At 45.2% G+C, this 72,089-nt stretch overlaps 2 protein-coding genes across 9 annotated transcripts; one reads left to right on the top strand and one right to left on the bottom strand.

Moving 5' to 3' along the window:
* The first annotated feature begins 23,816 nt into the window (after positions 1–23,816).
* LOC125544067 (mitogen-activated protein kinase 10) lies at positions 23,817–32,613 on the top strand. The gene is made up of 10 exons (XM_048707604.1): positions 23,817–24,239; positions 25,305–25,713; positions 26,328–26,455; positions 26,555–26,614; positions 29,484–29,633; positions 29,719–29,874; positions 29,987–30,198; positions 30,316–30,414; positions 31,512–31,678; positions 31,761–32,613. The coding sequence occupies exons 1-10, from the start codon at positions 24,216–24,218 to the stop codon at positions 32,195–32,197; spliced, it is 1,842 nt and encodes a 613-aa protein (XP_048563561.1). The 5' UTR covers positions 23,817–24,215; the 3' UTR covers positions 32,198–32,613.
* Positions 32,614–33,201: 588 nt separating this feature from the next.
* On the bottom strand, positions 33,202–38,704 carry LOC125544068 (probable phosphatase PSR2). Of its 8 annotated transcripts, none has more exons than XM_048707605.1 (8): positions 38,475–38,704; positions 37,542–37,757; positions 36,526–36,656; positions 36,266–36,355; positions 35,561–35,663; positions 34,807–35,340; positions 34,055–34,392; positions 33,202–33,630 (listed from the first exon to the last, which is right to left on the bottom strand). In XM_048707605.1, exons 2-8 carry the CDS (start codon positions 37,687–37,689, stop codon positions 33,463–33,465), a joined length of 1,512 nt encoding a protein of 503 aa, XP_048563562.1. In that variant the 5' UTR covers positions 37,690–37,757; positions 38,475–38,704; the 3' UTR covers positions 33,202–33,462. The 8 variants fall into 8 exon arrangements, with proteins under 8 accessions (XP_048563562.1, XP_048563564.1, XP_048563565.1 ...); XM_048707607.1 differs by having other exon boundaries at positions 37,542–37,658; positions 38,475–38,631; XM_048707608.1 differs by having other exon boundaries at positions 37,542–37,650; positions 38,475–38,631.
* Between the last annotated feature and the right edge of the window lie 33,385 nt (positions 38,705–72,089).

Here is a 72,089-nt window from a genome sequence, read left to right as displayed (position 1 = left end):
GGTGAAGCTGCTTACATATTGAGCATCAAGATCTATAGAGATGGATCAAGACGCTTGATAAGTTTTTCAATGTGTACATACCTTGACAAGATTTTGAAGTAGTTCAAAATGGAACAGTCAAAGAAGGAGTTCTTGCCTGTGTTACAAGGTGTGAAGTTGAGTAAGACTCAAAACCCGACCACGTCAGAAGATAGAGAGAGAATGAAAGTCATTCCCTATGCCTCAGCCATAGGTTCTATAAAGTATGCCATGCTGTGTACCAGACCTATTGTATACCCTGCCCTGAGTTTGGCAAAGGAGTACAATAGTGATCTAGGAGTAGATCACTGGACATTGGTCAAAATTATCCTTAGTGGAATAAGGATATGTTTCTTGATTATGGAAGTGACAAAAGGTTCGTCATGAAGGGTTACATCGATGCAAATTTTGACACTGATCCAGATGACTCTAAGTCTCAATCTGGATACCTATTGAAAGTGGGAGCAATTAGCTAGAGTAGCTCCGTGCAGAGCATTGTTGACATAGAAATTTGCAAAATACGTACGGATCTGAATATGGCAGACCCGTTGACTAAACTTCTCTCACAAGCAAAACATGATCACACCTTAGTACTCTTTGGGTGTTAATCACATAGCGATGTGAACTAGATTATTGACTCTAATAACCCTTTGGGTGTTGGTCACATGTCGATGTGAACTATGGGTGTTAATCACATGGTGATGTGAACTATTGGTATTAAATCACATGGCAATGTGAACTAGATTATTGACTCTAGTGCAAGTGGGAGACTAAAGGAAATATGCCCTAGAGGCAATAATAAAGTTATTATTTATTTCCTTATAACATGATAAATGTTTATTATTCATGCTAGAATTGTATTAACCGGAAACATAATACATGTGTGAATACATAGACAAACATAGTGTCACTAGTATGCCTCTACTTGACTAGCTCGTTGATCAAAGATGGTTATGTTTCCTAACCATAGACATGAGTTGTCATTTGATTAACGGGATCACATCATTAGGAGAATGATGTGATTGACTTGACCCATTCCGTTAGCATAGCACTTGATCGTTTAGTTTGTTGTTATTGCTTTCTTCATGACTTATACATGTTCCTATGACTATGAGATTATGCAACTCCCGTTTACCAGAGGAACTCTTTGTGTGCTACCAAACGTCACAATGTAACTGGGTGATTATAAAGGTACTCTACAAGTGTCTCCGAAGGTACTTGTTGGGTTGGCGTATTTCGAGATTAGGATTTGTCACTCCGATTGTCGGAGAGGTATCTCTGGGCCCACTCGGTAATGCACATCACTATAAGCCTTGCAAGCATTGCAACTAATGAGTTAGTTGCGGGATTATGTATTACGGAACAAGTAAAGAGACTTGCCGGTAACGAGATTGAACTAGGTATTGAGATACCGACGATCGAATCTCGGGCAAGTAACATATCGATGACAAAGGGAACAACGTATGTTGTTATGCGGTCTGACCGATAAAGATCTTCATAGAATATGTAGGAGCCAATATGGGCATCCAGGTCCCGCTATTGGTTATTGACCAGAGATGTGTCTCGGTCATGTCTACATAGTTCTCGAACCCTTAGGGTCCGCACGCTTAACGTTCGTTGACGATATAGTTGTAACGCCCTCGATGAGGCTATAGCTCCCACGTGTCGAGGCACGACTTAGAGACATAACCGCATTGAAAGCAATGTCGCAAGTTAGGAAATCATCACAACATCCCATGTAATATCTATATAATAAAAGGGGAGATACATAGTTGGCTTACACTCGCCACGTCACATCAGAGTACATAAATAACATCCATCATGCAAACACTCATGGCCCGACTACGGCGCCAAAATAGAAGAAAACCCAACATGCGACAAGGCCCTGAATCAAACCCCAACTAGGCACCACTACTGATCATCGGGAAAGGAAACATAATAACGCTGAGAGTCCTCGTCGAACTCCCACTTGAGCTCGTACTCGTCACCTGGAGCGGAATCACCTGGACCTGCATCTGGAGTTATAGTATCTGTGAGCCACAGGGACTCAGCAATCTCGCACCCTCGCGATCAAGACTATTTAAGCTTATAGGAAGGGGTAAGACAAATATATGTGGAGCTGCAGCAAGCGACTAGCATATATGGTGGCTAACTTATTCGCAAAAGAGGGCGAGAAGAGGAGGCAAAGCACGAGCGAGAATCTAGAGGAACAACCTGTGCAAGCATAACTCTAACACCGTGTCCACTTCCCGGACCCCGCCGAGAAGAGGCCATCACGGCAACACACTCGGTTGATTCATTTTAATTAATTAAGGTTTAAGTTATCTACAACCGGACATTAACAAATTCCCATCTGCCCATAACCGCGGGCATGGCTTTCGAAAGTTCAATCCCTGCAGGGGAGTCCCAACTTAGCCCATGACAAGCTCTCACGGTCAACGAAGGAATAGACCTCCTCCCAAGACGTTCCGATCAGGCTCGGTATCTCGGTAACTCAAGACACTTCGACAGGTTAAAACAAGACCAGCAACACCACCCGAATGTGCCGACAAATCCCGATAGGAGCTGCACATATCTCTTTCTCAGGGCACACTCAGATTGTCCAAACTCCCGGTAGGCCAGCCCAGAGTTGCCCCTGGTAGCCACCGGCGGCTGACGGTTTGGACCAACACTCAGAGGAGCACTGGCCCGGGGGGGTTGAAATAAGATGACCCTTGAGTCTGCAGAACCCAAGGGAAAGAAAAGGCTAGGTGGCAAATGGTAAAACCAAGGTTGGGCATTGCTGGACAAGCTTTAATCAAGGCGAAATATAAAGGGGTTCCCATTATAACCCAACCGCGTAAGGAACGCAAAATCCGGGAACATAACACCGACATGACGGAAACTAGGGCGGCAAGAGTGGAACAAAACACTAGGCGAGAGGCCGAGCCTTCCACCCTTTACCAAGTATATAGATGCATTAAGATAACATAGCAATATAATGATATCCCAACAAGTAAATAAAAGATGTTCCAACAAGGAACGGCTCCAATCTTCACCTGCAACTAGCAACGCTATAAGAGGGGCTGAGCAAAGCGGTAACATAGCCAATCAACGGTTTGCTAGGACAAGGTGGGTTAGAGGTTTGACATGGCAATTGGGAGGCTGACAAGCAAAAGGTAGGCATCGTAGCATTGGCATAGCAAGAGCGAGCAAACTAGCATAGCAAAGATAGTAGTGATTTCGAGGGTATGATCATCTTGCCTGCACAGTTGTCAGAGTTGACTGGATCCTCACAAGCAAATTCAACGGGCTCCTCGGTAGCGAACTCGTCTCCCAGCTCTACCCAACAAGACAAACAAGCAACAAGGATACAATCAACCACGTGCAAGACCAAGCAATAGCATGAAATGATGACATGCTATGCGGGATGCGATGCGGGATGCAAAATGCAAGATATGACAGGAAATGCATGAACCTGGCCTCAACTTGGAATTCTAAGGGTGCCACTGGAAAGATGAGATGAAATCGCTTGAAAACGATATAAAGAACGCCGGAATCGGAGTTACGGTTTGGAAATGGCAAGCGTTTTAAGAATGACACCAGTCTGCGATTTACAGCAAGTAGGCATCTAAATGCAATGCAACGAACATGCTACAGCCACCAAACATGACAACAAAATACATGGCAGGTATGAACACAAGATTCTTAACAAAATACTAGCACTGAGCCACGGCCAATTCATCCATTATGGGGTTCAAACAAGCATGGCAAAAATGCAAAAGCAAAACAGATTCCAGACTTAGTGAAATTAACACTTGTCTGAAATTTCAGATCACGAAGCCCTCTTCGGAGCAGAAAAACAACATGATACAAGACCTGATTAAGACAAGTAAGAACATGGCATGGAGCTACTCAACAAGCTTAACAAAAGTCCCAAAGTGACCTGGGGCCAAAAGGGTTCACAAAATATACTAACGGGCACACGAACATAGCAAAAACATAATCAGTTTTCAGACTTAGTGAAAACCGAGACATGCTGAAATATAACTCACGAAGGCATGTAAACGAGCTCGATGCACTCACTACGGTGCAAGTCATGGCAAGGCAAGCATACATCCATTAAGAAGGCACAAAATGCTAGCTATACATGGCAAGAACAATGGCATAGCATACACGGATCAACTACAATAACATCGGCAAAATCGCAAACGAGTTGACGATCTGCCCAGATTCACCACAAAGCAAAAGTAGAGCTCGATTGACTCAAGCTAGGGTCCTCCATAATTGCAAACAAAGACATGGATGGATAGATCATAACATGATTAACAAAACTCCTTTACTAATCATCCTCAAAAGAGGCACGGATCACTAGGAAACAAGCTGAACATATGGCATCATGAACTAAATAATCCCAGACTTAGTGAAAACTACCAAGTCTCTGAAAACAGATTTACCGGGTGCCTCACTTTGCAAGCTTGCACAAGTCACCACACACATCCTAAAAATGCATGGATTGCACCTATGGAAAGGATACAAAATGCTTAACAAAACATATGAAGGACTCACAGGCATAGCATGCACACAATAATCATGGCAAAAATGGCAAAAGTCTAAGATGAACTAGCAGATCTGACAATTAACTCACGAAGCCTCCTTCTAACAGCATTTTTGGCATCAATATGAACTCAAATGAAAATGATGAAATGGAATGAAATGATGCACTCGTCGAGACGAACATTTTGATATACTATATGTCCAAAACGGAGCTACGGATGCGGAGATAACACTGGTCAAAGTATGCATAAAAGTTTAGGGGGGAGGGGAAAAGTCAACCGTCAGGGTTTTTTGGATCTGGATCTGGCGTGGCACTGTAGCAGGTACTGTTCACCGAAGCTCGCCGGAATCGCCTAGGTCGCCGAAGATGGAGGGGAGAGGCCGGGGCCAGTGAGGGGGCGGCCGGATCCGGCCCGGTCGCCGGAGATGGGGCGGCGTGGAGGCGGCGGGCGGCTCGGCGGCGTTGTGGCGGCGGTGACCCAAGGCAGGGCCGGGCGAGGCGGCGGCCGCGTGAGGTGGCGGCGCACGGTGGAGGTAGGCGTCGGGCGGCGAACGGCGGCGAGGAGGCGGGTGGCGGCCGGCGACGAGGGAGACCGGGCGGCACGGTGACGAGGGAGACCGGGCGGCGAGTGGCCCGGTCGGGCGCGGGAGCGGGCCGGCGATGGGCTCTCGGGCCCGCGGCGGCGGTGGAATCCGGACGTTGTCCGGCTCGTCCGAACACGTCCGGCGGCGGCGGAGAGGGATTTTTAGGGTTTCGAGAGGGGGAGAGAGATCCGAAAATGGGGGGGCTATTTATAGGCATAAGTGGAGCTAGGAGAGTCCAAATGAGGTGCGGTTTTCGGCCACGCGATCGTGATCGAACGCTCTAGGACATGGAGCAGAGTTTGGTGGGTTTTGGGCCAAATTATAGGGGTGTTGGGCTGCAACACAAACGAGGCCTTTTCGGTCCCTCGGTTAACCGTTGGAGTATCAAACGAAGTCCAAATGGTACGAAACTTGACAGGCGGTCTACTGGTAGTAAACCAAGGCCGCATGGCAAGTCTCGGTCCAATCCGGAAATGTTTAATCCCCACACATGAAAGAAAGCTAGAAATGACCACCGGAGGAGAACAAAGCGCCGGAATGCAAAACGGACAACGGGGAAAAAGCTCGAATGCATGAGATGGACACGTATGCAAATGCAATGCACATGATGACATGATATGAGATGCATGACAATGAAAACAACACACGGAGACAAAGACCCAAACCCAAGAAATAAATATAACTTAACGCCGGAAACGGCAAGAGTTGGAGTACAAATAGGGAAAGTTACATCCGGGGTGTTACAATAGTACTATGTGAGTTATGTATGTTGATGACCGAATGTTGTTCGGAGTCCACGATGAGATCACGGACATGACGAGGAACTCCGGAATGGTCCGGAGATAAAGTTTGATATATGGGATAGTAGTGTTTGATCTCCGGAAGGGGTTCCGGATGTTTCCCGAAATGTTTGGGCACGAGAACACTTTATCTGGGCCAAAGGGGAAAGCCCACGAGGCTTTTGGAAAGTGCAAAAGGAAGTTTTGCGGAGACCAGAGGCTAGACGTGAGGAACCCTGGCGTCTAGGGGGGTAGATGCCGGGAACCCTGGCGTCTAGCCCTGGAGTCTGAGAAGGACTCTTGCCTTTCGGGTGAAACCAACTTTTAGGAGGCTTTTACTCCAAGTTTCGACCCCAGGGCTCAACATATAAATAGAGGGGTAGGGCTAGCACCAAAGAGACATCAAGAAACACCAAGACGTGTGCCTGCTACCCCGTCTCCTCTAGTTTATCCTTTGTCATAGTTTTCGTAGTGCTTAGGTGAAGCCCTGCGGAGATTGTTCTTCACCAACACCGTCACCACGCCATCGTGCTGCCGGAATTCATCTACTACTTCGCCCCTCTTGCTGGATCGACAAGGCGAGGACGTCACCGAGCCGAACGTGTGCAGAACTCGGAGGTGCCGTGCTTTCGGTACTTGGATCGGTCGAATCATGAAGACGTACGACTACATCAACTGCGTTGATATAACGCTTCCGCGAATGGTCTACGAGGGTACGTAGACAACACTCTCCCCTCTCGTTGCTATGCATCACCATGATCTTGCGTGTGCATAGGAAATTTTTGAAATTACTACGTTACCCAACAATCACACACACATGGTGTCATACAGGGAAGGCCCTCGGGATGCCACGCCGAACCCGCGGTGACTCACCAGCAAGGGGCACCGAAACCGGATAGGCTTAAAAGGAAGGCGGTCAGGACTGAGACGCCGTCACAGAGGTATGAAAAAAAACCTGCTCCATGGTTTGTCGTCTTTAAAATATAGTAACGTCCATGGTTTCTGGCAGGAAAAACACTCACCAGACCGTGCCCGGAGAGCCTGCCGGCCATGCCTCCACCAGCCGAACTCCAGAGCCGGACATAGGGGCAGATGCTAACGTGGGGACAACACCGGACGTTCCTCCTACAGAGGACGCGGATAGGCTGTCTGCTATGAATTTCGAAGTGGAGAGTGCCATGAATCACAGGCGCCGCCGGGCAGTACTCCGCGACCCTGGTTTCTCCGAAGAGGCGTTCGATGCCTTCAACTCAGGAGACGCGTACATCCGAGCTGCGCAAAATGGTCTTGCCAGAGCCACAGACCAGTATGTAAAGGATATACGGGTAAGAAAATCTGATAATTATATATACCAGTAGCCCCTGAGACTTGAAACAGTTGATATAACTGATTTAAGGATCATTATTTGTGTAGGCTCTTACGGAGAAGAATACCCAGTTGTCTCAAGAGCTGGAGGAGTGCACAGCCCAGCTGCGGGCCGTAGTTGCCTCAATGAAGGAGTCCACGAAGGCCCCATCTGGTAACACTTGCTTCTATCGAAAAGAAGGATATGTACATGTTAGTATTCGACATGTATGCAAATCTAACAATAGATTCTGCAGATGACACCGGAGTGAATCCGGAGGTCGTGCGAGGGGATGAGCAACATGCTCAACGACAGCTAGAGGCTGGCGAGCGTGTGCTGACGCGGGTTAGGAAGGAGAAAAATGATGTCCAAGATGCCAATACCCAACTGGGCGTTGAACTGAAAGACGTTTGGGCCCAGCTAGCTGACTCCGTAAAGGAGAATAAGAGGCTTCGACGCGGCATTTTTAGTAAGTGCTTGAACGAACTTTTTATAGAGTTCGACAAAGAAATCGACTAACAGATTTATGTCTGTAGGTATGCCGACGGGTCGTCCTGAAGAGGAGATGCCCGGATCCGCGGGCGATCTTCTGCCAGAGCTCTCACAGCTGCACGAACAAGTTCGGCAGGTGATGCAGGGCATTGCCCAAGCCTTGTGGCCATCCGCCTCCCTGCCAGGAGGCATGGGGGAGCTTGTAGAGATGCTCAAGGAAGCGCGGCGGTGCTTCCGATTATGGAAGATATCAGCCTGCCGACAAGGTGCAAGGGAAGCCTGGGCCATGGTGAAGACGCGGTATACCAAGGCTGGCCCGAACCACATGGCCGAGGTCGGACCTATGGGGTCTGATGGGAAAGAGATCCCCGTCAGTTTAGTGTATGACCAGGTGAAACTAGCCGCAAAGTATTCCCAACAGGATTGTAGGCTAGACAGCCTGTTGGATGGTATAGAAGAAGAATTTAGTCAGTCTAAGTGACTGTGTACTTCAAGTGACATATGTTGTCCCTAGCCGGATTGTAAATCATTTGTCATGGTGGACCTTTTCGCTTCAACCTCCGGACCCGACAGTCCGGAGTGTATCCGAATACCCGCTCAATTATGTAAAAACCGGGGTACGCGTGGAAACCAGGCGTAGGAGTCATTAGTGCTTGAACAGACAAGTACCCAACTAGCTATGTTATATTACATGGATAGTAAGAAACATCTTCCAGGGAGAATAGTTCCGTTAAGGGTTCCTTTCCCTGGATGTGCATGCATTAATGTGCATGTCCGAACTGCGAGAAGAGACGCAGGATATAAACATCTGGGGGCATGTATTGCAATAATTTAAAGTCATCTTTTGTTCACCGACCGAATATTCCCTTAAAAACGCTAGCTTTCGGCTTCACCCAGTCTGAGGTACACATCCGGCTGACCCGGCAGTAACAATCGCAGAGGTTCTCCCCTTATGCCCTAGCCAAATTAACGGGAACGTAGGGCATAAACACAAGAGCCAGGCAACCCAGCTTGGCCAAAACTTAAGTCATATCGATGCATATAATGGCGAAGAAAAGGTACATGTGGAAAAGTAACACATGTGCGGGGGGCATAGAGCCCGGAACATAGTTATATTAAGCTTCTGTATAAGAAGCCCCCAGGTATAATGAGCACGCCTAGCGTGTCAAGATTGTGTAGTCAAGACACAGTTTAACCTTTTAAGGCCATGGAGAAAAAGGGAAGAAAGAAAGAAAAGAAAAGACAGATAACGGATATATAAAAAATTGACGGATGTAAGGAGACGAACATAGAGTCCGGCACTAGGCGTAGAACCTTCGGAGTCTGGCTGCGTTCCATGGGTTTGGCTTGAGTCGATTGTCCGATGCATCCCGCAGACGGTACGCTCCATCGGTCAGAACTTTGTCAATAACAAAGGGACCTTCCCATTTGGGCTTGAGCTTGTCCTTTTTCTTCTCCGGTAGGCGTAGAACGAGTTCGCCAATGTTATAAGTTTTGGCCCGTACTTCTCTGCTTTGATACCGCCGAGCCTGTTGCTGATAGAATGCGGAGTGGGCTTTTTCCACGTCACGCTCCTCCTCCAGGGCGTCCAAACTATCCTGCTGATCAAGCTCTGCTTCTTTCTCTTCGTACATGCACACTCGAGGTGAGTCATGAATGATGTCGCAGGGCAGTACCGCCTCTGTGCCGTACACCATAAAGAACGGTGTGTATCCGGTAGTGCGATTCGGCGTGGTCCGCAGCCCCCATAGTACAGAGTCAAGCTCCTCCACCCAGTGCGTGTCTGATTCCTTCAAGGATCGCACTAATCTGGGTTTAATGCCGCTCATGATAAGACCATTTGCTCGCTCGACTTGACCGTTAGTTTGCGGGTGATAGACAGAGGCATAATCGAGCTTAATGCCCATTTTGCTACACCAAGTTTTTACATCGTCGGCTGTAAAGTTCAAGCCGTTATCGGTGATGATGCTGTGGGGGACGCCGTAATGGTGTACAACCCCGGATATGAAGTCTATCACTGGTCCGAACTCGGCCGTTTTAACTGGTTTGGCTTCTATCCATTTGGTGAATTTATCCACCATGACCAATAGGTATTTTTTCTTGTGGCTTCCCCCTTTAAGGGGTCCAACCATGTCAAGCCCCCAGACCGCGAAGGGCCAAGTAATGGGGATTTTTTGGAGAGTGGTGGGTGGCATATGGCTTTGGTTTGCGAAAAGCTGGCAACCGATGCAACGTTGAACAAGGTCATGTGCGTCTGCTCGGGTCGTTGGCCAGTAAAAACCTGTACGGAAGGCCTTGCTTACAAGGGCCCGAGCTGCAGCGTCGTGGCCGCCAAGTCCAGCATGAATTTCTACCAAAAGTTGTCGTCCTTCCTCTTCGGAGATGCACCTTTGAAGTACACCGGTAGCGCTTTTCTTATAAAGCTCTCCCTCGTGGACCTTGTAGGCTTTAGACCGCCGCACAATGCAACGTGCCTCGTTTGGGTCACCGGGGAGTTCTTGCCTAATTAGGTAAGCTAAGAAGGGTTCTGTCCACGGGGCGATGGCAGCCATAATCACGTGGGCCGAAGGCGTTATTTTAGTGGCAGAGCCTCCGATTACGTCAGAGTGTTCGGTATCTGGCGTTGTGGTCGGGTACGGACTGTTTTTGCCGATCTCTCATTCCCATACCACGGATGGCTTAAACAGCCTTTCCAAGAAGATGTTAGGTGGGATAGGGTCGCGCTTAGCACCGATGCGGGCGAGGATATCCGCCGCTTGATTGTTTTCCCGGACCACATGGTGGAATTCAAGCCCCTCGAACCGAGCTGACATTTTGAGGACGGCGTTGCGGTAAGCCACCATTTTTGGGTCCTTGGCGTCAAAGTCTCCATTTATTTGAGATATTGCGAGGTTCGAATCCCCACACACCTCTAGGCGTTGAATGCCCATGGAGACTGACATCCGGAGACCATGCAACAGGGCCTCATATTCTGCTGCATTATTGGAGTCTGTGTATAATATTTGGAGTATGTATTGGACTGTATCTCCGGTGGGGGATGTTAGGACGACGCCTGCCCCCAGACCAGCCAGCATCTTAGAGCCGTCGAAGTGCATGATACAATTGGAGTACGCGCCGTACTCTTTAGGGAGTTCGGCTTCCATCCATTCGGCGATGAAATCAGCCAGTACTTGTGACTTAATGGCTCGTCGTGGTTTGTATGTTATGTCGAACGGGAGGAGCTCAATAGCCCATGTAGCAATCCGGCCCGTGGCATCACAGTTATTTATTATGTCGTTGAGTGTACTTCAGAGGCCACCGTCATTGAACACTCTTGAAAGTAGTGTCGTAGTTTCCGGGATGCCATGAAGACCGCGTATGCTATATTTTGACAATGTGGGTACCATGATTTGCATGGAGTGAGGACAGTGGATATGTAGTATACCGGCTTTTGAAGCGGGAACTTATGTCCGTCCGTCTCTCGTTCGACGACGAGCACTGCGCTTACAACTTGGTGTGTTGCCGCTATATATAACAGCATTGGTTCGCCGATATTTGGCGTGGCCAAGATTGGGTTGGTTGCCAATACGGCTTTTATTTCTTCCAACCCGGCCGTGGCCGCATCCGTCCACTCAAAGTGTTCAATGCATCGAAGAAGGCGATAAAGAGGTAGTGCCTTTTCTCCTAATCGGGAGATAAAGCGGCTTAAGGCAGCCATGCATCCAGTTAACTTCTGGATTTGCTTGAGGTCTGTTGGGATAGCCAACTGTGACAAAGCTCAGATTTCAGCCGGATTTGCTTCAATTCCTCTATTGGAAATGATGAAGCCCAAGAGCTTTCCAGCGGGCACGCCGAAAACGCATTTTTCTGGATTGAGCTTGATGTCATATGTTCGGAGGTTGTCGAACGTGAGCCTCAAGTCGTCTATTAAGGATTCGATGTGTCTTGTTTTAATGACCACGTCGTCTACGTATGCCTCCACTGTTTTGCCGATTTGTGTTTCCAGGCATGTCTGAATCATGCGTTGATAGGTTGCACCGGCGTTTTTGAGCCCAAAAGGCATGGTGTTAAAACAGAAGGGGCTGTATGGAGTGATGAATGCCGTTGCGGCTTGATCGGGCTCCGCCATCTTAATTTGATGGTATCCGGAGTATGCGTCGAGGAAGCACAATGAGTCGTGTCCTGCGGTAGCGTCGATAATTTGATCGATGCGGGGGAGAGGGAAGGGATCCTTGGGGCAAGCCTTGTTAAGGTCCTTGAAATCGACACATAGGCGCCAGGATTTTGTTGGGTTTCGTAGTAATTTCAAAAATTTCCTACGCACACGCAAGATCATGTGATGCATAGCAACGAGAGGGGAGAGTGTTGTCTACGTACCCACGCAGACCGACTGCGGAAGCGTTGACGCAACATAGAGGAAGTAGTCGTACGTCTTCCCGATCCGACCGATCAAGCACCGAAACTACGGCACCTCCGAGTTCGAGCACACGTTCAGCTCGATGACGATCCCCGGACTCCGATCCAGCAAAGTGTGGGGGAAGAGTTCCGTCAGCACGATGGCGTGGTGACGATCTTGATGCACTACAGCAGCAGGGCTTCGCCTAAACTCCGCTACAGTATTATCGAGGACTATGGTGGCTGGGGGCACCGCACACGGCTAAGGAATAGATCACGTGGATCAACTTGTGTGTTTTTGGGTGCCTCTACCTCAGTATATAAAGGACTAGAGGGGGGAGGCTGGACGGCCAAGGTGTGGCGCGCCAGGAGAGTCCTACTCCCTCTGGGAGTAGGATTCCCCCCCCCCCAATCCTAGTTGGAATAGGATTCGCGGAGGGGGAAAAGAGAGAGAGGGGGTCGGTCACCTCTCCTAGTCCTAATAGGACTAGGGGAAGGGGGAGACGCGCAGCCCATGTAGGGCTGCCTCTTCTCTTTTCCACTAAGGCCCAGCATGGCCCATTTAGCTCCCGGGGGGTTCCGGTAACCTTCCCGGTACTCCGATAAAATCCCGATTTCACCCGGAACACTTCCGATATCCAAACATAGGCTTCCAATATATCAATCTTTACGTCTCGACCATTTCGAGACTCCTCGTCATGTCCGTGATCACATCTGGGACTCCGAACAACCTTCGGTACATCAAAATGCATAAACTCATAATATAACTGTCATCGTAACCTTAAGCGTGCGGACCCTACGGGTTCGAGAACAATGTAGACATGACTGAGACATGTCTCCGGTCAATAACCAATAGCGGGACCTGGATGCCCATATTGGCTCCTACATATTCTACGAAGATCTTTATCGGTCAGGCCGCATAACAACATACGTTGTTCCCTTTGTCATCGGTATGTTACTTGCCCGAGATTCGATCGTCGGTATCTCATACCTAGTTCAATCTCGTTGCCGGCAAGTCTCTTTACTCATTCCGTAATACATCATCTGGCAACTAACTCATTAGTTGCAATGCTTGCAAGGCTTATGTGATGTGCATTACCGAGAGGGCCCAGAGATACCTCTCCGACAATCGGAGTGACAAAACCTAATCTCGAAATACGCCAACCCAACATGTACCTTTGGAGACACCTATAGTACTCCTTTATAATCACCCAGTTACGTTGTGACGTTTGGTAGTACCCAAAGTGTTCCTCCGGTAAACGGGAGTTGCATAATCTCATAGTTACAGGAACATGTATAAGTCATGAAGAAAGCAATAGCAACATACTAAATGATCGGGTGCTAAGCTAATGGAATGGGTCATGTCAATCAGATCATTCACTTAATGATGTGATCCCGTTAATCAAATAACAACTCATTGTTCATGGTTAGGAAACATAACCATCTTTGATTAACGAGCTAGTCAAGTAGAGGCATACTAGTGACACTTTGTTTGTCTATGTATTCACACATGTATTATGTTTCCGGTTAATACAATTCTAGCATGAATAATAAACATTTATCATGATATAAGGAAATAAATAATAACTTTATTATTGCCTCTAGGGCATATTTCCTTCAGATTTGTCCTTCTTTGGTACCATCACCAGGTTTGCTAGCCAGTCCAGATGTTTTATTTCTCTAATGAATCCGGCCTCGAGTAACTTGGCTAGCTCTTCTCCCATGGCTTGCCACTTGGGCTCAAAGAAACTCCGAAGAGTCTTCTTGACCGGCTTGAATCCTTTTAGAATGTTAAGGCTATGCTCGGCCAGCCTGCGTGGGATTCTTGGCATGTATGAAGGATGCCAGGCAAAGATGTCCCAATTCTCGCGCAGGAACTCCCGCAGTGCGGCGTCTATTGTGGGGTTCAGCTGTGCCCCAATGGATGTTGTTTTTGTAGGGTCCGTTGGGTGGACCTAGAATTTGACTATTTCGTCCGCTGGTTTAAAAGAGGTGGACTTGGGTCTTTTGTCGAGTATCACGTCGTCCCTGTCCACTGTGGAGCGCAGCGCAGTTAGTTCTTCGGCCGCCAGGGCTTCGGATAACGCCTCGAGGGCTAGTGCGGCGGTTTTATTTTCGGTGCGGAGTGCTATGTCCGGATCACTAGCCAGAGTGATTATTCCATTGGGCCCGGTCATTTTGAGCTTCATGTACCCATAATGGGGTATAGCTTGGAAGATCGCGAATGCCTCCCGCCCTAAAAGGGCGTGGTATCCGCTACTAAATGGGGCCACTTGGAATGTGATTTCTTCGGACCTATAGTTCTCCGACGTGCCGAATACCACATCTAGTGTGATTTTTCCCGCACATCGTGCCTCCGGACTAGGGATGATTCCTCTGAAGGTCGTGCTGCTTTGCTCAATGCGGCTCTTGTCTATTTCCATCTTGCTAAGAGTTTCCTCGTATATGAGGTTTAATCCGCTGCCACCGTCCATGAGCACTTTAGTAAGCCGGAAGCCGTCCACAATTGGACTAAGGACCAAAGCAGCTGGTGCTCGAGCTGTTCTGAATTGAGGTTCGTCACTGGCATTGAAGGTTATGGCCGTGTCGTTCCATGGATTTATTGTTGCAACGTGGCAGACTTCGGCAAAGCTGCGAAGTGTTCGCTTGCGCCTATTATTTGAGGCGAAGGTCTTGAAGACTGTCAATATTGTATTGTTATTTTCCACGGGATGGTGCTATGTTGTATTGTTGGTGAGGATATCCTCGCCGCTCTTGGCCACCTGCCGGAGTATCCAACATGCTCTAAGGTTGTGTGTTGGCATGGTATCCACTGTACTGTGAATTTTGCATGGCCCATTGAGCCATCCCTCCAATACAGTTCCACGCCCTGTAGTGGGCTTTGGTTTCTTTGTAATTGGATCACGTGACTTACGAGAGTACACCTTTTTAGTTCGGGCGGGGGGTTTAGTGAGAGCCGGAGGGTCCTAGAATTTTGTTTGGGTTTTCCAGGCGCTTTCCATAGCACAGTACTTCGGTACTATGGCCACCAAGTCAGCAAAGTGTGATGTCACAGCGACTTATGGCGTTGAGAATTCCCTTGTCCGTGCAATTTTTGCAAAAGAATGAAATTGCGTCTTCCTCGCGACAGTCCTTGACCTTGCTCATTACAAGGAGGAATCTGGCCCAATAGTGATGTATTGTCTCTTGGGGCTCTTGTCTAATGTGGGAAAGATCACTTGAGTCTGGTGGGTGGGTAGATTTAGGTCCGAACCCTGACCCGATCTGAGGCCCAGGGGCGGAGGAGTCTCCGAGCTTAACAGTTCGGGCTCCGGGATGCTGCCCAATAGTCCTGGCTCGCTGTCTAATTCTAGGTTCGAAGCTTGGGCCATGTCCTCCCGTGGACGGGTATCCGACTCGGAGAGCTCGGAAATCCGGACATAGTTTGTCCTCAAAATAGAGGAAGAATCGCTACATTGCTCCTCCACCACCGCTATCTAATGGGTGACCGACGGAGGGTTGATCTCCCTTTGGTCGGGTTTAAGCCCGATCCGATCGTAGTCCGTAGCAACTCCCAGGGCGGCGATGCGATCCAAGAGCTCGTTCAAGGAAGAGAGCTCTATTGGATCCATCTGCTTGGGGAATACCGAGCCGACGTGGATGCTATTTTTGATGACCCGAGAAGTCATCGTCGGCGCGACGGCCGAACGGGCGGTCATGACGAAGCAGCCTAATCGGAGGGTTTGGCCTACAGCCAGGGCTCCGCCTAAGGTGATGTTGTCCTTGACAACATGACGAGCCATCCGGCCTTATCGTGACGGCACAGTGGAACTCTCAATAAAAGCACCAATGTCGGTGTCAAAACCGGCGGATCTCGGGTAGGGCGTCCCGAACTGTGCGTCTAAGGCGGATGGTAACAGGAGGCAGGGGACACAATGTTTACCCAGGTTCGGGCCCTCTCGATGGAGGTAATACCCTACGTCCTGCTTGATTGATCTTGATGATATGAGTTACAAGAGTTGATCTACCACGAGATCGTAGAGGCTAAACCCTAGAAGCTAGCCTATGATTATGATTGTTGTTGTCCTACGGACTAAACCCTCCGGTTTATATAGACACCGGAGGGGGCTAGGGTTACATAGAGTCGATTACAAGGGAGGAGATCTACATATCCGAATTGCCAAGCTTGCCTTCCACGCAAAGGAGAGTCCCACCAGGACACGGGACGAAGTCTTCAATCTTGTATCTTCATAGTCCAATAGTTCGACCAAAGTATATAGTCTGGCTGTCCGAGGACCCCCTAATCCAGGACTCCCTCAGCCGTAGGTCAAGGCGGAGATATGCAAATGTTACTGGGAGACGAGCACGCCGCTGCCGTGGCGCGACGTGCACCACCCCAATAAATGGAATCTCTCCGCAGATCGGGTGCCCATTCCACCGATCCAGGTGAGCGGCCGCGCCCGACGCGAGGAGATCGCCTGCCGCTGCGCCCGCCTGTTGTCAGACCTCATCAATGACTGGTATGCCCGTGGACTCCCACTGTGGGACACGTGGCTCCGCGGCGAGCACGATCTACGCTGACAATCTTTCTCTGTCGGTCGTGCTCCAAGGCAGCCCCGCCGTGCGTGTGCCGCAAGCCCGCCCCATCCACATGACTGTAGGCTGGTCCGCGGCCTGACGCAACGCCATCCCCGCCACCACCCGCTCAGATGACAGCCGAGGGGGCGGAGCTGGTGAGGCGGGTCATGGAGGACTCTGTCAACACCCACAATGAGGCCCAGTGGCAGGGGCTCGAACATATGATGGCCCTCTCCGTAGCCGGTGACGTCGCCACCCCGGAGTTCGACGCCATGGTGAAGGGGGAGGCCATGGAGGAGGTGCAACAGGAGGAGCCCACGGCATGGAACCTGGCACTGCTCTGCCAGAAGTGGTCCTGGACGAAGACAGTGTCGTGCACGCCGGAGCACGTGCACGACGAGGCATGGTCACTGTCCCCGCCGTGGGAATAGGTCGTGCAGGCGCCTCTACAGTCGCCTCCGTCCGCGCCTCCGGCCTGGCAGGGAGCGCCAGCCCACCTTTGGACGTCGCCGCCCTACATTGACCTCACGGGCGACGAGGACAACGACGGCGGCAGCTAGAGATGACGACGGCCACGGCGGCGACGGACTTCTAGTTTTTTATGTCATTTTAATTTGAGAAAAGTATGCCTTTTGTCCCTCAACTCTTGGTGAAGTCTAAATTTGGTCCCTCAACTTTAAAACTGGACATCTTACACCCCCAACTACCGAAACCGGATAAGGTTCGTCCCCGCACTTGGTTTTGATCGGTTTTGGTGTTGAGTCACCCCGGTTTTGACCCGTGCTCACTCATATTCCTGTAATTTTTTCATATCCGTGAACTTTTTGAAATCCACATACACTTTTCAACTCCACATAGTTTTTTCAAGGCCGCGTATTTTTTTTCAAAAATAAACACACTTTTTTTCAAATCAGCGAACTATTCTGAAATTCGCGTACTTTTTTCAAATCCGTGATTTTTTAACATTTACGTACCTTTTCCAAATCCCCGTATTTTTCCCAAGTTTGTGTAATTTTATCAAATCCAAGTATTTTTCAAAGCCATGAACTGTTTTTGAAATTCGCATACTTGTTTCAAGATGAAATAATTTTTGAAATCCACATATTTTTGCGTAAAAGAAGTCCATATCCGCGTACTTGTTTTCGCATAAAATTTTCAAATTCATGAACTCTTTCAATAAAATGTACTCCAATATGATAGGGTACATCAATTTTGAAAAATTAAATGAACTTAAAAAAACTAAATGAACTTTAAAAAATACGCATATTTGAAAAAGTACATGAACTTGAAAAAAGTATGCAGATTTAAAAAGTACACAAATTTTAAAAAGGTTCACGTATTTGAAAAAAATAGCCGAATTTGAAAACATCACGTGGACTTCGAAAAGGTAGGCAAATTTGAGTCGGAATAGTCAAAACCGGGATGGACAGCACCAAAACCGGTCAAAACCGTAACCAGGGATGAATCTTGTCCGGTTTCAGAAGTTAAGGGTGCAAGTTGTCTGATTTTGGAGTTGAGAGAACAAATCTAGACTCCGCCAAAAAATGAAGGACGAAAAGTATATTTTTCTTTTTTAATTTTAGGTTTATCTAAGAATGTGGTGCACTGGACTTTATGGGCCATTTATGTTTATACTTAAGGTTTTTAAATTATTTTGCAATGTCTATTTGGGTGAAATTTGCTAGTCCATTTGATGGATAATTTGGGATGCAGCGATCGGTTGAACGCACTGAAGACCGAATGACCGCATCCCAGCACGCGTATTCACTTTGCCGACACAAATGAACAAAATCCGGACTGATGGGACTGGCGGTGTGAGCGGTGACACCGAGACGGGAGAAGGAAACGTTTGATCGGCGCCAGTGATCTGATCCGCCCGTCATGTAAAACGCAACACCTTCACGGTCTTCCAGAAAGGACGCGTGAGTACGAACCTTCCAGTTCCAGGTCCGAACGATTTTATCTGAAGGAACGGTCAACTCGCGCGTAGCCCATAGGGCTGGCGACACGTCCCGCGGTGCACGTGCTGACCTACGTCCGTCTTACGGTTCGTGCGCGCCAACAACTATGCAGCACCGACACCCACGGGCCACGAGGCCAGCCAACGGCCGATCAGGTGTACCAAGCGACCCATCACGGTCAGCGCTTAAAATACTACCACTACTACCTTTTTTGTTTAGGCCAACTCCAACGCTAGACTCCAAGATGTCCGATTCATCTTCTTTTGCATGCAATCATCTCTACAAACGCACACACACATATTTTATCGCTATGAATATCTTCGACAGACTAAGCCGACATATCATCTTAAGATTTACAAAGTTATCGAAGGTGTCTCGTCATTGATGGAACATATCCTCACACTAAAAGCGCATTGTCGAAAATCCTAAAATAAATTCAGAAATAATGCGAGCACCAGGATTTAAATCATGGTGGGCTGGGATACCACGGTCCCTTTAACCATCCAACCTCAGATTAATTCGCGATGTTCAATTTATTTTCATTTTGTCTGTTTGAAGCAGAAAAACAGACACGAACGTTCGGTTTTAGACGTTCGTCAACAAGTGCACCCAACCGGCGTCCGCATCTCAAACGGTCCACCCATGCAGCAACAGCTCGCCCACGCGCCTGTGCAGTAGCTCATCCTGCATGCTCGCGCAGCACTAGCTCGCCGGTGCAGCAGTGCCCACGAAGCCGCCGCGCTCGCCCCCGCCTGCCGCCACGCACGCTCGCCCCCGCCCCCGCCCCCGCCGGTTAAGTCTCAATCAACTGATAGAACATATAGAAAGAAAGAAAGAAAAATTTAAAAGATAACTTTACACAGATCTCCATGTAGGATCTAACGAATATGACATCGATTTGGACTTTGTTAAGTCTCAATCGACTGAGATTTAGCAATCTTGTCCAGGCTCGCCTCCCTACGCCCACGCTCGCCGGAGCCTCGTCGCCCACCATGCTTGCTCGCGCCCCCGTCATGCCACCGAAGCTCGCCTCGCCGCAACCACCACCCCCCACCGCGTCCGCATCTCGCCGTACATCCGTCGCACAGCAACAACTGGCCTCGCCCTCGCGCCCCCGCCTACCACCGTGTCCGCCCACGCGCCCGCGTCGGCCGCGCGCGTTCGTCCCCGCGTGCTCGCCTCCTCGCGCCCACACTCGTCGGAGCCTCGTCGCGCACCATGCTCGTCTGTGCCTCTGTCGCGCAGCAGCAGCTCGCCTCGCCACGCCGCATCTCGCCTTGCCGCGCACCGCGCCCGCATCTCGCCGCACCTTCGTCTGTTGCGCTCTCCGTCAGCCGAGCGTGAGGCGCCACCCCGTCCCGCAACTGCGGCCGCAGCCCCGCCCTGCAGCCCCAAGAGTACCGGAGCCGACGAGTGCTGGTGGTAGTACTGGCGTGCTCGAGCCCGGAGCCGACACGATGGGGAAGATAGAGAAAGGAGAAGAGGGATGGGAGGGTGGGCAGGCGGGCCCCTCTAGTTTCAATGACGGGCGGGCCAGGGATCACATGCAGAGGACACGACTTGGACGAGGATGATGTAGACCAGGTTTGAGCCCAGGATGGAGCAAGCCGGACTAGAAACATACGCTTTTTTAAAAAATGCATTGGTGCCAAGTTTAGAATTAAACCATAATGAGTTGGTAACCTAACCACCTGAGCTAAGCTCAATTCGCGTACTACCTCTGTTTATAAATATAAGATGTTTTGACAGTTTTTAAGCATCTTATATTTAGAAACAAAGGGTGTAGTAATTTTTTTTCCTGCTCCACTAGAAGCGTGCATACAAGAGAAAAAAGAATGCAGTTTTGCCCCAACGTGACAAAGATGGCTGCTCCGCAGCATCATTATAGGCCTTCCTAATTATCAATCGGAATTTGGTTTCAGTCTAAGTAGAATTTTTGGCCAATTATGCATTGACAAGTGTGGGCGCTCGTTTTGAGTCCGGTTTGACAAAAAATTCAACTGATCATGTACTAGGTGTTTGAATTTCTTTGTTGGCCCGCTCACCCCCCACCCATCCACTGCTGGATTTGTGCCCTCATCACCGTGCTAAATGTTTTTTCACTAGATTAGTGCCCTAGTCCCCGAGCTAACAGGCTTGTTTTTTTTTTACTAAAAAAAGATTTTCCAACCCGATATATTGTTGCTCTGGTTTTTTGGGCAAGCTCATGAAGCTTTTACTAATCCGGCACAAAATTTACAGGGTCAAAAAAGATAATGTTGGGTTGGCCTGACCAAGCATGGCAGCCAACCCCTAAATAAAGAGCTTCCTTCTCGTCTCTAGGGATCCTTCTCGTCTTAAATATCCTGAAACTATTTTTTCTAGATTTTTGGGGACATATTTTAGGGTATTTTCCTACAAATACAGAACACTAGAAAATAGAAACTCACACTGGGCACTAGATTAATATGTTAGTCCAAATCCGATAAAAAAATATGCCCAAAGTGTTTATAATTGATACCAATATAACATGAATCATAGAAAAAATATCAATATATTTGAGACCTATCACAATGTTGGTTCTTTTCCTTGGCCGTGTAGATGATGAGGAAATCAATAGTGTCTGGTCGTGAGGAAGTTGCTGCCGCTAGCGGTGGCTGGACCCTAATACAGATGTGTAGGCCTAGATCCTGTCATGGTGCCCCTCGAGGCGGGATCAGTGGCTAGGATCATTTCACGAGGTGTGTGGGAGAACCAAGCGAATGTTCCTTGCTCCATGGATGATGCATGCGGGTGTCGCGTCCCTCCCGGGCACTGCTAAGGCAAACCTCCCTCCCCATGTCCATGCTCCCAATGAAAACTCATGCATGTGGTGACGAACGTCATGATGGTGGCGAGTGTCGTCGTTACGCTCAGGGGAAGGGGGGGGGGGGGGGGGGGGGGGGGGGGGGCTCACTGGGGGAGTATATAATCTCCGAATGGCAGTGCGGTACAGTCGTCCGGCTAGCATGGACTGTGACACCATGCATCTCAGGCTCCATCTTTTTGGCAGCCTTGTTTGTTCCTCTCATATACATGTGGCCCTATGGTCTGGGCTCTTGGTACCCTCTGCTCGCTGGCAAGATCGGTGATCCTTGATACGAACTGAGAGGGCGGAAGGCCCTTTCCACGGCAGTTCATTGGGAAGGTGGTGATGGAGTGTGGCGGTTTCTTCTAGGAGCCACAGTTTATTGCGTTCGGTTCCCTCGGCTGCACCTTATTTTGCATTCATGCTGCTCATGTGCTCTTGCTTGGTGGCAAGCTAGCGGCGCCCTCTGATGCATTTTTTGTGTATTGGTGTCGTTGCTTTTCGTGTTTTGTCTAACTATTATTTGACCAGTTAAGAGAGTTTCCTCAAAAACTTGTAATGTTTGATCATGCAATTTTATCTATAAAATGGTGTGTGGGCCTACTTCGAAAGATAAAGCGGGCCAAAACCGGAGTTTAACTTATTCACACAACCAAACACATATGTAATATATTCCCTAGCATTTAACGCCCCCTTTGCTTCTAGAGCTAGTCTAACATCTAGCGGTCCTCTCTTCCTTTTGATTGTAGTCTGGTAGCTGATGCTGAATATGAAAGCTCCCGGTGGTGCTTACAAATAAGCCACATCAGAATTAACTTAATCAATCTCAAGGAAACGCTCATATTTTGAAATGGCAGTAGCAAACTATTCTTTCCCTGAACTAAGTCGTACAGTGGAACATTTTATTTATTTATAGAAAAGCATCACCATTGAGGATGCAACTTAAAGGGCACACTAATTAGTTGAAACTTCAATTCCAAAACAAATGCCCGCCACCTAATCCTCAGGCACCAGCAAATTATTAAGCTCCACTAACCTGTGGCTTAAGTGCTAATGTCACGGTCAGATACGTGCATTGCTAGGTTTAGTCTAGCCATAGCCAAGATACGCATATCACAGGAACAAGGGCAACACGTTGGTTGGCGTTCCTGAAAAGGGGAAGAAAAAAAAGGAGGGCAACACATTGGTTGTCCACCACGTTGTTTAGCCGGATGGAGGCCAACGGGGCCTCGAAAGTGAGGCGCAAGCTAAGAACCAAAATCAAAAGGGAGAAAGAAAGGCGTGGTACTAGAAGAAAGGAAGCAACCGTAGATTTTGTAAGGTTTATAATTATATCACACCATTTTATGATCATTTGCTAAACTATGCGTACAAATATTATTTGCAAAGTTGCTCACCGGCGACTATGGAAGTGATGTATGTATCGTACTCCCTCCGTTCGTTTTTATAAGGTGATTTAAACAACTGGTTTTAAACTGTTTAGAGCACTGTCTGAACAGACTTAAACATCTTACATAAGTAAATAGAGGGAGTAATTTTCTTAGTGTTTGGTGAAACATGACAATAATCTAGTGTCACTTTCAACTTTGTGTTTCAAAGATACCGTCTCTAAATTAGAATGAATTTTACTTATTTTGATTGAATTATCGGTGTGTATGCAGCCCTTTCATGTGAGTTCTAGCAAAGAGGGGTGCGTCGAGTCCGTTTCTCCTTCCCCGATCCTAGAAAACCGTTCGCATGTTATTTTCCCAGTGAAACCACAACCTATGAATTGGAGGAGAGTAATTAACCGCTAAATATTCGATGGCGAGCTCCATGGTTATCCACGAGAGAAATGTTTAATGCCCTTTTCTTCTAAATAGGAAGGATTATATATATATAGTAGTACGCAATAAATGCCATGATATCGCATCCTAAAACACAGCAAACGGATAATAACACTGGCTCATCGGAGTGAGAATACAAACTAGTCCAAAAAATAGATTTTTGGAACCATAACAAATGGCCAAGGACCCGAGCATAAACTACCACTGATTATGAGAAGATACCAAAAGGGATTTGACATTTGGAAAGCCACCTCCATTTTCTCGTCGTCACCGACGGCCCACCGGTAAATCCACCGTATGCAAGCAGCAGGGCGCATCAGCATTAGATAAAAATGGGTCAGACGAGGCGAAGGAAGAAGGAGGAGCAAACCTGAAGCGAGAAATGAAATGGGTTCCAACCAACCCCAGGCCACGCGACCCACGACAGGCGGCCAACCGGGGAGGGGCAATCTCGTCCGCCCGCGCACGGAAATCAAAGCAGGATTCCTCTCATTTCATTTCATGGCAACAAAAACAAGCCAGACACACTGCCTGCCTCCTCTCCTCTCCTCTCCACCCGTCCTCCTCCTCTCTCTCTCTTATTCCCCTCCCGGAGCGCGAGCGCAGACCAGGAGAGGAGGAACAGGAGAGAGAGAGAGGGAGCCCTAGCCCTGCCCCGGCGCCCCGTCGCTAGGGTTAGGGTCTCCCCCCCAGTTTCCCGCCCTCCCTTCGTCGCCTCGTCCCGTCTCACGATCCGCCCGCCGGCGCCCTGCGGCGTGTGCGCTTTTCGGCCTCGCCGGCCCGGCCCGGCGCCAGCAAATGCCGTGTGTCTGACCGTGGTGATTCGGAGGTGGGCTTGGTGTTGTTGTTGTCGTTGCCGCCCGTACGGCACAGGGGAGCCGAGGAGATTCCGGGCGAGATCCGGTGAGCGGCGAGATGCAGCAGGATCAGCGCAAGAAGGTGGGCTCCTTCCCAGAGATCCCTAGCATTTTTGCGTGCGTGAATTCCGCTCCAGTCGAGCTGATTGATGCAGCTCAGCTGCTCCTTTGCCTTGCTCTTTTTTTATTATTATTATTTCGAGGCAATGCTTTGCCTTGTTTGGGGTCTCTGTCCGTTCAAGCCTTCGTTTTCCCTTTCTGTTCGGCACTGTTTCTTGTTTCTGTTCTGGGCATCACTCCCATAGATTTGACGTTCCGCCGCCGTATCACTATTCTCATTTCAGTGCCGTGTCAATCCGGATGTTTGAATTTATTTTTATTCCCACAAGGGTAGGTATTTTTTGGCAGTATTTTCGTTAGCCGTCCACGATCTTTTCCCTCTGTAACCTGAATCTCTAATATGATCATGTCGGTCCTTCTCGCTTTCATCTTCTTGTCCCATGCATTTTCCGCACTCCCGTCGCATCGCATTGAGTTATGCGGCAGTCTTGCTTCTATATTTGGGAAAAAAGGTGTAATTTGGCGCTCCTTTACTATAACAGTTCGCAATTCACATGCAAAAGTTGACCGCGTTCTGTGACCTCGAGAGGCTGCCCGCGCAAACACATTGTGGCCGTTGCTTTTCCTTGTCGGTGGGCAAAGCTGTTGGCTTTTCTTGTGGGGTTCTCTTCTCCCCGATCTGTGCACGAGCACTTGACTCACAAGTGGTGCGTGTCACGATTTCAGTTTCGCAACCAACGCTTCAAGATCTTTCTCCTCAAGAAAATTTCTTTGATCTACCTGCACAACAGTTGAATTTGGCATCTATTCCTTAATACTGGTTGTAGCTTCCCAATGATTAGTTATTTTACATGTCGTCCATTAAAAGTATCTGGAGATATGCCATCATTTTTGCGACCCACCACCTACCGTGCCATTTCTGCTTTTGCTTGACAGCGTGACATCAATTGTTTGTATATACGTATATGATTCCGAGAACTGATGGTCCATTGATCACTCAAGCTTCTTGTCGCCGGGAGCTTCTGACGAGCTTCCAGTGATAGATTTGTGAAATGTATTTGACATGATATCTGCAATTCTTTTCCAGAGTTCCGCAGAGGCAGAGTTTTTTACGGAGTACGGCGACGCAAGTCGATACAAGATTCAGGAAATCGTTGGAAAGGGCAGCTACGGTGTCGTGTGCTCCGCAATAGATGTCCACACCGGAGAGAAAGTGGCGATAAAAAAGATACATGATATCTTTGAGCACATATCTGATGCTGCACGGATTCTCCGTGAGATCAAGCTTCTGAGGCTCTTAAGACATCCTGACATTGTTGAGATCAAGCATATTATGTTACCTCCATCGAGAAGAGACTTCAAAGATATTTATGTCGTTTTTGAGCTCATGGAGTCTGATCTCCACCAGGTTATAAAGGCTAATGATGACTTGACAAAGGAGCATTACCAATTCTTTCTTTACCAATTACTCCGGGCTCTGAAGTACATTCACACTGGTAGGTAACATACCGATTTATCTTTCTCGAAGATCATATGTCGCTGGACCATACAGTAAATTTGCTCTGTGGTGAGCTTGTATCAGGTCACCACCTTCTAGTTAGATATACTAGCTAAATAAACCCGAACGCTTATAGTTGGTGCAGTATGTACGGTATTGTTAGCATATACAAATAATTTCCATATGGCATATATTAGATTAGCTGAAGTTCTTGAGTTCAAAGCAAAAAAAATCTGTACCAACTAGTGCCATACTGGTTGGGTAGGGAAGATAGGTGATAAACATATGGCCATCACCTGAATTCCAAATATGCTCAGAAACAGCAAATTATCTCAATCGTAGGCATTAGGGGGTGAACAACAGGATAGATTTTCTTTCATAGAGTGCGGGTTGTTTCCTCATGATTTAAAGATTTTATTACGCAATTTCCTGATAACTTACATATTTGCTGGTTCAAATGGTATACCTGTGTGGTGGTAGTCTTTTCAACAACCAAAAAGGAGTATCTCCACAGTTCTTTCCATGAACAAAATCTGTATAAATAACATGTCCAGTCGTGCTCCTTTTGCTGCCTGCACCCATTGCTAATCCTATGACCATATGTAACTGCAGCTAATGTTTATCACCGGGACCTAAAGCCAAAGAATATATTGGCAAATTCCAACTGCAAACTGAAGATTTGTGATTTTGGATTGGCACGAGTTGCATTCAACGATACCCCTACAACAATCTTTTGGACGGTATGTTCAAGGAATACCTATATTCTGCCATCCTTACATTTCCGACTTGTTTGATTTGAGCTAATCATCATGATGTCTATTTGTTCAATTGCACTACAGGATTATGTTGCGACAAGATGGTATAGAGCTCCAGAGCTCTGTGGTTCCTTCTTTTCAAAGGTAAGCTTCCCTCCGTTATTAGCATTCTCTTGGTTGAATTTTGGTTAAAGCACTCTGCTGACAGCTTGACATAACGAAAGACTAATGGTGCTGCGTTGACATACCATGCATCTTTCGTTACAATTAATCAACCTATTAATACAAATCGTTGTTCTTCGGTGATTGGTCCATTAGTTTTGTTCCAAGCTTATTTATGCTGTGGCATGAAACCTCATTTCCATACAGATCTTAGGGCATCTCCAACGGCAACCCGCAAATTTCCTCCCGCATCCGTCCGCGAACTGGTAAACATGACGGATTTCATACAAACACGACGGATTTTCATCACATTTCGAACATTTAGAACAAAAGGAAAACGAGCCGACCCTAAACCTATCCTATGGCGGCGGCGTCCGGCGTCCAAGCCCTTGTCATCCTCCATCCGCCGTCTTCATGAGCACCAGCGATAAGAGCGATGAATTTAGTTGCGGTCTCTGACGAGGAAGAGTAGAACACGGGAGACGGAGTGGCCCACATGGGACACAAGGCCCTGCCGCCTCCAGTGCCCTACTGATCCTCGGAGGAGTCTGCGCCTTGTCCGTTGCCGGTGGACGTGAGGTCTACGATGGAAATGGTGGTGCCCGCGCTATCGTCGTCCCACCGGGTCGTCGGATAGATCATCGGCGGAGCAGCTGGCGTTGTTCTCCTCCGCGATCACCTGGAGCTGTGCCTCGGCGGCGGCCGCTTCCTGGAGAGCGGCGGCTTGAGCACGGACGGCATCGTAGATGACACGCTGCTCCGTGACGAAGTTGGGGTTCGTCGCAGCCATGGCCGCCATGGCCTCCTCGCTCGCGGGTTCGTCGCAGCCATGGCCGCCATGGCCTCCTCGCTCGCACGCTCGCCGTAGATCTGGCCCTCCGCCAGCCGGTGCTGCTCCAGAAAGAACATGTTGTACCACTGATAGAGGCAAAGGTGTCCCGTCTTTTGATGAGATGGTGAATATCGTTTCGGAGGAGTAGACTTTCACGATCCGACTACGAACGTGCGAGGACGTCGTGCCTTAGCAATCGCTAAATCAACTCCAAGAGGTTATTGACCACGCTGGAGCATGATCAACGTGACCACGAAGGTCTATTTCCTGCAAGCAAACGAAGAACAAGCAAGAAACTAAGATTGCAAATCTGGATATTGCGAATATAAGATGAAAGCTTTATTGATCAAGGTGGGGTTTTGTGACGCCTTGGTCTGATCGTTGAACACAAACGAAGTACGCGAAGTTGCAGCTATGGCGAATTTTTAATCTAAACAAAACCCAAAGTCTAAACGACGCCCTAAGGACTGTATATATGGATGAAGAGGGGGGAATTTCGTGGCCCTTGGAGGAGGGGTCCGAAACCAACCCTATCTCTTGTTTCCCCACACATACGGACTCTAAAACAGCCTATACTTATGTGTTTCGAAATTACATGGGCCTGGCCCAATAATAAGGTGACGCAGCACCTATAATAGCCTCTGGACGAAATTTGTGAAGTGGCATCTTGTATATTTCGTCCAAGACTTCATGCACTCATTACGATGGCTTCAAAGTCCTGAAATCATCACTTGAAACTCCGTTCTTGTTTCCTTGCGCATGCCATCATCTCCATGCTTGTTCTTGCTCCAATGTTCATTCTTCTCCAAGCTAGGCCCTTCATTTGTAAGCAAAACAAATGTATCCAATTTAGGCAGCATCATATTCTCATGAACATTAGAATCATTACCAAGAAACGGAAGTACCTGGTAATTTAACAGGCGTGCACGAGCTCTAGTAATTGGTCCAGTATGTATAGTAGCAGGGGCTGTGGGTGTAACAATGGTATTGATGTCCTCATCAACCACTGTTCCTCCTGCACCTGCTGGAACGCCGACAAAGGCGTCGGTGCAGGCTGTACCTTTGGGTGTGGAGTTAGCCGGGTGTGGCCGCCTTTATATAGCGGATTCCGGTGAGGCAAGGCGTCCGGGTGCGTCAATGCGCGTCGCCGGAGTCTCGGCTGGCGAGCCTGCTTAATGGCGGCATACGGATGGACAGCGGCATTGAACGGGTGTGGTAGATATCCGTCCCGTCCAGTCACGCATCCCCGGCATTGAACAGGTGCGGACATCGGAGACGCATCGCGGGCGGCGCCCTCGGCCAGCACGGCCGCTTCAATGACGGAGGCAGTGAGAGGTCGCGTCCGCCCTGAGCCGTCTTCAATGTTAAGCGGAGCGCTCTACAGCGGCATGAATGCGGGCAGCTGGCGCCGGGCGGGAACGTGCGCGGGCGAGGGAGGAGGGGTTTTGGTGGGCCAAGGCGGTCAGAAGAGGGCGTGGGATCGGTCTGGACTCCCGGAAAGTCCCCCCACGTTTATCTCCGGTTTGCTGGAGAGAAAATCGCGTCCGGACCGCTCCGCGGACCAATACAGGTTGCAGGAGGTTTGAGGGTTGCCGTTGGAGATGCCCTTATAGGGATATTTTATGGGAGCACAGCACCTTCTATTGAAACAAGCTCTGCTTCTTTGTGAAAAGCTAATTTAATTCATAAACCATCACTTTGACTTTCCCCACCGTCATAATCATATGTTTGTTGTTTCCTTATCACATTGTTGATCATGCATTAAGTGCTCAAACATGAAGTTGCTCCATTTTTATGTAAATTTATGCTACATAGAATTTTGACTTCGTATCGTTCTCGGTAGGAGCTGTTAAAAATCATATGAGTTACATTTGTGTTGAGACTTGTGAAAGCATCTCAGACATTGTTATATTTGATTGTTCTCAATGAACATTATCATGATGCGGTACTGATAAACAAATAACTTGTTACTCATGCATGTTTTTTTCTAACATAAATGCTATGTTAACAAAATTGCAGTATACACCCGCCATTGATGTCTGGAGCATCGGGTGCATCTTTGCTGAGGTCTTGACAGGAAAACCTTTGTTTCCTGGTAAAAATGTTGTACATCAGTTAGATTTGATGACTGATCTTTTGGGCACACCATCTATGGATACAATCTCTCGGGTATAGTTCTTGTTTTATTTGGGAATCCTTCTATATTCTATTTGGTCGGTTATCCAATTGACATTAATAGGTTCTTCCTTTCCAGGTCCGGAATGAGAAAGCAAGGAGGTATCTGAGCAGCATGAGAAAGAAAGAGCTGATTTCATTTTCGCATAAATTTCCCAATGCAGATCCTTTGGCCTTAGACCTGTTGCAAAGGCTTTTAGCGTTTGATCCAAAGGACCGCCCAACTGCTGAAGAGGTACATTGCTAGTGTTTTTACAGCCCTGCTTATGTTGGTAGCAGTGTCTTGTACTCTTGAGTTATTGAGGTGCATAAAGTGACATTATTTGGAAACTTGTGATTTCTGTCAGGCATTGTCTCATCCGTACTTTAAAGGGCTTGCCAAGGTTGAGAGAGAACCATCCTGCCAACCAATCACAAAAATGGAGTTTGAGTTTGAGCGTAGAAGAGTGACAAAAGAAGACATAAGGGAGCTTATATTTCGTGAGATATTGGAATACCATCCACAATTGCTCAAAGACTACACCAATGGCACTGAAAGGACAACCTTTCTATACCCAAGGTCTGAGCAATAATATCTTTGGAATTAGATGGTGCTTTTGCACATGCTTTCACCTTTGTTTTCATTGTATCTTTGCAGTCTACTGACTGGGACACTTCTCTACCTATGTTTATGCAGTGCTGTTGATCAATTTAGGAAGCAGTTTGCTCATCTTGAAGAAAATAGTGAGAATGGCCCTGTAGTTCCAATGGATAGAAAGCACACCTCTCTTCCTAGGTAACCTTTCACGTTCCATGATATTTCTTTCTCTACCTTTATTATATTAGCGGCAGGAGTTCAGAACAGCTAAAAGGCACACATCAGAGCTTAATACATTGGTCAGGGTCACAGTTTGGAACTTAGGCACACCGTCATTTGTCACACTTCACCTTGTCTAGTGATAATGTTGTCTTCATATGGTTTGACAAGAAGGTGAAACGAGCCTATGTTAATATGATACAATGAATACATTGGCCACACTTTAACTCCGATGACAATGTTATCTTAATATGCTTTCACAAGAAGGTGAAATGAGCCAATGTTGACATGACATAATGAATAACATTTTGGATTTCAATGTCTGTAGCTAGAGCTGGGCAAAAATTAAACTGAATTATTGGGTTTTTCAATTGGCAGCTGAAAGTTCGGTTTGTAGAATTGACTAACCGAACTAGTGCAGTCAAATTCAGTTTTAAGTCGCGGTTAACTGAAAATCCAAAGAAAACCACCGTGTAGGGCTTAGGCCAAGTAATAGTCATGGCCCAAGGCCTCCTGTGAGATGCATTTTGGCATCTCGCTGAGACTAGGGCACATGCAGCCACACACATCATGCCTGCATGCCATGAACAGCCGAACCAAACACTGCCATCTCCCTCACGCCGCTAGCGCTAGGACCTAGGACCACACCGCCACGCTCGCATCCCGCCTCTGAGCAAAGGCTGATGGAGGGATCCCTGGCACACCGTGATGCCCCACACGGCCTTACTAGCGTTCCGCCATCACTGCTGACCGTCCGCTGTTGTAAAATCCATATTGCTAAAACAGTGATAAAAATATGGCAAAATATGTTAATAAAGTGAAATCGTAACGACCACTATGTTAATGGAACAGTTCCTAACCAAATAGCGAGCATAAAATTTGGGCCATGTCGGAGTTGGCTTCATGCAACTGAATGTGGATTGTAGAACATTGAAGTCAACTTTCCTATGTACTGTTAGGCTGGTCGGCCAAATTGACATGCCAGGAGATGATACACACTTCAAATTGCCCACTACCTGGCTGGACATTTAGTTCTTGCGAACTGATTCATGAAACATTTGTTAATGTTTTTACAGGTCTACTATTGTTCACTCAGCTCCAATTCATGGAAAGGAACAACCCCGTATTGGCCCATCAAGGGATAAGCCTTCGCCTGACGAGTCTTATAAAAATCATCGAGATTCAGAAAAATATTCTGGCAATGTCCAGAGAACCTCACAGGCTCCACAAAGAGTGCCAACAGGTGCTTTCTAGTCCATGCTTGATATACGTGCTTAGCTGGTACTAGTTTTAATCTAATCATATAATGCTTGTCAATTATACAGCAAGACCAGGAAGGGTTGTTGGTCCAGTTCTGCCTTACGAAAATGGTGGCATGAAGGATACATATGACCCACGAAGAGTGGCAGCAATGAGCTCAGGTTATCCTCCCCAACAGCAAATCCCGCAAATATACGGTTATTATCAGACACCGGCAAAGTCAGCTTGCTCTGAGCCATCGCAGGCCGAAATGTATACGCTGCACCAGCAGGCCTATGCTTGCGCAAACAGTTCAACTGTGCCTGATGTTGCTCTGGACATGAGAGCACCTCCGTTCCATCAATCAGCAGGGCCGAAAAGGGGTTCTTCTGATAGGCTATCAGCGGAATCAAACCTATACTCGAGATCCCTTAATGGCATGGCTCCAACTACAACAGGAGTGGCGGCAAGTGCTCACAGGAAGGTCGGCGTTGTTCCCTACGGTATGTCGCAGATGTATTAGTGGCCAGTCAGGCGCATCCGACATGCCATCCTGGAGTGCGGCTGGTGGCTAACGAAACAGCGAGGAACGAAGTGGTGGATCAAGCTTGGGTGGGGATGCCGCAAGGTTTACAGCGCAGGGCAGCCCATGGTTTGATGCTTATGTGTGCTGTCTGATCTGGAAGCGTGTGAAGCTCTTCGTTCTGTTTCGGGCCATCAGCTTGTTGTATCTGCCTGTGTGCACACTGGATGGGGGTGGGTAGTCAGTCCAGTGGCTTGTAATCTGAGCTATTTAGGCGCCGGTTACTTTTTCTAGGGCGAGGAGACAGAAGGGGAAGGAAGGAATGCTAACCCGTTTTCTGTTGTATAGAGATGTTTGTCATCAATGTGCAACTTCAGAAAGATATATATAAACTTATAAAGGACACTTTTGCTGCAGGTGATAATTGCCACCACGTAGTCGAATCAGTGGCTTCTGGTTTTAAACACGGCAAACGCAGATGATCATTTCCTGTTTGCCCTTTGGGGGGAAAACGGCAATTTCATCTTAGCTCGCTGAAACGCAATGTTGCGCAAACCCTGAGTTTTCGTCGCCAAGAGTACAGTCCCTAGTCTTAGCTCGCTGCCCCTTTGCTAGGAAGCATTTTGATGGTGGTGAAGAGATCGCTTCACAAGGGCATGGAGATTGGTTTTCTATCTACTCCCTCCATTCCTACTGTGACTTTGAAAAATGCCACTGGAAATGGCATTTTTCAAAGTTTGCAAATTGCAGTGGCGTTTCTCAGAATCGTCAGAATTCAAGTGACATTTATCAAATTAACCTATGAAAGAAAGAAATAATAACAGTGAGGCAGTCTTATCCCACTTCTAGCCGCACACATACTCCAAAGCATGTGTCAGGCGCTATTCCAGAAATAAAATGGAAATTTACGATTGTTCTACAACCAGGATGGGGATTTAGGGAGAATTTTGTGTAGGTGAAAGCTTCAGGCATAGTCAGCTACTCTGTGCTGCTTGAGAGGTCCCTTTGAGCAAAAACTGGATTCAGATCACTTTATTCAATACTATAATTTATGTACACAGACCTGCCACACAGAAAACCCGAGAAATACTACGTATACAAGCCATGGCGACATGCAGTTTATGCTTGCTATCTGTAACAGCCAACATAACATAAATGGGTGAATGCTGATCCTATACCTAATTTCCCAAGACGGAGTTCGCTGACACTGTGGCAGGCTCAGGCTCAGGCTCAGGCTCAGTGCATGATAATGATGCATCTTAAGTCTAATCCTGCTGGACTTTGCCATGAAAAGTCTTTGAGATTAGTGGCCTTACGTCCTCAGCATCAACAAGGGTCTCGAGGAACGGGAGTAACTCAACCAGTTCCTGGTCCGCGGGGTCGTCAAACCAGCTCTTTATCGGGATGCCATTATCGACTTGCAACTGGAAAACCTGAAACAAGAGAGGTTTCAGCTATAATGCATCCATAAGAGTGTTCAGGAGTTGTGAAGCCCTCATGAAGAGAGCGATTCTAGCTGTTAAAAGTTTTGATTTGATTCAAAAGGAAGCAACTAAGATACCTGCAGGTCACATGCCTAGATAATATAGCTACTAGACTGAAAACTACAAACAGAAAGTAGAAACACTGAGAACTGGGCACTAGCTCATGGCTGGAGTTCAAGGTGCTGAACCCGCCCACCTGCATTCGAGTCCGCTATGCGGACTTCGCTGCGGTGCTATCCGCGCTAATTCGCGGAAAGGTCGCACTTCTATACAGTGGGCAGTTAAGGAGGGATCCTTCCCCCTTTAGCCAACGTTTTCAAAGGAGAAACATTTCTGCCTGTCGAGATAAAACATATTTTGGAAGGAATGTTACCTGTGGCGTATTGTCAATTATAGCAACTTTTGCCAAGTGGACTCCTAGAATTGTCAGGTCTTTTGTATAGCTGCCATCAGAGAATATACACGACTCACGATAAATTCGTTGCGAGATCAATTTCCCATCAGGGTCAAGCCTATCTATTATCTGCTCAGCATAGATTCTCTGACTTGCTGTGAAAATGACAAGCTCAAACATCTGAGCTACCTTCTCAAGGAACATCTTCAGGTAGGGCCTTTGTCTCACATGAACTGTATGGTCTTTCATATTGAAGAAAACTTGAATGCTGAAATCAGATATGTCACAGTGATCCAATGTTGAATGGACAAGAGTCTCTGCATATGAAAAATGGTTAAACCATCTTAAAAAAAATAGCAATCGTAGTAAGAATGCTGACATCACAACTGAATTTTGCAATGCTGAAGATAATGCGCTAATGCATGACCTAAAATAAAAAACTGAAAATTTATGACACCACAAAGAAAAAGAAAACCATTCACAGTGAACTGGATGATCAAAGATTTCAAAGGAAACAGAAATTTGGATCCATTTTATCCAACATATTGATGGGGCTTGCGGGGATTGCTTTAAACAATCCTAATCATAGGAGAGCATAATCAAATCCCCATGGTTTAATTACAGCCGATGTAGTCTGAATATCTATGAACTTTGCTTCCTAAGTCACAGTTACTAGAAGAAAGAAAACTTCAGAAGTATAATTGAATGACGTGAACACATCGCCTGCTTACCATCCAAATCAAGTACAAGAGTGACATGCTTCGTTCTCACTGGTGATTTTCGTAGACGATTGGATGAGTCAACATCCATTAAATCAGGCAGACCTCTAGAATGAAGCTTTTCATTTGAAGGTAGACCTCTAGGAATTGAATCGACATACTCAATTCCTATCACATCCTGAGAGGCAGAAGTACTTTCGATTTCTGAATCTGGTGGTTTCATTTGAAGGTACAAGGATGTGTCATCTGGGTCCATTCTACTGTGGTCGACCAGAGCCTTATTGGCTGCATTATTTGGTTCCTCTGTCTCATTGAGAGACAGGAGTGCCACAGGCCGCTCTACCAAGTCAGCAATATTCATATAATCATGAGAGGAAGTACTGACATCACTTGTAAAACCCATTATACTATCAAATTGTACATCAGAAAAACTTTCTGAGAAGTAGAAGTCCAGAACATCCCAAACTTGTAGTTCGCTTGAAGTATTGTAGCCTTCATCATTGCCACTAAGAATCAGCTGAAGGAACTCAGTGCTTTCCTCCATTGCTGCAATGACAGAACAAGGAGAATATCAGCACATTCAGATACCACATAGTGAGATAAAGAACAGGATAACATGATAAAGGGAAGCAGCTAAATACGTATATACTTGAACATATAGTCCAATACAACACTGGAAAGGCTGAAATATGAAACCTAAAATTAAAATACTACAGTAAGTCAGCAGCTTAAAACATTGGAAGAGTTGAAAGTCAGGCCATATTACCTGTAGCATTGTAGTTCACATCTTTCAACTGAATATCACTGTACATTGGATTAGGTGTTAGGATGGTTTCAAGGCCAGATGATGACGGAACTGATATTGGAACCTACAAATATTAAAGTAGTAGTTGAATAATCCATACTGCAGAGTTCATAACTTGACATAAGTAGCAGTATCTCTAGGCAGATGAAATCGATAAATAAAGCAAAGATGGAATCGTTTTGTTAGATTTTTACAAAGGTAGCTGATAATCATTGTCTAAGTACAGTAACTTAAACTGAGATAGCTCATAGTGTCTAAGCGGATTGCAGAAAACAACCACAGCTAAGGAGAATGGGTTTATTTCCAGTCCCAGTCACTGAACTGTTATGGTTTCATCACTTCATCCCATGTTACAGGTTTATAGTTCCTTAATTTATAATTCCAAACATATAATTGGATTTGAAAATTTTAAGCCACCGCATTCTTGATTTCCCAATGTAACATAAGCAGAACATGTATTGATTTTTTTATCAGCTCAACAGTATTTAGTATTTAATTTCTGACAAGTGTATTTAGTGATGACTATTAAGCAAAGAAATAGGACATTTTGCTTATTAACATGAAGATAAAAAGAACGACGAAGATTCATCTAATTCCAAAGTAAAGCTAACACGTAAATTCCAAATATAGTTCTTGAGTGAAGTAGCTACAAGATGTAAAACCAACCGTTGTGGTAATTTGCTGATAATCCTTACAACTGGCAGGGGTCCTAGATCGACATACTTTTTCAACAGGACCACAATGCCAGATATGAGCCTACGCAATATCAAAAAGATATGAACCTAAGCAGTTGCTTCTGAGAAATAGGGGAAATCAACCAAATGATGATAAGTTATGATGTGTGATTGTCTTATCAGAGACCAGAAACAGAAGTATGTTTTTTAATCAGGAACTAAAATTATTAAACGAACTAGAAGGTTAATCACCATAGATCGAGGACCACATGACAAGAATGACACTGGCAGTAAACCGGTAGCTGATGTGTCAGATTCACCATGCAACAAGCTGACTTCAGCCATTCCAATGTCTCCTGCTGATACTGCGGCAATAGAGTGGACTGCAAACAAATAATAAATTAAATTGTAACACTTCGGCAGTAGAGCGGACTGCAAACAAATAATAATTAAATTGCAACTCATAAACTCACTGCTGTCTTTGAGAGAACATACATCCATATGCTACAAATTAATGGTAGTAATAACGTCATATGCATATCCCAAAGTTGAATTATAGAGCAATGAAATATCTGGCCGTTCTAAAACAGAAGGTAAATTTGACAACTTGATGCTGGGGAGAGACTGGCGTATATATGAACATTCTGATCTTTGAGCTCAGCACACAACATAAGCAACAACCTCTTATCGCTTGCAGTATTTCATTTCTGCAGAAGGTTTGTTACATAGACTTGGAACTTAGCAGTAGTGTTTATTGTTTAGCAGCCAGAGTATAAAGAGGTTAATGCTAGATACACTCATGCAGTATAAAAGTACAACAAGGAACAAAAACTACCATCCGATTTCTTATTATCTAATATACCTATATTACATTAATCCAGATATCCAGACTCATGTTCAGTCACCTGCAATTTAACATATTTACTATTTTTAAAGCAATGTAGTATAACAGTAAAGTGGTATAACACATTCCTGAGGATTATATATTATTCAAGGAAGTTTATGTTCCTTAGACATTTGTGCAATGTAATTCATAACATGAAGAATTATTGTGTAAAAATCACCACACTGGCAGTTTTCGTACTAGAACCGATGACTCTGCATTCAAGGGAGTGTATGTTTTGAAAGAGTCGCTACTTCTCTAATGCAGCCACAGTGCAGGTGTATTCCAAGCAGAAAATCCAGAATTCAGTGAGAGAGAGAGAGAAAGAAAAAGATCAAAACGAGTCTAACCAAGTAGACCGGAATTAAAACTATGCAGACTTTACCATTTTGATGGCCTACTAGCGTTGACCCCAGCGCTGCTTCGTGGAATGCAATCTCTTGAGATTGCGAGTCTTCCAGTATTTCAGTAGTCTTGTGGAATGTATGAAACTCCTGCGTCCCTAAACAGTCGGTGCTTAACATTTTATTCATCCTTAATGCAGTGATATGCAAAAAGCATGTTGAAAGTACTGCAGGTCCAGTAGGTAGGAAAAGGCCAACTGTTGAGACATTTGATATCACTCAATACATTAGTGGAGAAAAGTATTGGCAGTAAAAAAAATCTAAAGACTAGTGTAGTGGAAAAAAGAATACAGTACTTTAGTAGTTCTCGAGAAATTAAGAGCGTCCTTTTTTTTTAACAAATTCTTATGATGAATCTTTTATCATCGAAGCTGCGCCTATATAGTTCTCTAGCTGAAGACTATTTAGAAAATATACTGTAGTAGTCATATGGCAAGTGAATTCAACAATGAAGCAGCCTCCGATAAACTAATATCTCCAAAGATTTAATCCCACCTCGCAAACAAACAAACACCAACTTCATTTCTAGATATTTGAGATGCACACTTTCCCGGTACAAAGCTCCCGCCATGATCCATGTTATTTTGACAGAAAAATCGGAGCAGGAGACATGTAATCACACCGAAGCTTGAACTCACAAAATCATCTTCCGGGCCAGAATTCACAAATCACACCATACGCCCAACAGCCAACAGCAAGCTGAACCAAACTAATACTAGTACCAAAATACTAGAGATGCCTCAAGTTTGACCCCGACCCCAACCCCCCTCCCCAACCCAGACAGCTCAATTAGTAAGCGAAATCCGCAGCAATCACACGGAAAATAAAAGTCAGAGAAGGAACGAATACTATACTATTGGAAAAAAGAGAGAGAAATTAAAGCTTGGAGCTCGACGAGCAGGGGAGATACGTACCCAGTCACCAAGCTCTCGCTGGCGCAGCCTTCTTCAGCACAGCCCTCCTCCGCTGGTGGCCTCGCTCACACGGAGAAGGGAAGCAAGCAAGCGCGCAAGAGAGAAGAGGGGGAGAGGGAGAGCAACACAGGTAGGGGACAGCTCGATCGCTCGCTAATCCCGCACCACATAATCTATACGACCGATCCGCGTTCGGCAGGCCAAACCACCGGTCTCTTCCACCACTCTGGCTGCCATGTGGGGCATGGTTCGCCGGCCCCACCGAAAGGCGACCCAGAGAGGATGGTTTCGGGTTTGTCTCGCGATTTCGGGGTGAGTTGCGGCGCCCTTTCCTCTCAACGATCGTTCCTCCGTTAGCATGTGTTGGCCGTACTCCCTGACAGGTGAGCCTGGCCACGTTGGGGCCCATGTGTCATGCATACATGTGCGAGTACATGGTGGTGGCGGGCGCGGGACTCTGGGCCCATGGGTACACGTGGACGGCAAGGATCGGTAGCTCATCATGCCTAGCGGAGTCCACCCGTTTAATTTTATAACGATTAGTCCTGCTTTACCGAACCACCAAGTCCGTGTCGTACCCGCTGCCCCTTTCCGTCACTGACAGCCGCGGGTCAGCGCGCAGCACGCAGGCAGCGCCCCAGTGGTAAGCGAGGTCGATTTGGTGCATGTAGGTTTTGGGCGTCACAGAGTTGGTGGGGTTTCGCGCGTGGACGGCGCTTGATCCTTTGCTCCTCCTTCCTGGCTGCGCCCACTGCAGAAACGACGCGTGGCCCGGCAAACGTACTCGTACCCCACGCTCGTGCGGCCGCCGCCGTGTCTGCGCGGATCAGGCTGTGAGCAAATGGGAGCGGCGCACGTGAGGACCCGACTTGCTCACGTGAATTTTTTTTTTTGCAGCTTTGCTTATGTTGGTACCGGAATTGTCTCTCCATGGCTCTTCCGTCGTGATTGTGAAATGAAGACTTGCTAAGAAATGCTTTGTGGACTGGACCTAGAGGATACATTTCATGTTTTCTGCAGATGCCATAGACTCCGGCCGTGAAGGACATCACCAACACCGGGCCGGACTGACTCCTGCACCTCCTCAGCCGGTGCAACGTGGACGAACGCCTCCCGGTGCTCATGACGATGTGGCACACATGGCACGTCCGTCACGAGATCACCCATTCGAACCCAGCGCCAAATGACAAATTCATCTTGGAGATTTCTGTCAAGCTACATCAACACTCTTCTTGTCATCCGTCAAACCTCGAAGCAGATCCTATACATCGCCACTCAGGTCCCGCATCATTGGACCAACCCCCAGATGGTCCGCTCAATGTGGACGGCGCATTCCTTGAAGCTGATGGCACGGGGGTTGCGGGTATGATCAGATGAAACAACGTCGGTGAGAGGGTCTATGCTTCATGCAGATTTCTTACAGACAGACAGACTATCTTGTCATGCAACCGGACTGTCCGGTGGAGCACTGGTGGACTATATGGTCCTTTGATCTGACCGTCCGGCCCCTCCTTGGCTGACAACATTTCTTCTCTAGTCGGGCCGTACTGCCCGGTCCTTTGAACCAGACTGTCTGGTGGCTCTGGCTCGGTTGTTGTTTTTCCTCTGTTCTGTCTGCACTATTTTTAGTCAACGCTATTGAAAGAATCGATATGGTTGACTAGGGGGGGGGGTGAATAGGCAACTACCAATTGTTATATTTTCTTAACAAATTAGGTTTAGCAACAAATAGGTTGTTTAGATAGATACAACATGTTAATAGCTTACACAAAGTAAAGGTAAGAGATAACCACAAGTGGAGCCGGTGAAGACGAGAATGTGTTATCGAAATTTCTTCCCTTTAGGGGGAAGTGCGTCTTCGTTGGAGCTGTGTGAAGGCACAATGCTCCACAAGAAGCTACTAGGAAAACCGTATTCTCCTCATGCCCTCACACAATGCAAGATGACGTGATTCCACTAGTGGTGCCCTTGAAGGCGGCAACAAAATCTTTACAAACAAGGCTGGGACAATCTCCACAACTTAATTGGAGGCTCCCAACATCACCACGAAGATTCACCACAATGGATTGTGGCTTCGAGGTGACCTATTCCATCTAGGGTGCCCAAATACCCAAGAGTAACAAGATCCGCAAGGGATTAGTGGCAGGAATCAAATTGCTCTTAGTAGAACTGTAGATCGGGGCCCTCTCAAGCAAACCCTAGAAAATCAACAAGATTTGCTGGCTAGGGAGAGAGATCGGGCGAAAATGAGCTTTAGGGCAACAATGGAGCTTGGAAGAAAATATGTAAGTCAACTTGGGGAAGAAGACCTCCTTTTATAGTGAGGGAGCAAATCGAGCCATAATCGGCCCATACACACACTCAAGCGGTACTACGCTTAAAGCGGTGGTACCGACCGGTGTGTGCAAGTGGGCAAGCCACCGACACGGTAGTTCTGCCGGAGTGGTACTACCGGTCCTACGAGTGGTACTACTGCTACGTACTGCACAACACGATGGTACCCGCGGTAGTAGAGAAGGGTAGGGCAGTAGTGTTGGGGAACGTAGCATGTAATTTCAAAAAAATTCCTACGATCATGCAAGATCTATCTAGGAGATGCATAGCAACGAGAGGGGAAGAGTGTGTCCACGTACCCTCGTAGACCGAAAGCGGAAGCGTTAGGTTAATGCGGTTGACGTAGTCGAACGTCTTCACGATCCAACCGATCAAGTACCGAACGTACGACACCTTCGAGTTCAGCACACGTTCAGCTAGATGATGTCCCTCGAACTCTTGATCCAGCAGAGGGTCGAGGGAGAGTTTCGTCAGCATGACGGCGTGGTGATGGTGATGGTGAGGTGATCTGTTGGAAATATGCCCTAGAGGCAATAATAAATTAGTTATTATTATATTTCATTGTTCATGATAATCGTTTATTATCCATGCTAGAATTGTATTGATAGGAAACTCAGATACATGTGTGGATACATAGACAACACCATGTCCCTAGTAAGCCTCTAGTTGACTAGCTCGTTGATCAATAGATGGTTACGGTTTCCTGACCATGGACATTGGATGTCGTTGATAACGGGATCACATCATTAGGAGAATGATGTGATGGACAATACCCAATCCTAAGCCTAGCACAAAGATCGTGTAGTTCGTTTGCTAAAGCTTTTCTAATGTCAAGTATCATTTCCTTAGACCATGAGATTGTGCAACTCCCGGATACCGTAGGAGTGCTTTGGGTGTGCCAAACGTCACAATGTAACTGGGTGGCTATAAAGGTACACTACAGGTATCTCCGAAAGTGTTTGTTGGGTTGGCACGAATCAAGACTGGGATTTGTCACTCCGTGTAAACGGAGAGGTATCTTTGGGCCCACTCGGTAGGACATCATCATAATGTGCACAATGTGCTCAAGGAGTTGATCACAGGATGATGTGTTACGGAACGAGTCAAGAGACTTGCCGGTAACGAGATTGAAAAAGGTATCGGGATACCGACGATCGAAACTCGGGCAAGTACAATACCGCTGGACAAAGGGAATTGAATACGGGATTGATTAAGTCCTTGACATCATGGTTCATCCGATGAGATCATCATGGAACATGTGGGAGCCAACATGGGTATCCAGATCCCGCTGTTGGTTATTGACCGGAGAGTTGTCTCGGCCATGTCTGCATGACTCCCGAACCCGTAGGGTCTACACACTTAAGGTTCGATGACACTAGGGTTATAGGGAAAGTATGTATGCGGTTACCGAATGTTGTTCGGAGTCCCGGATGAGATCCCGGACGTCACGAGGAGTTCCGGAATGGTATGGAGGTAAAGAGTGATATATAGGAAGTATGGTTTTGGCCACCGGAATTGTTCCGGGCATCACCGGTAGTGTACCGGGACCACCGGAGGGGTCCGGGGGTCCACCAGGTGGGGCCACCAGCCCCGGAGGCTTACATGGGCCAATAGTGAGAAGGGACCAGCCCCTAGGTGGGCTGGGGCGCCTCCCACCAAGGCCCAAGGCGTCCTCAAGGGGAGAGGGGGCAAACCCTAGGCGCAGATGGGCCCTAAGGCCCACCCTAGGTGCGCCCCCTCTCTCTCCCCCTTGGCCGCCTCCTAGATGGGATCTGGGGGCTGCCGCCACCCCTAGGGAGGGAACCCTAGGTGGGGGCGCAGCCCCTCCCCCCCCCTATATATACTTGAGCAAAGGGGCAGCCCAACACACGATTCAATCTCCCTGTTGGCGCAGCCCTACCCCTCTTCCTCCTCGTCTCTCGTAGTGCTTGGCGAAGCCCTGCTGGAGTCCCGCGCTCCTCCACCACCACCACGCCGTCGTGCTGCTGCTGGATGGAGTCTTCCCCAACCTCTCCTTCTCCCCTTGCTGGATCAAGGCGTAGGAGACGTCATCGGGCTGTACGTGTGTTGAACGCGGAGGTGCCGTCCGTTCGGCACTAGGATCATCGGTGATTTGGATCACGACGAGTACGACTCCATCAACCCCGTTCACTTGAACACTTCCGCTTAGCGATCTACAAGGGTATGTAGATGCACTCTCCTTCCCCTCATTGCTAGATTACTCCATAGATTGATCTTGGTGATGCGTAGAAAATTTTGAATTTCTGCTATGTTCCCCAACAGTGGTATCAGAGCCAGGTTTATGCATAGTTTCTATGCACGAGTAGAACACAAAGCAGTTGTGGGCATCGATTTTGTCAATTTACTTGCCGTTACTAGTCTTATCTTGATTCGGCGGCATCGTGGGATGAAGCAGCCCGGACCGACCTTACACGTACTCTTACGTGAGACTGGTTCCACCGACTGACATGCACTAGTTGCATAAGGTGGCTAGCGGGTGTCTATCTCTCCCACTTTAGTCGGATCGGATTCGATGAAAAGGGTCCTTATGAAGGGTAAATAGAAATTGGCATATCACGTTGTGGTTTTGGCGTAGGTAAGAAACGTTCTTGCTAGAAACCTATAGCAGCCACGTAAAAACTTGCAACAACAATTAGAGGACGTCTAGCTTGTTTTTGCAGCATATGCCTTGTGATGTGATATGGCCAAAAGGATGTGATGAATGATATATGTGATGTATGAGATTGATCATGTTCTTGTAATAGGAATCACGACTTGCATGTCGATGAGTATGACAACCGGCAGGAGCCATAGGAGTTGTCTTAATTTATTTATGACCTGCGTGTCAACATAAACGTCATGTAATTACTTTACTTTATTGCTAAAGCGTTAGCCATAGTAGTAGAAGTAATAGATGACGAGACAACTTCAGAAGACACGATGATGGAGATCATGATGATGGAGATCATGGTGTCATGCCGGTGACAATGATGATCATGGAGCCCCGAAGATGGAGATCAAAAGGAGCAAAATGATATTGGACATATCATGTCACTATTTGATTGCATGTGATGTTTGTCATGTTTTACATCTTATTTTCTTAGAACGATGGTAGCTTAAATAAGATGATCCCTCACTAAAATTTCAAAAAAAAGTGTTCCCCCTAACTGTGCACCGTTGCGAAGGTTCGTCGTTTCGAAGCACCACGTGATGATCGGGTGTGATAGATTCTAACGTTCGAATACAACGGGTGTAAGCCAGATTTACACACGCAATACACTTATGTTGATTTGATGAGCCTAGCATGTACAGACATGGCCTCGGAACACGGAAGACCGAAAGGTCGAACATGAGTCATATAGAAGATATGATCAACATGAGATGTTCACCGTTGATGACTAGTCCGTCTCACGTGATGATCGGACACGACCTAGTCGATTCGGATCATGTTTCACTTAGATGACTAGAGGGATGTCTATCTGAGTGGGAGTTCATTAAATAATTTGATTAGATGAACTTAATTATCATGAACATAGTCTAAATTGTCTTTGCAAATATGTTGTAGATAAATAGCTCACGTTGTAGCTCCCTGTTTCAATACGTTCCTAGAGAAAGACCAAGTTGAAAGATACTGTAAGCAATGATGCAGACTGGGTCCGTAGTCCGAGGAGTGTCCTCACTGCTGCACAGAAGGTTTACGTATTTGATGCACCGCTCGATGTGCAAACCCCTACAACGTCGTCTGTGGATGTTGTGAACACCTGACAGACACATCCTGATGACTACTTGATAGTTTAGTGCACCATACTTTATGGCTTAGAATCGGGATTCCAATGACGTTTTGAACGCCAAAGAACATATGAGATGTTCCAAGAGCTGAAACTGGGATTTTAGGCTCATGCCCGTGTTGAGAGGTGTGAGACCTCTGACAAGTTCTTTTGCCAACAAGATGGAGGAGAATAGCTCAGCTAGTGAGCATGTGCTCAGAATGTCTGGGTGCTACAATCACTTAAATCAAGTAGGAGTTAAACTTCCAGATAAGATAATGATTGATAGAGTTCTCTAGACACTATCACTAAGCTACTAGATCTTCGTGATGAACTATGACATGCAAGGGATGGAGTTGATCCCGGAGCTGTTCGCGGTGCTTAAGACCGCAAAAAAGGTAGAAATCAAGAAGGAGCATCAAGTGTTGATGGTCTAACAAGACCACTGGTTTCAAGAAGGGCAAGGGCTAGAAGGGAAACTTCATGGATGGCAAACCAGTTGCCGCTCCAGTGAAGGAACCCAAGGTTGAACCCAAACCCGAGACTAAGTGCTTCTATTGTAAAGGGAACGGTCACTGGTAGCGGAATTACCCCAAATGCATGGTAGATAAGAAGGCTGGCAACTTCAAAGTATATATGTGTTATTAATGTGTACCTCACTAGTACTCCTGGTAGCACCTGGGTATTGGATACCGGTTCAGTTACTATTATTGGTGACTTGAAGCAAAAGCTACGGACTGAACGGAGACTGGCTAAGGGCGAGGTGACGATGTGTGTTGGAAGTGTTTCCAAAGTTGATGAGATCACCATCGCACGCTCCATCTGCCTTCGGGATTAGTATTGAACCTAGATAAATTTTATCAGGTGTCTACGTTGAGCATGAATATGATTAGATCATGTTCATAGCAATACGGTCATTCATTTAAGTTAGAGAATAATGGTTATTTTGTTTACATGAATGATACCTTTCATGGTCATGCACCCTATGTGAATGGTTCATTGAATCTCGGTCGTGGTAATACACATGTTCACGCCAAAAGATGTAGAGTTAATAATGATAGTACCACTTTCTCGTGGCACTGCCGCTTAGGTCATATTGGTGTAAGATGCATGAAGAAACTCCATGTCGATGGATGTTTGGAGTCACTTGATTTTGAATCGCTTGACACATGCAAGCCATGCCTCATGGGCAGGATGACTAAGACCCCGCTTTCAGGTACAATGAAATGGGCAAGTGACTTGTTGGAAATCATACATGCTGATGCGCGTGATCCAATGAGAATTGAAGCGTGCGGTGGATATCGCTATTTTCTCATTTTCACTGACGATTTGAGTAGATATAGGTATATTTACTTAATGAAGCACAAGTCTGAAACATTTGAAAAGTTCAAGCGATTTCAGAGTGAAGTTAAGAATCATCATAACAATAAGATCATGTTCCTACGATCTGATCAAAAGGGGATTTTCTGAGTTATGAGTTTGGCAATCACTTAAGACATTGTGGAATTGTTTCACAGTTGAAGCCACCTGGAACACCACAAGGTAATGGTGTGTCCGGACGTCGTAATCGAACCCTATGAGATATGGTGCGATCTATGATGTCTCATACCAATCTACCGTTTTCATTTTGAGGTTATGCGTTAGAGACAACTGCATTCACTTTAGATAGGACACCATCTAAGTCCGTTGAGACGACGTCGTAAGAATATGGTTTGGCAAGAAGCCAAAGTTGTCGTTTCTTAATGTTTGGGGCTGCGATGCTTAAGGCTTCAGCCGGAGAAGCTCGAACCCAAAGCGGACAAACACATCTTCATAGGATACCCAAAGGTGACAGTTGGGTATACCTTCTATCTCAGATCCGAGGGCAAATTGTTTGTCGCTAAGAACGGGTCCTTTCTCGAGAAGGAGTTTCTCTCGAAAGAATTGAGTGGGAGGAAGATAGAACTTGATGAGGTTGTCGAACCTTTATTTCAACCAGAGAATGATGCAACACAGAAAGATGTTTTCTGTGGCACCTACGTCTGTTGAATAGGAAGTTAATGATAGTGATCATGAAGCTTCGGATCAAGTTACTATCGAACCTCGTAGGTCGACAAGGATATGTACTACTCCTAAGTGGTACGGTAATCCTCTTAGACATCATGTTGTTAGACAACAATGAACCTATGATCTATGGAGAAGCGATGGTGGGCCCGTATTCCAACAAATGGTTAGAAGCCATGAAATCCGAGATAGGATTCATATATCAGAACAAAGTATGGACTTTGGTGGACTTGCCCGATGATCGGCAAGCCATTGAGATAAATGGATCTTTAAGAAGAAGACGGATGTGGGCGGTAATGTTACCGTCTATGAAGCTCGACTTGTGGGATAGAGTCTTTTCACAAGTTCAAGGAGTTGACTACGATGAGAATTTCTCACCCGTAGCGATGCTTGAGTCCGTCGGAATCATGTTAGCATTAGCTGTATTTTTCGATTATGAAATCTTACAGATGGATGTCAAAACAAGTTTTTTTACCAGTTTTCGTAAGAAAAAGTTGTATGTGATACAATAAAAGGTTTTGTCGATCCTAAGGATGCTAAAAGGTATGCTGGCTCCAGCGATCCTTCTATGGACTAGAGCAAGCATCTCGGAATCAGAATATATGCTTTGATGGAGTGATCAAAGCTTTTAGGTTTATACAATGTTTGCTAGAAACTTGTATTTACAAGAAAGTGAGTGGGAGCACTACAACATTTCTGATAAGTATATGTGGATGACATATTGTTGATTCGAAATGATGTAGAATTTCTGAAAAGCATAAACAGTTGTTTGAGGAGTGATTTTCAAAGGAAGACCTAGATAAAGCCGCTTACATATTGGGCATCAAGATCTATAGAGATAGATCAAAACGCCTGATGATACTTTCAATGAACGCACACCTTGACATGTTTTTGAAGGAGTTCAAAATAGATCAGTCAAAGAAGGGGTTCTTACCTGAGTTGTAAGGTGTGAAGTTGAGTAAGACTCAAAGCTTGACCACGGCAGAAGAAAGAGGAAGGACGAAGGTCGTCCCCTATGCTCTTGTCATAGGCTCTATACGGTCTGCCATGCTGAGTACCACACCTGATGTGTGCCTTGCCACATGTCTAGCAAGAGGGTACAAAGGTGATCTAGGACTGGATCACCAGATAGCGGTCAAAATTGTCCTTAGAGGAATAAGGAAATGTTTCTCGGTTATGGAGGTGGTAAAGAGTTCGACGTAAAGAGTTACGTCGATGCAAGCTTAACACCTATCCGGATAGCTCTGAGTAGAGATACCGGATACGTATAATGGAGCAATAATTTGGAATAGCTCCAAGTGGAACGTGGTAGCAGCATCTATGATATGACATAAAGTTTTGCAAAATACATAGGGATCTGAATATGGCAAGACCCGTTGACTACAACCTCTCTCACAAGCATAACATGATCAAACCCAGAACTCTTTGAGTGTTTATCACATAGTGATGTGAACTAGATCATAGAGTCTAGTAGACTCTTGGATGTTGGTCACATGGCGATGTGACCTGTGAGTGTTAATCACATGGCGATGTGAACTAGATTATTGACTCTAGTGCAAGTGGGAGACTGTTGGAAATATGCCCTAGAGGCAATAATAAATTAGTTATTATTATATTTCATTGTTCATGATAATCGTTTATTATCCATGCTAGAATTGTATTGATAGGAAACTCAGATACATGTGTGGATACATAGACAACACCATGTCCCTAGTAAGCCTCTAGTTGACTAGCTCGTTGATCAATAGATGGTTACGGTTTCCTGACCATGGACATTGGATGTCGTTGATAACGGGATCACATCATTAGGAGAATGATGTGATGGACCAAGACCCAATCCTAAGCCTAGCACAAGATCGTGTAGTTCGTTTGCTAAAGCTTTTCTAATGTCAAGTATCATTTCCTTAGACCATGAGATTGTGCAACGCCCGGATACCGTAGGAGTGCTTTGGGTGTGCCAAACGTCACAACGTAACTGGGTGGCTATAAAGGTACACTACAGGTATCTCCGAAAGTGTTTGTTGGGTTGGCACGAATCAAGACTGGGATTTGTCACTCCGTGTAAACGGAGAGGTATCTTTGGGCCCACTCGGTAGGACATCATCATAATGTGCACAATGTGCTCAAGGAGTTGATCACAGGATGATGTGTTACGGAACGAGTCAAGAGACTTGCCGGTAACGAGATTGAAAAAGGTATCGGGATACCGACGATCGAAACTCGGGCAAGTACAATACCGCTGGACAAAGGGAATTGAATACGGGATTGATTAAGTCCTTGACATCATGGTTCATCCGATGAGATCATCATGGAACATGTGGGAGCCAACATGGGTATCCAGATCCCGCTGTTGGTTATTGACCGGAGAGTTGTCTCGGCCATGTCTGCATGACTCCCGAACCCGTAGGGTCTACACACTTAAGGTTCGATGACACTAGGGTTATAGGGAAAGTATGTATGCGGTTACCGAATGTTGTTCGGAGTCCCGGATGAGATCCCGGACGTCACGAGGAGTTCCGGAATGGTATGGAGGTAAAGAGTGATATATAGGAAGTATGGTTTTGGCCACCGGAATTGTTCCGGGCATCACCGGTAGTGTACCGGGACCACCGGAGGGGTCCGGGGGTCCACCAGGTGGGGCCACCAGCCCCGGAGGCTTACATGGGCCAATAGTGAGAAGGGACCAGCCCCTAGGTGGGCTGGGGCGCCTCCCACCAAGGCCCAAGGCGTCCTCAAGGGGAGAGGGGGCAAACCCTAGGCGCAGATGGGCCCTAAGGCCCACCCTAGGTGCGCCCCCTCTCTCTCCCCCTTGGCCGCCTCCTAGATGGGATCTGGGGGCTGCCGCCACCCCTAGGGAGGGAACCCTAGGTGGGGGCGCAGCCCCTCCCCTCCCCCTATATATACTTGAGCAAAGGGGCAGCCCAACACACGATTCAATCTCCCTGTTGGCGCAGCCCTACCCCTCTTCCTCCTCGTCTCTCGTAGTGCTTGGCGAAGCCCTGCTGGAGTCCCGCGCTCCTCCACCACCACCACGCCGTCGTGCTGCTGCTGGATGGAGTCTTCCCCAACCTCTCCTTCTCCCCTTACTGGATCAAGGCGTAGGAGACATCACCGGGCTGTACGTGTGTTGAACGCGGAGGTGCCGTCCGTTCGGCACTAGGATCATCGGTGATTTGGATCATGACGAGTACGACTCCATAAACCCCGTTCACTTGAACGCTTCCGCTTAGCGATCTACAAGGGTATGTAGATGCACTCTCCTTCCCCTCGTTGCTAGATTACTCCATAGATTGATCTTGGTGATGCATAGAAAATTTTGAATTTCTGCTACGTTCCCCAACATGATCCGTGCAGGGCTTCGCCTAAGCACTACGACGCTATGACCGGAGGAGTAACCTCTGGAGGGGGGCACCGCACATGGCTAAGAGAACAACTGTTGTGCTTTGGGGTGCCCCCCTGCCCCTGTATATAAAGGAGGGGAGGAGGAGGCCGGCCACCAAGGTGGCGCGCCAAGGGAGGGGAGTCCTACTAGGACTCCACTCCTAGTAGGATTCGCCCCCCTTTTCCTTTCTCATCGGAGGGGAAAAGGAAGGAGAGGGAAAGGGGGCCGTGTTGGGGAACACAGTAGTTCAAAAAAATTCCTACGATCACGCAAGATCTATCTAGGAGATGCTCAACAATGAGAGGGGGAGAGTATGTCTACATACCCTCATAGTCCGAAAGCGGAAGCGTTATGAAACGCGGTTGATGTAGTCGAACGTCTTTGCGATCCAACCGATCAAGTACCGAACGCACAGCACCTCCGCGATCTGCACACGTTTAGCTCAGTGACGTCCCTCGTACTCTTGATCCAGCTGAGGCCGAGGGAGAGTTTCGTCAGCACGACGGCGTGATGATGGTGATGATGAAGTTACCGATGCAGGGCTTCGCCTAAGCACTACAACAATATGACCGAGGTGGAATTCTGTAGAGGGGGGCACCACACACGGCTAAACATCATCTTTTGCGTCTATGGGGTGCCCCCTCCCTCGTATATAAAGGAGTGGAGGAGGGGAGGGCCGGCCCTCTCTATGGCGCACCCAAGGGGGATTCCTGCTCCTAGTTGGAGTAGGTTTCCCCCCTTTCCCTAGTTGGAGTAGGAGAAGAAGGAAGAGGGAGAAGGAGAGAAGGAAAGGGGGGCAGCCCCCTTCCCAATTCGGATTGGGCTTGGGGGGAGGGACACGCCCCCACCTTGGCCGCCTCCTCCTCTCTCCCACTAAGGCCCACTAAGGCCCATTAACTCCCGGGGGGTTCCAGTATCCTCCCGGTACTCTGGAAAATGCCCGAACTCATACGGAACCATTCCGGTGTCCAAACATAGCCTTCCAATATATCGATCTTTATGTCTCGACCATTTTGAGACTCCTCGTCATGTCCGTGATCATATCCGGGACTCTGAACTACCTTCGGTACATCAAAACACATAAACTCATAATACCGATCGTCATCAGACGTTAAGCGTGCGGACCCTACGGGTTCGAGAACTATGTAGACATGACCGAGCCTCATCTCCGATCAATAACCAATAGCGGAAACCGAATGCTCATATTGGTTCCTACATATTCTATGAATATCTTTATCGGTCAAAGCTCTTAACAACATACGTTGTTCCCTTTTTCATCGGTATGTTACTTGCCCGAGATTCGATCGTCGGTATCTCAATACCTAGTTCAATCTCGTTACCGGAAAGTCTCTTTACTCGTTCCATAATGCATCATACCGCAACTAACTCATTAGTTACATTGCTTGCAAGGCTTATAGTGATGTGCATTACCGAGAGGGCCCAGAGATACCTCTCCAACAATCGGAGTGACAAATTCTAATCTTGATATATGCCAACTCAACAAACACCATCGGGCACACCTTTAGAGCATCTTTATAATCACCCAGTTACGTTGTGACGTTTGATAGCACACTAAGTGTTCCTATGGTATAACGGAGTTGCATAATCTCATAGTCATAGGAACATGTATAAGTCATGAAGAAAGCAATAGCAATAAACTAAACGATCATAATGCTAAGCTAACAGATGGGTCAAGTCAATCACATCATTCTCTAATGATGCGATCCCGTTCATCAAATGACAACTCTTGTCCATAGCTAGGAAACTTAACCATCTTTGATTAACGAGCTAGTCAAGTAGAGGCATACTAGTGACACTCATTTTGTCTATGTATTCACACATGTACTAAGTTTCCGGTTAATATAATTCTAGCATGAATAATAAGCATTTATCATGACATAAGGAAATATAAATAACAACTTTATTATTGCCTCTAGGGCATATTTCCTTAGTCTCCCACTTGCACTAGAGTCAATAATCTAGATTACATAGTAATGATTCTAACACCCATGGAGTCTTGGTGCTGATCATGTTTTGCTCGTGAGAGAGGCTTAGTCAATGGGCCTGCAACATTCAGATCTGTATCTATCTTGCAAATCTCTATGTCTCCCTCCTTGACTTGATCACAGATGGAATTGAAGCATCTCTTGATGTGTTTGGTTCTCTTGTGAAATCTGGATTCCTTTGCCAAGGCAATTGCACTAGTGTTGTCACAAAAGATTTCATTGGACTAGATGCACTAGGTATGACACCCAGATCAGATATGAACTCCTTCATCCAGACTCCTTCATTTGCTGCTTCCGAAGCAGCTATGTACTCCGCTTCGCACGTAGATGCCGCCACGACACTTTGCTTAGAACTGTACCAACTGACAGCTCCACCATTCAATAAAAATACGTATCCAGTTTGTGACTTAGAGTCATCTAGATCAGTGTCAAAGCTTGAATCGACGTAACCATTTACGACGAGCTCTTTGTCACCTCCATAAACGAGAAACATATCCTTAGTCCTTTTCAGGTATTTCAGGATATTCTTGACCACTGTCCAGTGATCCACTCCTGGATTACTTTGGTACCTCCCTGCTAAACTAACAGCAAGGCACACATCAGGTCTGGTACACAGCATTGCATACATGATAAAACCTATGGCTGAAGCATAGGGAATGACCTTCATTTTCTCTCTATCTTCTGCAGTGGTCGGGCATTGAGTCTGACTCAACTTTACACCTTGTAACATAGGCAAGAACCCTTTCTTGCTTGATCCATTTCGAACTTCTTCAAAACTTTATCAAGGTATGTGCTTTGTGAAAGTCCAATTAAGCGTCTTGATCAGATCTTGATGCCTAATAGATAAGCAGCTTCACCGAGGTCTTTCATTGAAAAATTCTTACTCAATTATCCTTTTATGCTATTCAGAAATTTAGTATCATTTCCGATCAACAATATGTCATCCACATATAATATCAAAAATGCTACAGAGCTCGCACTCACTTTCTTGTAAATACAGGCTTCTCCAAAAGTCTGTATAAAACCATATGCTTTGATCACACTATCAAAGCGTATATTCCAACTCCGAGAGGCTTGCACCAGTCCATAAATGGATCGTTGGAGCTTGCACACTTTGTTAGCACCTTTTGGATCGACAAAACCTTCTGGTTGCATCATATACAACTCTTCTTTAAGATATCCATTAAGGAATGCAGTTTTGACATCCATTTGCCAAATTTCATAATCATAAAATGCGGCAATTGCTAACATGATTCGTACGGACTTAAGCATCACTACGGGTGAGAAGGTCTCATCGTAGTCAACTCCTTGAACTTGTCGAAAACCTTTCGCAACAAGTCAAACTTTGTAGACAGTAACATTATCGTCAGTGCCAGTCTTCTTCTTGAAGATCCATTTATTCTCTATGGCTTGCCGATAATCGGGCAAGTCAACCAAATTCCACACTTTGTTCTCATACATGGATCCCATCTCAGATTCATGGCCTCAAGCCATTTTGCGGAATCTGGGATCATCATTGCTTCCTCATAGTTCATAGGTTCGTCATGGTCAAGTAACATGACCTCCAGAACAGGATTACCGTACCACTGTGGTGCGGATCTTACTCTGGTTGACCTACGAGGTTCGGTAGTAACTTGATCAGATGTTCATGATCATCATCATTAGCTTCCTCATTAATTGGTGTAGGAATCACCGAAACTGATTTCTGCGATGCACTACTTTCCAATAAGGGAGCAGGTACAATTACCTCATCAAGTTCTACTTTCCTCCCACTCACTTCTTTCGAGAGAAATTCCTTCTCTAGAAAGGATCCATTCTTAGCAACAAATATCTTGCCTTTGGATCTGTGATAGAAGGTGTACCCAACAGTCTCCTTTCGGTATCCTATGAAGACACATTTCTCTGATTTGGGTTCGAGCTTATCAGGTTGAAGCTTTTTCACATAAGCATCGCAGCCCCAAAATTTAAGAAACGACAACTTGGGTTTCTTGCCAAACCACGGTTCATAAGGTGTCGTCTCAACGGATTTCGATGGTGCCCTATTTAACGTGAATGCAGCCATCTCTAAAGCATAACCCCAAAATGATAGCGGTAAATCAGTAAGAGACATCATAGATCACACCATATCTAATAAAGTGTTGTTATGACATTCGGACACACCATCACGCTGTAGTGTTCCAGGTGGCGTGAGTTGCGAAACTATTCCGCATTGTTTAAAATGAATACCAAACTCGTAACTCAAATATTCTCCTCCATGATCAGATCGTAGAAACATTATTTTCTTGTTACGATGATTTTCCACTTCACTCTGAAATTCTTTGAACTTTTCAAATGTTTTAGACTTATGTTTCATCAAGTAGATATACCCATATTTTCTCAAATCATCTGTGAAGGTTAGAAAATAACGATACCCGCCACGAGCATCAACACTCATCGGTCCGCATACATCAGTATGTATTATTTCCAATAAGTCTGTTGCTCGTTCCATTGTTCCGGAGAACGGAGTCTTAGTCATCTTGCCCATGAGGCATGGTTCACAAGCATCAAGTGATTCATAATAAAGTGATTCCAAAAGCCCATCAGCATGAAGTTTCTTCATGCGCTTTATACCAATATGACCTAAACGACAGTGCCACTAAGTTGCACTATCATTATTATACTTATATCTTTTGGCTTGAATACTATGAATATGTGTATCACTACTATCAACATTTAGTAAAAATAGACCACTCATCAAGGGTGCATGACCATAAAAGATATTACTCATATAAATAGAACAACCATTATTCTCCGATTTAAATGAATAACCGTCTCACATCAAACAAGATCCAGATATAATGTTCATGCTTAACGCTGGCACCAAATAACAATTATTCAGGTCTAAAACTAAACCCAAAGGTAGATATAGAGGTAGCGTGCCAACGATGATCACATCGACTTTGGAACCATTTCCCACGCGCATCGTCACCTCATCCTTAGCCAATCTTCGCTGAATTCGTAGCCCCTGTTTCGAGTTGCAAATATTAGCAACAGAACCAGTATCGAATACTCAGGCGCTAATGCGAGCATTAGTAAGGTACACATCAATAACATGTATATTAAATATACCTTTCACTTTGCCATCCTTCTTATCCGCCAAATACTTGGGGCAGTTCCGCTTCCAGTGACTATTCCCTTTGCAGTAGAAGCACTCAGTCTCAGGCTTAGGTCCAGACTTGGGTTTCTTCACTTGAGCAGCAACTTGCTTCCTATTCTTTTTGAAGTTCCCCTTCTTCCCTTTGCCCTTCTTATTGAAACTGGTGGTCTTGTTGACCATCAACATTTGATTCTCCTTCTTGATTTCTACCTTCGCAGCCTTTAGCATTGCGAAGAGCTCGGGGATTGTCTTATCCATCCCTTGCATATTATAGTTCATCATGAAGCTCTTGTAGCTTAGTGGCAGTGATTGAAGAACTATGTCAATGACACTATCATTAGGAAGATTAACTCCCAGCTGAGTCAAGTGGTTGTGGTACCCAGACATTCTGAGTATATGTTCACTGACAGAACTATTCTCCTCCATTTTGTAGCTGTAGAACTTATTGGAGACTTCATATCTCTCAATCCGGGCATTTGCTTGAAATATTAACTTCAACTCCTGGAACATCTCATATGCTCCATGAAGTTCAAAACGTCATTGAAGTCCCGGTTCTAAGCCGTAAAGCATGGCACACTGAACTATTGAGTAGTCATCAGCTTTGCTCTGCCAGACGTTCTTAACGTTGACAGCAACATCTACAGCAGGCTTGTCACCCAGCGGTGCTTCCAGGACGCAATTCTTTTGTGCAGCAATGAGGATTATCCTCAAGTTACAGACCCAGTCCGTGTAATTGCTACCATCATCTTTCAACTTAGCTTTCTCTAGGAATGCATTAACATTCAACGGAACAACAGCACGTGCCATATATCTACAACAACATAGACATGCAAAATACTATCAGGTACTAAGTTCGTGATAAATTAAAGTTTAATTAATCATATTACTTAAGAACTCTCACTTAGATAGACATCCCTCTAATCATCTAAGTGATCATGTGATCCATATCAACTAAACCATGTCCGATCATCATGTGAGATGGAGTAGTTTTCAATGGTGAACATCACTATGTTGATCATATCTACTATATAATTCACGCTCGACCTTTCGGTCTCAGTGTTCTGAGGCCATATCTGCATATGCTAGGCTCGTCAAGTTTAACCCGAGTATTCTGCTTGTGCAAAACTGGCTTGCACCCGTTGTATGTGAACGTAGAGCTGATGTCTACTACACAACCTTCTTCTTGTAGACGTTGTTGGGCCTCCAAGTGCAGAGGTTTGTAGGACAGTAGCAAATTTCCCTCAAGTGGATGACCTAAGGTTTATCAATCCGTAGGAGGCGTAGGATGAAGATGGTCTCTCTCAAGCAACCCTGCAACCAAATAACAAAGAGTCTCTTGTGTCCCCAACACACCCAATACAATGGTAAATTGTATAGGTGCACTAGTTCGGCGAAGAGATGGCGAAACAAGTGGTATATGGATAGTAGATAATAGTTTTTGTAATCTGAAAGTATAAAAACAGCAAAGTAACTAATGATAAAAGTGAGCGTAAACGGTATTGCAATGATAGGAAACAAGGCCTAGGGTTCATACTTTCGCTAGTGTAAGTTCCCTCAACAATACTAACATAATTGGATCACATAACTATCCCTCAACATGCAACAAAGAGTCACTCCAAAGTCACTAATAGCGGAGAACGAACGAAGAGATTATGGTAGGGTACGAAACCACCTCAAAGTTATTCTTTCCAATCAATCCATTGGGCTATTCCTATAAGTATCACAAACAGCCCTAGAGTTCGTACTAGAATAACACCTTAAGACACAAATCAACCAAAACCCTAATGTCACCTAGATACTCCAATGTCACCTCAAGTATCCATGGGTATGATTATACGATATGCATCACACAATCTCAGATTCATCTATTCAACCAACACAAAGGACCTCAAAGAGTGCCCCAAAGTTCCTACCGGAGAATCACGACGAAAACGTGTGCCAACCCATATGCATAGGTTCATGGGCGGAACCCGCAAGTTGATCACCAAAACATACATCAAGTGAATCACGTAGCATCCCATTGTCACCACAGATACGCACGGCAAGACATACATCAAGTGTTCTCAAATCTTTAAAGACTCAATCCGATAAGATAACTCCAAAGGGGAAACTCAATTCATTACAAGAGAGAAGAGGGGGAGGAGAAACATAGGATCCAACTATAATAGCAAAGCTCGCGATACATCAAGATCGTGCCAAATCAAGAACACGAGAGAGAGAGAGATCAAACACATAGCTACTGGTACATACCCTCAGCCCCGAGGGAGAACTACTCCCTCCTCGTCATGGAGAGCGCCGGGATGATGAAGATGGCCACCGGAGAAGGATTCCCCCTCCGGCAGGGTGCCAGAACGGGTCTAGATTGGCTTTCGGTGGCTACGGAGGCTTCTGGCGGTGGAACTCCCGATCTAATCTCCGTTGTGGAAGTTTTAGGGTACATGGAGTTATATAGGCGGAAGGAATACGTCAGGGGAGCCATGAGGGCCCCACGAGGCAGGGGGCGCGCCCTAGGGGGTGGGCGCCCCCCCCACCCTCGTGGCTTCCTCGTTCCTTCCTTGACATGGGGTCCAAGTCCATCGGGTGGCTTTCGTTCCAAAAATAACTTCTCTAGTTGATTTCGCTCCATTTCGACTCCGTCTGATATTCCTTTTCTTCAAAACACTAAAATAGGCATAAAACATCAAATCTGGGCTGGGCCTCCGGTTAATAGGTTAGTCCCAAAAGTAATATAAAAGTGGAAAATAAAGCCCAATGTTGCCAAAAACAGTAGATAATATAGCATGGAGCAATCAAAAATTATAGATACGTTGGAGACGTATCAAGAGCTTATCACACCCAATCATCACGTGGTGTCTCGGCACGACGAACTGTAGCAATGGTGCATACTCAGGGAGAACACATATACCTTGAAATTTAGTGAGAGATCATCGTATAATGCTATCGCCGTACTAAGCAAAATAAGATGCATAAAGGATAAACATCACATGTAATCAATATAAGTGATATGATATGGCCATCAGCATCTTGTGCCTTTGATCTCCATCTCCAAAGCACTGTCATGATCACCATCGTCACCGGCTTGACACCTTGATCTCCATCGTAGCATCATTGTCGTCTCGCCAACTATTGCTTCTACGACTATCGCTACATCTTAGTGATAAAGTAAAGAAATTACATGGCGATTGCATTTCATACAATAAAGCGACAACCATATGGCTCCTGCCAGTTGTCGATAACTGTGTTACAAAACATGATCATCTCATACAACAATTTATATAGTCACATCTTGACCATATCACATCACAACATGCCCTGCAAAAGCAAGTTAGACGTCCTCTACTTTGTTGTTGCAAGTTTTACGTGGCTGCTACGGGCTTAGCAAGAACCTTCCTTACATACGCATCAAAAACCACAACACCGTATAGTGATTGCTTTTTGATCTTCAGAAAGAACCCTGTTCATTGAATCCGATTCATCTAAAGTTGGAGAAACAGACACCCACTAGCCACCTGTGTGCGAAGCACGTCGATAGAACCAGTCTCGCGTAAGCGTACGCGTAATGTCGGTCTGAGCCGCTTCACCCAACAATACTGCTGAATCAAGAATCAACTAGTGACGGCAAGCAATATGTATATACCCACGTCCATAACTCCTTTGTGTTCTACTCGTGCATATAACATCTACGCATAGACCTGGCTCTGATACCACTGTTGGGGAATGCAGTATTTCAAAAAAAATCCTACGATCATGCAGGATCTATCTAGGAGATGCATAGCAACGAGAGGGGGAGGTATGTCTACGTACCCTCGTAGACCGAAAGCAGAAGCGTTATGAAACGCGGTTGATGTAGTCGAACGTCTTCACGATCCAACTGATCAAGTACCGAACACACGACACCTCCGCGATCTGCACACGTTCAGCTCGGTGACGTCCCTTGTACTCTTGATCCAGCTAAGGCCGAGGATGAGTTTCTTCAGCATGATGGCGTGATGACGGTGATGATGAAGTTACCGACGCAGGGCTTCACCTAAGCACTACAACAATATGACCGAGGTGGAATTCTGTGGAGGGGGGCACCGCACACGGCTAAACAATCAACTTCTGTGTCTATGGGGTGCCCCCTCCCCCTTATATAAAGGAGTGGAGTAGGGGAGGGCCGACCCTCTTTATGGCACGCCCAAGGGGGATTCCTACTCCTAGTTGGAGTAGGTTTCCCCCTTTCCCTAGTTGGAGTGGGAGAAGAAGGAAGAGGGAGAAGGAGAGAAGGAAAGGGGGGTGGCCCCCTTCTCAAATCGAATTGGGCTTGGAGGGGGGCACCCCCACCTTGGCCGCCTCCTCCTCCCTCCCACTAAGGCCCAATAAGGCCCATTGACTCCCCGGGTGGTTCCGGTAACCTCCCGGTACTCTAGAAAATGCCCGAACTCATCCGAAACCATTCCGTTGTCCAAACATAGCCTTCCAATATATCGATCTTTATGTCTCGACCATTTCGAGACTCATTGTCATGTCCGTGATCATATCCGGGACTCTGAAGTGCCTTCGGTACATCAAAACACATAAACTCATAATACTGATCATCATCGAACGTTAAGCGTGCAGACCCTACGGGTTCGAGAACTATGTAGACATGACCGAGACTCATCTCTGGTAAATAACCAATAGCGGAACCCGGATGCTCATATTGGTTCCTACATATTCTACGAAGATCTTTATCGGTCAAACCGCATAACAACATACATTGTTCCCTTTGTCATCAGTATGTTACTTGCCCGAGATTCGATCATCGGTATCTCAATACCTAGTTCAATCTCGTTACCGGCAAGTCTCTTTACTCATTCTGTAATGCATCATCCCGCAACTAAATCATTAGTTACATTACTTGCAAGGCTTATAGTGACGTGCATTACCGAGAGGGCCCAGAGATACCTCTCCGACAATCGGAGTGACAAATCCTAATCTCGATCTATGCCAACTCAACAAACACCATCGGAGACACCTGTAGAGCATCTTTATAATCACCCAATTATGTTGTGATGTTTGATAGCACACTAAGTGTTCCTCCAGTATTTGGGAGTTGCATAATCTCATAGTCATAGGAACATGTATAAGTCATGAAGAAAGCAATAGCAATAAACTAAATGATCATAGTGCTAAGCTAACGGATGGGTCAAGTCAATCACATCATTCTCTAATGATGTGATCTCGTTCATCAAATGACAACTCTTGTCCATGGCTAGGAAACTTAACCATCTTTGATTAACGAGCTAGTCAAGTAGAGGCATACTAGTGACACTCATTTTGTCTATGTATTCACACATGTACTAAGTTTCCGGTTAATACAATTCTAGCATGAATAATAAACATTTATGATGATATAAGGAAATATCAATAACAACTTTATTATTGCCTCTAGGGCATATTTCCTTCAGGCCGCGCCCCCTCCTCCATGTCTTATTTGGACTCCCTTGGAGGGGGGCGCGCGCCACCCCTTGCAGGCTCCCCTCTCTCTCCCCTAAGGCCCATGTAGGCCCAATACTTCCCCGGGGGTTTCCGGTAACCCCTCGGTACTCCGAAATATACCTGAACCATTCTGATACCATTCCGGTGTCCGAATATCATCGTCCAATATATCAATCTTTACCTCTCGACCATTTCGAGACTCCTCGTCATGTTCGTGATATCATCTGGGACTCCGAACAATCTTCGGTCACCAAAACACATAACTCATAATACAAATCGTCATCGAACGTTAAGCGTGAGGACCCTATGGGTTCGAGAACTATGTAGACATGACCGAGACACATCTCCGGTCAATAACAAATAGCGGAACCTGGACGCTCATATTGGTTCCTACATATTCTATGAAGATCTTCATCGGTCAAATCGCAATAACAACATACGTTATTCCCTTTATCATCGGTATGTTACTTGCCCGAGATTCGATCATCGGTATCCTCATACCTAGTTCAATCTCGTTACCAGCAAGTCTCTTTACTCGTTCTATAATGCATCATCCCGTAACTAACTCATTAGTCACATTGCTTGCAAGGCTTATAGTGATGTGCATTACCAAGAGGGCCCAGAGATACCTTTCGGACACTCGGAGTGACAAATCCTAATCTTGATCTATGCCAACCCAACAAACACCTTAGGAGACACCTATAGAGCATATTTATAATCACCCAATTATGTTTTGACGTTTGATAGCACACAAGGTGTTCCTCCGGTATTCGGGAGTTGCATAATCTCATAGTCAGAGGAATATGTATAAGTCATGAAGAAAGCAATATCAATAAAACTTAACGATCATTAAGCTAAGCTAACGGATGGGTCTTGTCCATCACATCATTCTCTAATGATGTGATTGATACGTCTCCGTCATATCTATAATTTTTGATTGTTTCAGGCCAATATTATACAAGTTTTACATACTTTTGGCAACTTTTTATATGATTTATTGGACTAACCTATTGATCCAGTGCCAAGTGCCAGTTCCTGTTTTCTACATGTTTTTTGTATCGCAGAGTATCCATATTAACGAAGTCCAAATGCAATAAAGTTTCACATGAATTATTTTGGAATATATGTGATTTTTGGGAGTTGGAATCACCGCAAACGGAGGCCCGTGGTGGGCCAACCCACCAGGGCATGCTAGAGGAGCCAGGTTTGCCATGGTGGGTTGTGCTCACCTCGTACGTCGGTTGGGGCTATACTTCGGGCGCAAGGAAGCTTACATCTGCAAAAATCGTGTTAAAATCTCAGCGCAATCAGAGTGACGGATCTCCGGGAATATAAGAAACGGTTTTCGGCCAGATCTAGGGAACGCGAAACAGAAGAGAACAGAGAGGGAGATCCAATCTCGGAGGGGCTCCCGCCCCTCCACCGCCATTGAGACCAAGGACCAGAGGGGAACTCTGCTCCCATCTAGGGGGAGTCAAAGGAAGAACAAGAAGGAGGGAGGCTCTCTCCTCTCGCTTTCGGTGGTGTCGGAGTGCCACCCGGGCAATGATCGGGACGACGATCTACATCAACAATCTTGCTACTGTCAACACCAGCTCTCTCCCCCTATATGCAGCGGTGTAAAACCTCTTCTCCCCGCTGTAATCTCTACTTAAACATGGTGCTCAACTCCATATATTATTTCCGAATGATCTATGGTTATCCTATGATGTTTGAGTAGATCCGTTTTGTCCTGTGGGTTAATCATGATCTTGGCTGGTATGATTGCATATTTTATTTATGGTGTTGTCCTACGGTGCTCTTCGTTCTCGTGCAAACGTGAGCCCCCCCCCACTGTAGGGTGTTGCAATATGTTCATGATTTGCTTATGGTGGGTTGCGAGAGTGACAGAAACTTAAACCCGAGTAGGTGGGGTATGATGTATGGGAATAAAGATGACTTGATACTTAATGCTATGGTTGGGTTTCACGACCTTAATGCTCTTTAGTAGTTGCGGATGCTTGCTAGAGTTCCAATCATAAGTGCATATGATCCATGTAGAGAAATTATGTTAGCTCATGCCTCTCCCTCATATAAAGTTGGAAGAATGATTACTGATACTTGTTATCGATTGCCTAGGGACAAATAATTTTCTTGTTGACACAAACCCTTTTACTAAACACCTAACTTTTATTATCTTGCAAAGTACTTCTAGTTTTATTCTTGCAAAGTAGTTCTAGCATCACTCCTACAAACTATTTTCATACTTGTTTCTGGTAAAGCAAACATCAAGTGTGCGTAGAGTTGTATCGGTGGTCGATAGAACTTGAGGGAATATTTTTTCTGCCTTTAGCTCCTCATTGGGTTTGATAATCTTATTTATCGAAGAAGGCTACAAATGATCCCATATACTTGTGGGTTATCAAGACCTTTTTCTGCCGCCGTTGCTGGGGAGCAATAGCGTGGGGTGAATATTCTCGTGTGTGCTTGTTTGCTTTATCACTAAGTAGTTTTTATTTCTTGTTCTAAGTTGTTCTCTATCTTTGGTTATGGATATGGAACACAAAACGCCAAAAATATTAGTTGTACTTGCTACTCATGGAGATGGCGAACCTCCTAAAACCCTCGATGCTCGTTATGTGAAAAATATTATGCACTACTTTGATAATCCTGAGAAAACCCCATTCAACTTGATAATGGGAGTAACGTTGGATCAACCGAATACTTTAGGTATTATCACTTGACTCAAAAGGGAAAACTTTTATGGGATCAAATTGAAATGTTGCAATGTATGCTTGGAATCTATGCTTGAGATATGATTATACTTGTTGCTCTAAGATTGAAGTTCCACACATTTCCTATTCATGTGAATTTAATGATAATGAAACCTTGGCTTCTTATGCTAGAGGTATATATGATTATTATGATGTGGAACGAATAGAAGAATTTGTTGCTTTTAACGGTGCTTATGAAATTGGATCTTTGTTTGAAAAGTTTGAAGATTTTGATGATTCAGTTTATAGACATGAAAATCTTGCTATCCTTAAATATTGCTATGATAATTATAAATACAATTATGATATTGATTCATATATTGAGGACTCCTTCGCTGTTCAAGAAGAGATTAATATTTTGCAGGAGTCTATGGAAGAAGGAATTGATGAAACTGTGAGCTCATTGGATGAAAAAGATGAGGAGGAGAGCGAAGAACAAACGGAGGAAGAACGGATTAGCTATCTGTGCCCCCTTCTAATGAGAGTAACCCTTTAACTCATACATTATTTAATGCCCCTTCATTGTTACCGAAGAATGATTGCTATGATAATTGCTATGATCCTGTGGATTCTTTTGAAATATCCCTTTTTGATGAACTTGATGCTTGCTATGCTTGTGGCCAAGATGCCAATATGACTTATGCTTATGGAGATGAACTTGATATTGTTCCTTATGTTAAGAATGAAATTGTTGCTATTGCACCCACACATGATAGTCCTATTATCCTTTTGAATTCTCCCAACTACACTATATCGGAGAAGTTTGCACTTATTAAGGATTACATTGATGGGTTGCCTTTTACTATTTCACATGATAATTTTGATGAATATAATATGCATGTGCTTGCTGCTCCTACTTGCAATTATTATGAGAGAGGAACTACATCTCCGCCTCTCTATGTTTCCAACACGATAGAATTGCAAGAAATTGCTTATATTATGCATTGGCCTTTACTTGATGTGCATGAATTGTTCTTGTATGGCATGCCGATGCATAGGAAGAGAGTTAGACTTCGTCATTGCATGATATATGTTGCTTTGTGCTCACTACTAAATGCCAAATCATTGTTAATTAAAATTGGCTTTGATATACCTTGGGATCCGGGTGGATTCATTACTTGAGCACTTTATGCCTAGCTTAATGGCTTTAAAGAAAGCGCTGCCAGGGAGACAACCCGGAAGTTTTAGAGATTCATTTATTTCTGACAAGTTCTTTTATAAAGTTTAAAAACAAAAAATATAGAGGGGAACTTACAAACCTTTCCACAAAAGAGAAGCGATTGGAAGCTATGCATTGGAGAAGTGAGGGTCGACCTTGAACACTTGTGTTCATGCTCATGGAAACAATGTAGAATTTTTCATGAAGATTCTCACAAAAATAATTATCCCCTTGTAAAATGCCATTGTATTATAAAAATAATGTGCCAAGATTTGCCTTTAGGATGTTTAGATTGCTTGTTGGTTTGTGTGGTGCAAAACAGAAACTCTGGCTGTAGTGCTCGATTTTACATTTTTCTGGAACATCAAATGGTTTTGAAACTTTTTGCATTGTCTTTCTATACATTTTTTATTTTTTCTATTGTTTTCAGAATGTTTGGACTACCAGAGGTATGGTGAATGTTCAGATTACTACAGAGTGTCCCGTTTAAGACAGATTCTGTTTTTGATGCATTGTTTTGCTCGTTTTGATGAAACTATCGATTTTTATCGGTAGTATAAGATATGGAAAAGTTACATTACAGTAGATACAATGAAAAAAACAAAATATGAATGGGTTTGCAACAGTACTTAGAGTAGTGATTTGCTTTATTATACTAATGGATCTTACCGAACTTTCTGTTGAGTTTTGTGTGGATGAAGTGATCAAAGATCGAGGAGGTCTCGATATGAGGAGGAGGAGAGGCAAGAGCTCAAGCTTGGGGATGCCCAAGGCACCCCAAGTAAATATTCAAGGATACTCAAGCGTCTAAGCTTGGGGATGCCCCGGAAGGCATCCCATCTTTCTTCAACAAGTATCAGTATGTTTTCGGATTCATTTTGTTCATGCGATATGTGCAAATCTTGGAGCGTCTTTTGTGTTTATTTTTCATTTCTATTTTATGCACCATGCTGGTATGAGATAGTCCATGGTTGATTTATAGAATGCTCATTGCACTTCACTTATATATTTTGAGCATGGATTTATAGAATGCTTCATGTGCTTCACTTATATCATTTGAAGTTTGGATTGCCTGTTTCTCTTCACATAGAAAACTGTTGTTTGTAGAATGCTCTTTTGCTTCACTTATATTTATTAGATCATGGCATTTTGTAGAAAGAATTAAACTCTCATGCTTCACTTATATCTATTTAGAGAGTCAAAAGGAATTGGTCATTTGCATGGTTAGTCATAAAATCCTACATACAACTTATGGATCACTGAATATGATATGTTTGATTCCTTGCAATAGTTTTGCGATATAGAGATGGAATATGTGGAGGTACTAGTAAATGGTTGTGTTTATTAAGAATATTGGTGTTAAGGTTTGTGATTCCCGAAGCATGCATGTATAGTCTCTCGTTATGCTATGAAGTTGGAGCATGATTTATTATTGATTGTCTTCCTTATGAGTGGCGGTCGGGGACGAGCGATAGCCTTTTCCTACCAATATACCCCCCTAGGGGCATGTAGTAGTACTTTGCTTCGAGGGCTAATAAACTTTTGCAATAATTATATGATTTCTTTATGACTAATGTGAGTCCATGGATTATACACACTCTTACCTTTCCGCAATTTTCTAGCCTGTACGGTACCGTGCATTGCCCTTTCTCACCTCGAGAGTCGGTGCAAACTTCGCAGGTGCATCCAAACCCCATGATATGATACGCTGTATCACACATAAGCCTTATTATATCTTCCTCAAAACAGCCACCATACCTACCTATTATGGCTTTTCCATGGCCATTCCGAGATATATTGCCATGCAACTTCCTCCGCTTCCGTTTGATGACTTGAGCATTCATTGTCATATTGCTTTGCATGATCATATAGCTGACATAGTAGTTGTGGCTCAGCCACCGTTTATCATTTTTCGTACATGTTACGCTAGATCATTGCACATCCTGGTACATGCCAGAGGCATTCATATAGTGTCATACTTTGTCATAGGTATCGAGTTGTAATTTTTATTTCTTTTGAGTTATAAGTAAATAGAAGTGTGATGATCATCATTAATCATTTTTAGAGCAGTGCCCCAGTGAGGAAAGGATGATGGAGACTATAATTCCCCCACAAGTCCGGATGAGACTCCGAACAATGAGAGAAAAAAAGAGAAAAAGAAAGAAAGAAAGAAAAAATAAAAAGAAAAAAGGAAAAAAGAAAAAAAACAAAGAGAGAAGGGGCATTGTTAGTATCCTTTACCACACTTGTGCTTCAAAGTAGCACCATTTTTTTCATATGGAGAGTCTCCTATGTTGTCACTTTCATATACTAGTGGGAATTTTTCATTATAGGATTAGATGCACACCCACTTAGTTTTCATATTAAGCTTTCATACACTTATAGCTCTTAGTGCATTCGTTGCATGACAATCCCTACTCCTCGCATTGATATCAATTGATGGGCATCTCCATAGCCCATTGGTTAGCCGCGTCGATTAGAGACTTTCTTACGTTTTGTCTTCTCTATCTTTACCCCTATCATTACACTCTATTCCACCCGTAGTGCTATATCCATGGCTTGCACTCATGTATTGCGTGAGGGTTGAAAAAGCTGAAGCGCGTTAAAAAGTATGAACCAATTGCTCGGCTTGTCATCGGGGTTGTGCATGATAAATAATTTGTGTTAAGAAGACAAAGCATGACAAGACTATATGATTTTGTAGGGATAGCTTTCTTTAGTGTTGATATTTTGAAAGACATGATTGTTTGTTGGGATGCCTGAGTATTGATGTCTTTATGTCAAATTATAGACTATTGCTTTGAATCACTTATGTCTTAATATCCATGTGATTAGATATATGATCAAGTTTATGCTAGGTAGCATTCCACATCAAAAAATATCTTTTTTTATCATTTACCTGCTCGAGGACGAGCAGGAATTAAGCTTGGGGATGCTGATACGTCTCCATCGTATCTATAATTTTTGATTGTTTCATGCCAATATTATACAAGTTTTACATACTTTTGGCAACTTTTTATATGATTTATTAGACTAACCTATTGATCCAGTGCCAAGTGCCAGTTCCTGTTTTCTGCATGTTTTTTGTATCGCAGAGTATCCATATCAAACGAAGTCCAAATGCAATAAAATTTCACGAAGAATTGTTTTGGAATATATGTGATTTTTGGGAGTTGGAATCACCGCAAACGGAGGCCCGTGGTGGGCACAACCCACCAGGGCGCGCCAGAGGAGCCATGCGTGCCGTGGTGGGTTGTGCTTACCTCGTACGTCGGTTGGGGCTGTACTTCGGACGCAAGGAAGCTTATATCCAGAAAAAAAATTGTGTTAAAATCTCAGGCAATCAGAGTTATGGATCTCCGGGAATATAAGAAATGGTTTTCGGCCAGATCTGGGGAACGCGAAACAGAAGAGAACAGAGAGGGAGATCCAATCTCGGAGGGGCTCCCGCCCCTCCACCGCCATGGAGACCAAGGACCAGAGGGGTAACTCTCCTCCCATCTAGGGGGAGGCCAAGGAAGAAGAAGAAGGAGGGGGACTCTCTCCCCCTCGCTTCCGGTGGCACCGGAGTGCCACCGCGGCAATGATCGGGACGACGATCTACATCAACAATCTTGCTACCGTCAACACCAACTCTCCCCCTCTATGTAGCAGTGTAACACCTCTTCTCCCTGCTGTAATCTCTACTTAAACATGGTGCTCAACTCCATATATTATTTTGCAATGATCTATGGTTATCCTACTATGTTTGAGTAGATCCGTTTTGTCCTGTGGGTTAATCGTGATCTTGGTTGGTATGATTGTATATTTTATTTATGGTGCTGTCCTACGGTGCTCTCCGTTCTCGCGCAAATGTGAGGGTCCCCGCTGTAGGGTCTTGCAATATGTTCATGGTTCGCTTATGGTGGGTTGCGAGAGTGACAGAAACTTAAACCCGAGTAGGTGGGGTATGACGTATGGGAATAAAGAGGACTTGATACTTAATGCTATGGTTGGGTTTCATGACCTTAATGATCTCTTGTTGTTGCGGATGATTGCTATAGTTCCAATCATAAGTGCATATGATACAAGTAGATAAAGTATGTTAGCTCATGCCTCTCCCTCATATAAAGGTGTAAGAATGATTACCGGTACTTGTTATCGATTGCCTACGGACAAATAACTTTCCTGTTGACACAAACCCTTTTAATAAACACCTAACTTTTATTATCTTGCAAAGTACTTCTAGTTTTATTCTTGCAAAGTAGTTCTAGCATCAATCCTACAAACTATTTTCATACTTGTTTCCGGTAAAGCAAACGTCAAGTGTGCGTAGAGTTGTATCGGTGGTCGATAGAACTTGAGGGAATATTTGTTCTGTCTTTAGCTCCTCGTTGGGTTTGACACTCTTATTTATCGAAGAAGGCTACAAACGATCCCCTATACTTGTGGGTTATCAATGATCCCGTTCTTCAAATGACAACACATGTCTATGGTCAGGAAACTTAACCATCTTTGATTAACGAGCTAGTCAAGTAGAGGCATACTAGGGACACTCTGTTTTGTCTATGTATTCACACATTTACTAAGTTTCCGGTTAGTACAATTCTAGCATGATATAAGAAAATATAAAGAACGACTTTATTATTGCCTCTAGGGCATATTTCCTTCAGTCTCCCACTTGCACTAGAGTCAATAATATAGATTACATAGTAATGATTCAAACACCCATGGAGTCTTGGTGCTGATCATGTTTTGCTCGTGAAAGAGGCTCATGAATAATAAACACTTATATCAAGGCACACATCAGGTCTGGTACACAGCATATCATACATGATAGAACCTATGGCTGAGGCATAGGGAATGACTTCCATTTTCTCTCTATTTTCTGCAGTGGTCGGGCATTGAGTCTGACTCAACTTCACACCTTGTAACACAGGCAAGAACCCTTTCTTTGACTGGTCCATTTTGTACTTCTTCAAAACTTTATCAAGGTATGTGTTTTGTGAAAGTCCAATTAAGCGTCTTGATCTATCTCTATAGATCTTGATGCCCAATATATAAGCAGCTTCACCGAGGTCTTTCATTGAAAAATTCTTATTCAAGTATCCTTTTAGGCCATCCAGAAATTATGTATTATTTCCAATCAAAAATATGTCATCCACATATAATATTAGAAATGCTACAGAGCTCCCACTCACTTTCTTGTAAATACAGGCTTCTCCAAAAGTTTGTATAAAACCATATGCTTTGATCACACTATCAAAGTGTATATTCCAACTCCGAGAGGCTTGTACCAGTTCATAAATGGATCGTTGGATCTTGCACACTTTGTTAGCACCTTTAGGATCGATAAAACCTTCTGGTTGCATCATATATAACTCTTCTTTAAGAAATCCATTAAGGAATGCAGTTTTGACATCCATTTGCCAAATTTCATAATCATAAAATGTGGTAATTGCTAACATGATTCGGACAGACCTAAGCATCGCTACAGTGAGAAGGTCTCATCGTAGTCAACTCCTTGAACTTGTCCAAAACCTTTCGCAACAAGTCGAGCTTTGTAGACAGTAACATTACCGTCAGCGTCAGTCTTCTTCTTGAAGATCCATTTATTCTCTATGGCTTGCCGATCATCGGGCAAGTCAACCAAAGTCCACACTTTGTTCTCATGCATGGATCCTATCTCAGATTTAATGGCCTCAAGCCATGTCACGGAATCAGGGCTCATCATCGCTTCCTCATAGTTCGTAGGTTTGTCATGGTCTAGTAACATAACCTCCAGAATAGGATTACCGTACCACTCTGGTGCGGATCGTACTTTGGTTGACCTACGAGGTTCGGTAGTACCTTGATCTGAAGTTTCATGATCATCATCATTAGCTTCCTCACTAATTGGTTTAGGAATCATTGGAACTGATTTCTGTGATGAACTACTTTCCAATTCGGGAGAAAGTACAATTACCTCATCAAGTTCTACTTTCCTCCCACTCACTTCTTGCGAGAGAAACTCCTTCTCTAGAAAGGATCCATTCTTAGCAACGAATATCTTGCCTTCAGATCTGTGATAGAAGGTGTACCCAACAGTTTCCTTTGGGTATCCTATGAAGACACATTTTTCCGATTTGGGTTTGAGCTTATCAGGTTGAAGCTTTTTCACATAAGCATCACAACCCCAAACTTTAAGAAACAACAACTTAGGTTTCTTGCCAAACCACAGTTCATATGGCATCGTCTCAATGGATTTAGATGGCGCCCTATTTAACGTGAATGCAGCCGTCTAAAGCATAACCCCAAAACGATAGTGGTAAATTGGTAAGAGTCATCATAGATCGCACCATATCTAATAAAGTATGGTTACGACGTTCGGACACACCATTATGCTGTGGTGTTCCAGGTGGCGTGAGTTGCGAAACTATTCACATTGTTTCAAATGAAGACCAAACTCATAACTCAAATATTCACCTCCACGATCAGATCGTAGAAACTTTATTTTCTTGTTACGATGATTTTCCACTTCACTCTGAAATTCTTTGAACAATTCAAATGTTGCAGACTTATGTTTCATTAAGTAGATATACCCATATCTGCCCAAATCATCTGTGAAGGTCAGAAAATAATGATACCTGCCGCGAGCCTCAACACGCATTGGACCGCATACATTAATATGTGTTATTTCCAATAAGTTAGTGGCTCGCTCCATTGTTCCGGAGAACAAAGTCTTAGTCATCTTGCCCATGAGGCATGGTTCACAAGTATCAAGTGATTCATAATCTAGTGATTCCAAAAGCCCATCAGCATGGAGTTTCTTCATGCGCTTTACACCAATATGACCTAAATGTGCCACAAATAAGTTGCACTATCATTATTAACTTTGCATCTTTTGGCTTCAATATTATAAATATGTTTATCACTATGATCGAGATTCAACAAAAATAGACCACTCATCAAGGGTGCATGACCATAAAAGATATTACTCATATAAATAGAACAACCATTATTCTTTGATTTAAATGAATAACCGTCTCGCATCAAACAATATCCAGATATAATGTTCATGCTTACCACTGGCACCAAGTAACAATTATTCAGGTCTAAAACTAATCCCAAAGGTAGATGTAGAGGTAGCGTGCCGACGATGATCACATCGACCTTGGTACCATTTCTGACGTGCATCGTCACCTCGTCCTTAGCCAATTTTTGTTTAATCTATAACCTCTGTTTCGAGTTGCAAATATGAGCAACAGAACCAGTATCAAATACCAAGGCGCTACTACGAGCATTAGTAAGGTACACATCGATAACATGTATATCAAATATACCTTTTAATTTTCCATCCTTCTTATCCGCCAAATACTTGGGGCAGTTCCGCTTCTAGTGACCAGTCCCTTTGCAGTAGAAGCACTTAGTTTAAGGCTTAGGTCTAGACTTGGGCTTCTTCCTGGGAGCAGAAACTTGTTTTCTATTCTTCTTGAATTTCCCCTTCTTATCTTTGCCCTTTTTCTTGAAGCTAGTGGTCTTGTTAACCATCAACACTTCATGCTCATTCTTGATTTCTACCTCCGCAGCTTTAAGCATTGCGACGAGCTCAGGAAT

This window comes from Triticum urartu, chromosome 3, assembly GCF_003073215.2.
Source record: "Triticum urartu cultivar G1812 chromosome 3, Tu2.1, whole genome shotgun sequence".
Taxonomy (NCBI): Eukaryota; Viridiplantae; Streptophyta; class Magnoliopsida; order Poales; family Poaceae; genus Triticum; species Triticum urartu.
This window is presented reverse-complemented; position numbering and strand designations above follow the sequence as displayed.

What these genes read in the sequence shown, in the direction of transcription:
- LOC125544067 (XM_048707604.1), top strand. Translation starts at nt 24,216, where the DNA reads ATGCAGCAGGATCAGCGCAAGAAG. An exon ending in AGCAGGATCAGCGCAAGAAG is followed by an intron (nt 24,240 to 25,304) that starts GTGGGCTCCTTC and finishes ATTCTTTTCCAG; the next exon opens with AGTTCCGCAGAGGCAGAGTT. An exon ending in ACCGCCCAACTGCTGAAGAG is followed by an intron (nt 29,875 to 29,986) that starts GTACATTGCTAG and finishes GATTTCTGTCAG; the next exon opens with GCATTGTCTCATCCGTACTT.
- LOC125544068 (XM_048707605.1), bottom strand. Translation starts at nt 37,689, where the DNA reads ATGAATAAAATGTTAAGCACCGACTGTTTAGGGACGCAGGAGTTTCAT. An exon ending in GCTAGTAGGCCATCAAAATG is followed by an intron (nt 36,657 to 37,541) that starts GTAAAGTCTGCA and finishes ATTTGTTTGCAG; the next exon opens with TCCACTCTATTGCCGCAGTA. An exon ending in TCTTGTACTTGATTTGGATG is followed by an intron (nt 34,393 to 34,806) that starts GTAAGCAGGCGA and finishes TTTCATATGCAG; the next exon opens with AGACTCTTGTCCATTCAACA.